Raw genomic sequence first — 53,668 nt, 5'->3', positions numbered from 1 at the left:
TCGAGTCGCCAATCCACCTGCAACGTGTGTTTTTGGACTGTGGGAGGAAACCGGAGCACCCGGAGGAAACCCAAGCGGACAAGGGGAGAACACACCAACTCCTCACAGAGTCAGTCCAATATTAACTCTTGAAAAGCCGATTTCACTCGCTTTCCTCCTTGTACACTCCATAATGTACCTAGAAAACCAAGCTAGATTCTTCTTGAAGCATTACGCATTTCTCTCAAGAGATTTCTGCCCCATGGTTCTGTCGCATAGCCAAGTCTTTTAGAGGAGAACCCCAGGATAGTGAGAGAGGCACTATTCTCCCTGTTACAGGTCAGAGGATCCTCACAATCTCTTTGAAGCTGTCACTTGTAAGTAAAATACTACATTGTGGTCCTTTAAGTACAAGAGAAGTCACTAACTGTGGGTTAAACTACTACAAGTTCAAGTACTGCTTCGTCAGGTTAAGTGTGTGTGTGTTTGAAAGTTGTTGATTGTTACATGGAATGTGAGAAAATATATCCAATCCCAAAAACACACTAATGTCCAGATGTTTGTAAAGGTTTGTGAACTGTATAATCACAATTGAAAAGCATAAAAATGTGATGCCCTAGAGCATTTGCATATGACCCTGTGCTCATGCTGCTCATTGCCAAGTGTGTGTCTTTGTATAGTTTTTGTCACTGAGCAAATTATTGTACTGTACTGATCAGGTACACATTGTACTGATCAGGGTCATAATGATCACTGAAGGTCTATCATCACTGATGCCATGAAAAGTGAAGATGCAATTAAAGATTAAAATATTAGCGATATGGGGTTGTTTTATTTGATCAAAATGACTATATGTAATTTCTATAATCAGAAAGTCAGTCATGGCCTTTCTAGTGTTAAATCCACGTGCAGAACGTTGAAGGACCCTATAATATAGGGTATTGTAACATTTTGGAAACACTGAACTTATCAGTTTCACTATGCAGACTAGATCACTGTGTTGCAACAGCTATGAATGTTTACTTTGTTCATAAACTTTATGTGCAGTGCTTTATTTTGCCGAAAGGTCTTTGACCTCTTATCAGGTAAGAATCAGACGAATAAATGGCCCTCTCCCTCCCTCCTTCTCCTGTATCTGTGCTATAAAACCTAAGCTTCTGTTGTGTTCAGTACCTTTCTCAGAATGGAGTCAGTGCTGCATTATTTGGACTGGACCACAGTGGGTTTGGCCCTGCTGGGTGGTCTAATTTCACTTCTACTGCTGGAAATTTTTCAGCTGAATGCATCCAGAAGCAGAAGCCCCCCTGGACCTAAACCTCTGCCCTTCGTGGGGAACCTGCCCCAGCTCTTGAAGGATCGAATGAGCTATATCAAAATGGTCAGTGTCCTGTCTTTCTGGAGGTAGTATGTTCACTACATCAGACTGATCACTACATCTGTGCTGTAGTTGATTTTTGCTTGAACACAGCTGTGAGAAACTGCAGTGCTCTAAAAACCAAGGAATATCTATGATAAGAGATCTGTCTTGTGCCTGCTAGAAATATAGAATGGAAGATGTGTGAATTTGATTGTCAGACTGAAATACTCTCTATTCTACTAATTTTACAACATGTCCAAAGATAACAAGATCTTATGAAACAAATGTATTTATTTATTTTATACGTAAATACATATATTCCTACCACTAGAACTGATGTTACACCTTTTCATTACGCACTCTAAGGCTAAGTTCATACAGCAGGTAAAAGTGGCCCAAATCTGATTTTGAGATCAAATCTAATTATTTTGTTCTGAATTCTGTTTGAACATGCACAAAAGGATGATGCTTCAGGCTCAAACAAGAAAGAAATGTCTGTCTGTTCCCTCCAAACATGTTTTAAATATATTAATGGGACTGGACTGGTGTTTTATTATGCATAGCTCACAGAACGACCTTTACTGTTATTCCAAATGAGTGTGAAAACAGGCTATAAGTAAAGAATCCAAATAGAAAATGAGTGCAGACAAAATAAGTTTAATACTTTAATAACCCATGTGCACTGGTAAAATGTTGCTGTGCCCCACTAAAAGTACAATGCATTAAAATTCAAACTCATCCTAGATTGTTGAGCAGAAAGAGGACGTGCTGCGCAAACTCAAAGACACAACATTTCCCATAATGCCCCAGTGCTTTTCCAAAGATTGAGCAGCTAACACTGGCAGTCAGAACAAGTTTATTTCATTATTATTATTATTATTTCAAATATACATTTGTAAATATTTAAAGAAAAGTCAGCTCTCATTAGAAAAGGTAAACCTTGCTCATAGAGATATATTTAGATCAAAGCCACTTTTAATGGTATAATCTAACAAAAATACATAATACACCACTAAAGCACACATTCAGACATTTCCTGCCCACAGAAAATAAATGTAAAAGCATGCAATGCCACCCAACAGAACTTCTCATAAGCATGTTCTTTTTAAAAGTTATTGTCAACAACCGAATGATTAATAAATTATTAATTAGAAAAAGTCTTTTAAAAAGAACATGCTCATTAGAAATGCTGTAGGGTGGCATTAAAAGCTCTCTGGAGAATTTCTAGAGAAGCTCTGGAGAATCAGGTCCGGAGATGTCCTGGAGTGGTCTTTGACACATGCAGTTCACAATGGAAGATCTTCTTTGTCAGGTGCTTCTCACAGTGGGAAATGAAATGTGTTTTAGACATGGAGCAGTGCCTGTGTAGTGAGTGCCAGAGAAACCCCAGAATGTTTCTCACTCTGTTCTCAAATTCACTGAGTCAGATTTCACCTGGTCTCTATACTAGTGAGCTACCATTATATAGTCCAAGTGATGCCCGGGGCAGGTGATCATATTCAAACATTCAGCTTATCCAGAGTAAACTCCAGAACATTTCTGGATTACCGTGCATGTGTGTGAATCTGCTGCACTAAGCATATATACCTTCCCAGTCCAAAGCTGTAGGTGTAGTAAACATGTTTCATCTCCAGATGCCAAAATATGGCGAGATGTGCTCCTTATACTTGGGCAGTAAGCCGACGATTGTGCTAAACAGCATGCAGTTAGCAAAGGAAGTCTTTGTCCAGAATGGGGCTGTATCTTCTGGGAGACCAGACCTCCCTTTAGTCCGTTGGATCAACAAAGGTTATGGTCAGTACAACTCCCACAACACTTTAACTTGATTTACTCTTACTTTTGGAAAAACCCCACATTCCACAATTATTTGATAAAACGTGCTGTTTCACTATCCATAGTTTTTTACACTCTCTGTCTCTCAGGGATTGTGATGGCCCAGTATGGTCATTCTTGGAGGCAGCAGCGGCGCTTTACCCTTCACACTCTACGTGATTTTGGTCTGGGAAAGAAATCCATAGAAGAACGAGTGGCTGAAGAGGCACATTACCTCGTCAAGGAGTTGCTCAAAAAGGAAGGTACTAACACAACAAAATAGATACACTTGCATACTCCAGCTGTTAATATGCAGCTGAGGAAGAGGAGGACCTCTGGTGTACCAGCTGGGAATAACAAGTAGCAATCATAGAGGTGCACTTTGTATTTGTTCTTCTACCACATTGGTCCACCTTGTAAAGTGAAGAGACAGTAGTTGTGTCTGTTGCTGAACAGTTTGTGTTGGTTGTCCTCTAGTCCTTCATCAGTGGTCAAAGGATGCTGCCCACAGGACACTCTTGGCTGGATATTTTTTGTTTGGTGGACTAAATTCCAGAAGTGACACGGGGAGTATTTAAAAATCCCAGCAACATTGCTGTGACTGATCTACTCCTACCACCACAACCACATGACACTGTATTATTACCAAATATGACCTGCTGTGGTGGTCCTGTGGGGTCATGACCATTAAATAACATTGAGAAAGGGAGCTACAAAACTATGCAGAGTAACAGATGGACACCAGTCTGTAATTGTACAATTTGTACTGTAATTGTACAATTTGTACTGTAATTTAAAAAAAAAAAATAAAAAAAGATGCTACAAAGGGTGATGTGTGATGCCATGGAAGAACCACTTTGGGTTCCATTCCAGAACCTTAAGATCGATTAAGGTCGTTTCACTCTCCCAAATCTCTTTAAAAAAACAAGGTTATTTATGGAACCAAAAACTGATTAAATGGACAATGAATAGTAAATTGTGTCAATGTAAATATTTGATAGTAAAGGTATGTATCATTGTATTTTTCCTAATCACATCCATCCTTTTGCCATTTTTCTCGAAGGGAAACCTTTTTATCCCATCCACCAGTTCATGAACGCAGTGTCCAACATAATCTGCTCCATCGTCTTTGGTGACCGCTTCGATTTTGACAACAAGCAATTTGCTGAGCTGCTGAAAATTATGAATGAAAATGTGCGCTTTTCTGGATCAGCTATGGCTCAGGTGATTACCAGCCAGTTTCACATGGTTAATAATAATAATACAGATTCTAAAAGGCTTTGTTTTTCTACAGGTGTTCAACTTAGTCCCATTCATAAAATACCTCCCAGGGCCACAGCAGACGATGTGGCAAAATGCTGAACACTTAAAAAGATTTATCAGAGAAACAGTGGAGGAACACAGGAAGACTCTGGATCCAGCAAACCCTCGGGACTTCATTGACTCCTACCTGGTGGAGATAAGCAGGGTGAGAAGATATTGGTGTTGAGTGTCACCTCTGTTATTTTCAAGCCATGAATGCAAGGCTCAGTATTCTTTGGTGACAGTGGTGTTACAGACTTTTTCTTGTTTTGGGCAGCAAGAGTCAAACGAGGACTCTACGTTTCATGAGGAAAACATGATAAGGACAACCATAGACCTTTTCGCTGCTGGGACAGAGACCACAGCCAACACTCTCAGATGGGGTCTCATTTACATGATGGACCACCCTGAAATACAAGGTACAGCAATAGGTCTCCAGTAGCAATGGCTTGATTGGTGTTGTCTATCCAAGGGAGGTGTAAGGAACAGTATTTGATTGAAAAATATATAGGTTGTGTACGTGTTGTTGTTGACATCTACCCTGAGATTTACAAGACCAACCAATCACTGTCCAGCTCCTCAGTGTCCTTTCAATTGGCATGTCCTTTAAGACCCTTTTGTGTCTTCTGTGTCTGGTTGACTATTTTCCAGAGCGTTGCCATGAGGAGATAGTCAGCGTGTTGGGGTTTGACCGCTCTCCCTGTATGAACGACCGTGCCCGGCTGCCCTTCACTCACGCCACCATCCACGAGATCCAGCGCTTCGCAAGCATTGTCCCTCTTGGCGTGGTCCATGAAACCACACAGCCAATAAAGCTGGGAGGATACAACTTTCCTGCGGTAGGGATGGAGGGATTATACAGTTGTTGGTGTAGTACTGGGTGGGTAAAACAGGTTGACAATACTTTGCTTTAAAAAAAAAAAGAGGAGACTTGGAGCAGGTTGGAAGCATGCAGGTGTGGGGTGGGTGTAATGCCTTTATGGACAGATTCCATCAACATTCGGCCTTAAACAATAATAACAAATTAATTACAAAAACATTTTGTCAGTTCCTGACAGTTTATTATAACTAAAAGCCTATTATTTTCTGTTCCTAAAAAATGGCAAAATGGAAGCACTTTATTGAAATGACATTCAAGTGACTCATTTACACCAGAAAACTCATGATCACATCAGAAACCAATATTACATTCTAATAGTGAAGTTTAACTGTAACAATGATGTTTTTTTTTGGGTTTTTTTTTTTACTGTGAAAACCAGTGAATGGTGTTTAATTCATAGTGATGTACACACATGAGTGTATTCCAGTTCTGCTCTCCGACCCCTTGAACACTTAAACCCTTGCACCCCTCTTGCTCACCTACAACAGCATCATCACACTTATTTGCTCTTCCAGAAAGGATTTAGGGCTTAGGACAAGAATTGGGATGGGGAAAAACCTGCAGACAGCAAAATCCCATTTTTGTCGATTTATTAATCCCAGCTGGACACATTTTTAAGGTCCCAGAAAGAGGACATGTCTGGGGAATAGAGGACGTATGGTCACCGTTGGTAAAGCCTCTGATTTCGACATAGCAGATCAGGGTTTAGTTCCTTCCTTGCTCTGAATTAGTTTGACATTAACAATAATTAAAAACAGAGGACAGAAGAAAAAAACAAAAAGGTCTAAACTATAGAAACCATGATAGACTTAACAGATGACAGAACAATATTTGTATTCTGATCAACACCTTTGGCTACCTGTTAGACATCATAATAATCTGGTACTTTCTCCTATGGCAGGGAACACAGATCATGCCCAACCTAACGGCCATCATGACCGACAAAGATCACTGGAAATATCCGGACACATTCAATCCAGAGAACTTTCTGGATGAGAAAAGACAGTTCTGCAAAAACGACTCCTTCCTACCGTTTTCTCTGGGTGAGTCTGTTGCTTGAGTTTACCAAAGAGTAACTGAGGTATCTGCCTCAGCTGTAAGGTTGATCAGTTCCAGAAACTCTGGAATCACCTCTAACTTGTGTGTGTGTGTGTGTGTGTGTGTGTGTGTGTGTGTGTTACAGGTCCGAGGGTATGCCTTGGTGAAAATCTAGCAAGGACAGAGCTCTTCATATTTTTCATATCCCTGATTCAAAGATTAAAGTTCTCCTGGCCTCCTGGAGCTCCTCCCTCAAACAAGGATGGCATTGTGGGGCTGGTCCGCAGTACGATGCCTTTTAACACTATCTGCCGGAGCAGAGAGATCACCAATTGAGTCAATGAATTTTAACAATGAATCACAGTAGACCACACACAGAATCACAATTAATCACACACCGAATCATAAAAGACCAACCATGAAATCCCATTCAAATATTTACTGAATTACATCAGACCTATAGCAGACATCTAGTGAATACAAAAGACCACCTTTGATCCATAGGACCATAACAGACCGACAACTGAGTTGCAAAAGACGCCAATTCCATCACAACAAACCTCTTGCTTAGTCACAACATTCATTCATTCATTGTCTGTAATGGTGCGTCTAGAGCCTGTCTGGAAACACTGGCCGCATGTGAGAAAACACCCTGGAGAGGGCACCAGTCCATCGTAGGGTGACACATTCACACATTCACTCACACCTACGGACTTAGTCAGAACATACCAGTTGCTTTATAAAAATAAGCAATTTGCTGAGTCCCAGAAGACCACTCATTGAATCCCAACAGAACATCAGGTGAACCACAACATGCTTAGTGTTTTTTTTAATAAGGAAGCCACACTGGAGGACTACTTTTAGCCTCAACCAGGGCACATCATCGAGCTCTCACACTTTATTCTCTTAGGACACTATCTATCTAAGTAATAACAAAAGGTGAATGTAGTTCTGTAGGAGTAGATGCAAAGACAGAGATTGATTATACTCTAATAATGGTTGTGTAATGTTAATGTGAAGTACATGTGTGCAAATGTTTGCTTGGATACATGCAGATTTTTATCAACTGCCTTTAATATCTAAGTAAAATTCATATGTATGTCTGGTTATTAAAACAGATTCATACAGTATTCTGGAAATATTTATTTCAACAGAATTCACAAACTGCTCATCATGAATATGATTATTTGTTATTTTTACATTTTTTCTATAAACTTGTGTTAAATCAAGACATTTAGGTCTCATCCATGCATGTGAAACTCCAATGATGTTTTGACAAATTTGGCCTACTACTCTGCTTTATATACCACAAACCCCCCGCAATCCAACCCACTGAAAACTGGGCTTAATTTTCAATGGATTAGGCGACCACTGTGTAGGGATGTACCCATCCAATCTCAAAGATCAGTAGCAGGCCTTATTTTTTTACTGATCTTTACCAGCTTTATTAAGTCAATCGTAAACTTGATTCTGTTTCTTCTTGGATATTTTTCTTCAGTGGTGTCAGGCTCACACTCCCTCCTTCTCCCTGTGTGTATGAAAGAAATAGTTTGCATGTATAAATAATAATTTGTTGTGTGTGTGTGTGTAAAGGCGAATTCACTACAGAATGCAGAGTTTGCATTCCAGCAAAATTTGGTGATTCCTTTGATCACACACACCTGGTTCAACTCATCTGTTAATTGCCAGGTTTAAGGGGTGTGTTTTAGCAGAGGAATCATCAAATTGATGGACTGGAGTTCATCCCTGGTATATATTCTAACCATGCTGTACAGCAGAAGAGAAAACAAAACTGAAAGAAACATTTGAAAGAGAAGATAATACAGGAAAGAGGAGGCTAAAGCAGAGACAAAAAAGACTATAAAGAGAAAATAAAAGGGTTAAGAGAAAATAGCTGAAAAGAGAAAACTAACCTGAGATGGGGGAAAAAAAGAGGGGACAAAAAAAAATGAAAAGACACAAAGGGATCTTTAAAGAGCAATTAATAAAACAAGCTCTAATCATAGATACTTTAGTTACATTAATAGTTATTTGTTTCTGAGCACACCAACTTAGCGTCTCATTTGTTTGCATTCTCAGGCTTGTTGTTACACCTGTTTGAAGGAAAAAAAATAAAAACAAAATAAATAATAAATGATTCACAAAGCACTTCCCTTTCTCCCCTAACCACCTATAGGATTCACACACAAGACTAAAATAAAATAATAATAATAATAATAATAATAATAATAATAATAATAATAATAAAAAAGCATATAATATAGCAAAAATAAAAAATAAAAACTTAATTAATAAATAAATAAAAATTAAATAAAAGAAATCAGTTAAAAAAAAAAAAATAAAAACGTTTAGGGAAAGGGCATATTTACAAAGCATTGCCTGGGGATTGCATAGTGGAAATTCTGTCTCTAGCACACACAATAATGTTAAATTTCATGACATTACGCATAATCTAAATGAAATATAATTGTCTTTAGTGTAAGTGAGATATAGATGGTATGTAACCTCTGTGCCACTATAGAGAAAGTCACATGACCTGTTTTTCCCATACAGTAGCACCGAACAGGCTGGACAAGTTCCAGTGTCCCTGGAAATGCCCCACCTATGAAAGATGCCCCCATATGTCAGCAACACTGTTGTCCCTCCTCCCTCCTCCTGGGTGCATTGTATAAAACCTGTGAGCTTGTGATGTTTCCTTAACTGTTTCAGAATGGAGTCTGTGCTGACATATGTGACCTGGACGACGTTGGGCTTGGCCCTCCTGGGTGGTCTTCTCTCTCTTATTGTGCTGGAGATTTTCAGGCTGAATTTGTCCAGAAGCCAATACCCCCTTGGACCCAAACCTCTACCCTTCTTGGGCAACATTCCTCAGTTTGCAAACAACCCAATGGCTTTCATCAGATCGGTCAGTTCTGTTTGAGTATAATTTTAAGTAATTTTTTTGACATAGTTATTTACCTTGATATTTATTTGTGTACTTACTGATGCACAACAAGAGTTTAAAGAGTTAAACTTCATTCCATTTGAATTTAAACTTGTATTGGTTGTTTAAAAATATACCTGTACAGGACCCTTTGGTTCTGACATTGTAGAATTGGTCCACGCCAGAGATACTAGACATCTCTAGTGTCAGCTCTACTGTCGCCTGTATCTTCTTGGTAATTGTACAGCTCTAAATGTACTGATTGGGTCACGGGTGTTCTGCTTGTAAAGGGTCAGAAAGCCCACAGCATTGTCTGTCAGATGTACAGTCCTGATCTCTCTTATCTAGGCATGTTTACACTTGCACATTCTCCATACATTTGTTTTCATGCCTTCTTGGAATGCAGCCAGACTTCCTGCCATGAATTCTAAAGGAGCATTAGATAATTTTTTTTTTACCTCAGAACTTATGAACGTATATAGACATTTGCACACGCCACATTTGCTAAATAATTAATGTGATGTAATTATAAAATAGGGCAGCTGTGTGGTGCAGCAGGTAGGTGTCGCAGTCACACAGCTCCAGGGACCTGGAGGTTGTGGGTTCGAGTCCTGCTCTGGGTGACTGTCTGTGAGGAGTGTGGTGTATTAACCTCGTGTCGGCATGGGTTTCCTCCGGGTGCTCCGGTTTCCTCCCACGGTCTAAAAACACACATTGGTAGGTGGATTGTTGACCCAAAAAGGTCCATAGGTGTGAGTGTGTGTCACCCTGTGACGGGCTGGCGCCCCCTGCAGTGTTAGCTGAATTCTTTTGAAAACAACATTTTATGGGAAATAAGACATCTTACAAGAATTCATAAAATGAACAGCAGCTGACATCTTTCATATAACCATTATCATAGCTTCATAAAGAACTGTTTTGCAGGTGTGTAAAATAAATATTCACGTTTCACCACGATTAAGAGGCTATACTTTTCAGCTTCTTCACACATTACAGCATGGTGTTTAGGGGCACAGCTTTATTACGTCATCTGTACCATTGATGAAAAATGTTAAATTCTAAATTGTGAAGAGTTTGTGAAGCTTATGGATCAAATGACAAAGTCCATTCCCTGCAGAAGAGAACCAAGTCTGTGTCGTAATCGGAAACGGCTTGGAAATACCTTTATTATCGGTTCAAAACCACCCGAAAGAAATTGAGAGCTACTCTCAAATGGTCCTCTCATAGCTCCGCTGCCTAGGGGGAGTTCCACTAGGCAGGATTTCTCAGTTAGCTAGATAACTTAAGCCTAAAGCTAAGGACTGTCCAATAAGAATCTCCCTAAGCTCTTTTCTTATTGGATAGGCTTGACTTTGGGTTTAAGTTGTCTAGCTAAACAAAGTAACCCTGCTTTGTGGAATACCCTCCTGGTGTATGGTCCTGTTTTCCTCCTTGTGCTCTCCCAGGTGTTCCCTTTTAGTACAGTATTTAAAAGCTCTGTGCCTTGTCTCAGTGGTTTGTACTTTCAGATTGTCCTGTGTTGATCTGTTTATGTGGCTCTTTGTTTGTGAGCATTGTTTATCTGTCTATGAGAAGGAGAAGGGAAGATTAATTACATGAGGGAATGTCTCCTTGATAATTACCCTAAAGTCTTAAAGGGAGCTATAGTTTATCCCAGAGATGCACTCAACCTCTGAGTGACTTTACCTTCTCCCTGGAGATGATGTTGTGTTGGTGTGAGCAGATTTCCCAGACGTTTGGCCCAGGCAAATATCTACAGAATAAAAATAAACCAAAAAATAAACACAACACCCTGTTATAGCTTGTAGTCTGTATTCATTTATTTATTTGTTTGTTTGTTTAGAAACCCCTTTTCTCTCTAATGTGTCTTTGTTCTGTGTTTCACTTCTTGGAGATTTTTTTTCTTTCTTTCTTTCACGTTTTATCTAGTAATGGTTTATATTATCCCTAGTCTTGGTTTCTTTACACGGACTATTGTTTGTCTCTTCTCTGTCTTGTTTAATACTTAGATGATCTTTTGGTTTATAAATAAAAAAAATCTCAGTAAACACAGTCCTTGCAAACCCTGACACATACTTTATCTGATGTATGTTTGTAAGCTGTTCAATACACACCTTGGAGTAACATAAATCAGGAATTCAAGACCTTATTTTAGTGTTTACTTTTATTTCATAAATCTGTGTAATTTTGCTTTCTCTCCAGTTGCTGAAATATGGTGAAATGACCTGCATCTACCTCGGCAGGAGCCCAGTAATCGTGATTAATACGCTGCAGATAGCAAAGGAAGCATTCGTTCAGAATGGGGCTGTGTTTGCTGGGAGGCCGTACGTGCCAATATTTGACTGGATCACTGAGGGTTATGGTCAGTAACTCAACGCTCATTGACCTCTTTTGTATATCTTGTGACATACATGCAATAATGTGTTTATTTATTTACTTTAATTTTATATTGATATGATTTCATCTAGATAAGAACTTTTTAAAATTAAGTAATATTTTAAACTGGGCAGATTATGAAGAAATCATATTTTTATTGCTCAGCACTCCGTGACCCTCAGTGCTGGGACCTTACATGTGGTTTAAACAGAGGCTCGTTTTCACCAGTTGAATATGAAATTGAATCTGACCTGGTTTATGAAATGTTATATCAGATATTGAATATTGATTATACTTTCATATAATGGATACATGCGATACATGAGGGAGGAGGGAGATTAATACACAAGGGTATTTCTGTAAAATAACTACCCTAATTTCTAAAATGAACCATGTGACTTTACTTTATCCCTGGAGATGAGTTGGGATGGTGCAAGCAGAGGACGTCACATACACATAGGGCTTTCTCGAGATTCTTAATGCCATGCGCCCTGTTGCAAAACAGCAGAGATCATCCATTTTTCCTCTTCATCCCAGGGCTTTGCTTAGGGACACAGCCTAGGTGACCACTCTGAGGGAGCCAGTGGCTTCCTCCATCTCAGGATCTGCATCCTTTGGTGAATCACGGCCACGTCTATCCTAGGTCGCATACTGGTGCCTGAAGCTCATTCCTCAACTTTCAGGGCTCAGAGGTCTGAGGTCTCTTTCTTCCTCAAGGCATGATGTTGAGTGCTGCTGGATTAAACTAAAGATTATATATAAATATATATGTTGAAAAAGATTTCGTCTGGAATTTTTATTGCTTTGAGGCAATGGCTCTAGACTTTATTGAGGATTCACCTTGGTGTTAATCTATTAATTGTCCCCTTTCACTTCATATCTGCAGTGCTGTTCTCCCAAAATTGAAGTCCATGTTTTGCTATGGCAAATTTCTCTTGTTCCTCTTGTTAATTTTACATTTCTCTGTACTCTCGTCTCTTCTGTTATGTTCTCTTTGAGCTGAGATTCCTACTGAACTACTATTATTCCATCTCTGTCCTCTTCCCTCTCAGCTCCCTACCGTGCTAGCGCTAATACCAGACGTGATGACCAACACCTGAGTGTTGGAGAATCCCTCCCTGGTTCAAGTTTTCAGAGGTCTTTTCAGACTAGAACCTCCCTGAAGAGGACATCACATATAATTTAGGACATTTGGCAATACAAAGGGACAGCAGAACAAATCCTGGAATTTTCCTGGTGAAATAATGTCCAAAATCTTTACATCTCTGAATCATGCTTTTGCAATTATGACCAAACAATATCATTATAAAAATATTACTTATAAAATATACCTACAAAGTTCTCACATGCATGTATTTCAGGATAGCACACAACAAGAGAGGATGACCAGGCTAAATTTCTGAAGATTACATTAAAATATTTTATGAGAAAAATTAATCCATGTTTATTGTACTACGTAATATTCATATAATAAATTATTTCTATAATTAGGGGCTATAATTAGCTAAAAAGACGGCTTATATTTACATGGTTTAGGAGAAAATGTACCAGACAGTCTGTCTCCAGGGCTGGGAAACCACAGTTTTTCTCCCTCTGCTCTTCTTTTCCTCTCACAGGTATCTTATCGGTGACATATGGTAATGCCTTGAAGCAGCAGCGACGTTTTGCCATTCACACACTACGTAACTTTGGCCTGGGAAAGAAAACCATGGAGGAACGAGTGGCTGAAGAGGCACAGTATCTCATCAAAGAGATGTTCAAGGAGGAAGGTAGCTGACCAGAAGATCAATTTATTTTATTATCCCTGACTTTCTGAGCAGATCAGATCTGTATTGGATCTGGCAGACAATTAAAAAAAAAAAAAAAAAGATAAAGAGTAGAAGGCTGGTCTTAGTGTGTGTCAATGACCATTTAAGTACTATGAATTTCAACAATTTTCAAGCATAACATAATTTTAGGAACATGTGGGCTGTTCCTATTGCTTGTAAAAAAAGTGTTTCAGGGTGAAATCAGGATATGAAAGTATGCAATTACAGTATTGTAAAACTACTTAGTGCTTCTGTATGGATAGTGGATATGATCAAATGAAAAGTCAGTGTAGATACAAGGTAGTTGTTCCTAATCCTGTGATCATTCAGTGTACATCTGGGCTCAGAAGTTGATGAAATAAACCTTCATCTTTGGTCTTTTATTGGTTTGCTTCTCTTTTGAAAGTAATTTTTTCTAAGACAAAACCTTCTGAAGCTTATTCTTTGTTTAATAACATTGAAAACTAATTTTGCAATTTTGCGCTTGGTCCATTTTTTGCACATTTTTGTACATGTACACCTCTAAACAACTCTCTTTATACTTTGTGTTGAACTACATTTCACTTGGGTTTAACTGAAGTGAATGCTGGAAGGGTCTTTTGTCATATCCTTCCTCATGTCCATTCTCCTTTGATTTTTTGATTTTTTAAGGAAAACCTTTTTACCCCATCCACCCCATAATGAATGCAATGTCCAACATCATCTGTTCCATCATCTTCGGAGACCGCTTTGAGTATGACGACAAGCGCTTTGCTGAACTTCTGCAAATGCTAAATGAAAACTTCCAGCTCGCTGGATCATTCACAGCTCAGGTAATGTCCAGAAAAATCGTTTGCACAAAGGGATGAAATGGTTTTGCAAAACAACACTAGAGAAATAAAAAAAAAAATAAAGTATAAGGTTTTTGGAAGAAACTATACTGAGAGTTCCTTCCGAAGTCATGCTACTTATGCAACACCACTGAACAGTTTAATATGCCAGAGGAGAAGCAGACTCTTTACATCAGCTGAAAGATGCCTGTGCTACCAATAGGAAGGAACTAGATGTATAGGGGCTGTCATGCTACACAGCCAGAGGCCAAATGCCTTCACTACTGGTACCTTTCCACTATATGGTTTCTACTCAACTCAAATCAGGTCTGCGCAGTTCTATTTCTTTTCCATTAGCCAAATCTGGTACCTGGTACATGGAATCAGTTTCTTTTTTAGTTCCTACTCACTCTTGGTTTCTAGCAAGCTGAGTAGGGACTAAATATTACCTGTAAAATATGCATACAACTGACAGCTCAGAGACGTGTCTGCACAATGAAATGGAGAAACCCAGCACAGAACTAGCAACTTTTAAAATCTCCAAGCTTCAGTAGAATTACATGTAATTTTTATTGGATACACAATGGCATTTTGTAAATTAGGCTGTATTTTTGGATGAGGTTAAAATACTCTTTGGATCGGTAGTTAACGAAAACTCCTGTGAGAGCCTACACCGGGCAACAAAGAATGACAAAGACAGGTTCAGTCCCAAAAACAACACACGAATACATGATGCAATAGTTAACATGCCCACCAGTGTTCGGCACCACCCACTCATGTCCACCAGTGTTCGGCACCACCCACTCATGCCCACCAGTGTTCGGCACCACCCACTCATGCCCACCAGTGTTTGGCACAACTCACCCGTGCCCACCAGTGTTTGCCACCACACACCCGTGCCCACCAGTGTTTGCCACCACACACCCGTGCCCACCAGTGTTTGGCACAACTCACCCGTGCCCACCAGTGTTCGGCACAACTCACCCGTGCCCACCAGTGTTCGGCACCACCCACCCGTGCCCACCAGTGTTCGCCACCACACACCCGTGCCCACCAGTATTTGCCACCACACACCCGTGCCCACCAGTGTTTGCCACCACACACCCGTGCCCACCAGTGTTTGCCGCAACACCCACCCGTGCCCACCAGTGTTAGGCAACACCCACCCGTGCCCACCAGTGTTCGGCACCACACACCCGTGCCCACCAGTGTGCGGCACAACACACTTGTTCCCATCAACTAATGTAAAGGAAGCAAGAACACATAAAAAAATAATAAATACAAATAAAGAGGTACATTAACTGGGGATAAAACAGTTAAACAAAAGCAACGTACATCTTTAAGCTAAGATTAACTAGGACACCATCTCTGTGAGAATAAATGTGATTGCGGTGAGCTGCTAGTAAGCAGTAAGGGGTGAAATGGGAAGGGTGAGAGCCTCATTTTGTAAAAGCTGTTCACACCTCTCCTTAAAGATTCCATGCCAAGATAAATGTGTTCCAGTCTGAAACAGCTTCTGTAGTTGCTGCACACATGATCTTAACTTTTTTTTTTTTTTTTTTTCCAGCAGATCGTCAACATGGCTCCTTTCCTTAAACACGTTCCAGGGTTTCACCAGAAGCTGAAGCAGAATGCCAACGCCTTGATAGGTTTCTTGTGTGAAGCTGTGGAGGAGCACAGGAAGACTCTGGACCCAGAAAATCTTCGTGACTTCATTGATGCTTACCTGGTGGAGATGACAAAGGTGAGCAAGACTTGGCAGCATTGAGATCTACCTTCATGAAGAGTTTAACACCTATACTTGTCAGGATGGATTGTGTTTTTACATGCAATTATCTATTTTACTACACAACATCATCCATTTCAATTTACGCTCTTTCCTAATTGTTTTCTTGGTCTTCGTGGGTCAAACCTTGCTTAAACATACGCAATTTCTAATTTCTTTATAAATCACACTTTCTGTGGGATGTGCTGTTATGAGATTTGTTTGCTCAGGTATGATATTAGATTTCAGACCCAATTTTATGAAAAGGCCCCTAAAATCTCAGCGAGCTGGTGTTTTGACCCCTGTCTATTCCAAGCCCTGCGCTAATTTCCCTCCCGCCCAAAAACCAACACAACCCTCGCAGTAAAGTCAATCAATTAACGGTTTTCCCCTTCCACCTTAAATATCATTTTAGTAGGCAGACATTTGCTTTTCAATCTCAGTTTTCATATTTAAATGTTTATTTCCACCTTAAAGGCTTTAGTTTATGAGGCTAATATTGACCTTTTTGACCAGATCCACATTAAAAGGTGATTATGCAGAGCTACAGAATCACTAATCACTTACAGTATAACACACAAACGACAGACTTTAAACTGTTAATGCTGCTGTTAATGCACTTTGTTTTGTATTAATCACAAAACAGATTTTAAACCTTTAGCCCTCACAAATGCATTTGTACGTTACATTGATATCAGAAATTCAGAAAAGCCAAAAGAAACAAACTGTTGAAAAAGGACAAGGTGGAATAATGCAAACATTGTCCATTTTGTTCCCCAAAAGTGTGCTACAAGTTCTTTAAGTAAAGATACTGAAGATGTACTTGTGCTGCCCTCCACAGTGATAGTTATGTCCCTTATTTTTGAAAAGTACAGTGAAGAGGACTTCTTTACCATTGTTTGCCATTGTTTCTATCTTGTTTTGAGCAGCAAGAGTCAAATGAAGACTCAACATTTCATGAACAGAACCTGGTCATGTCCACAAATGACCTGTTCCTGGCTGGGACGGACTCGACCGCCACTACTATCAGATGGGGTCTCATTTACATGATGAACCACCCTGAAATACAAGGTACAGAAGAGGGCATGGATAAATATCTCATGGATGCAAAGAATAAAGGACAAATAGTAATATGAAACTATATGAAAGATGCAAAATATTAAGGTTAACATTTTATTATGATTGGTGGACTGTATTCCAGAGCGTTGTCATGAGGAGATGCATGGATGACCGCACACGGCTGCCCTTCACTCACGCCACCATCCATGAGATCCAGCGCTGGGCTAATCTCACCCCTCTGGGCGTGGTCCATGAAACCACACAGCCAGCCGAGCTGCCTGGATACCACCTGCCCAAGGTAACCATGGAGGGGTGAGTGGTTGAGCAGTTGAAAGGCTGAATGTATGCATGTATGAAAAGACGACAGCATTATTGAATAGAAATAATAACTCTTGAGCAGATGGGAAGCTAAAGGAAGGAGTGGATGAAAATACTTGGATGAAAGGATGAATAAAACTGATGAACAGAGATGACCTGATGCAAAATAGAGACATATGAAAGAATGAATGGTTGATTTGGGCTGAATTCAGGAATAAAATGTTATGGAATGCCTTCAGTCCTTACCCCTACTCTGAGGTTAAAATGTTTCTACATCAGTATCCTTTTTTCCCATGGTAGGGAACACAGGTCATGGTCAACTTTATGGCCATCATGACTGACCGAGAGCACTGGAAGTATCCAGACACGTTCAACCCAGAGAACTTTCTGGACGAGAAAGGACAGTTCTGCAAAAATGATGCCTTTGTGGCATTTTCTCTGGGTAAGTCTGATCAGAGATCAATAACTGATCACATTGTTTTAACAGTATACTCAGATTTTAGAGAGTACTTTATGCCACTTTTCCACTGCATGGTACCTACACTACTCTACTCGACGCTATTTTGCACTTTTGCTTTTTCGATTAGGAAAACCTGATATCTAGAACCTGGTTCTTTTACCTGCTCACTCATGGCTCAGAGTGAGTGAAAGTATGGTCCTGAGGCTAAGTTCCACATTTTTTTCTGTCTGTTATACACAGCAATGAAATCAAATGTTTTCCCTATTAGTGAGGTGAGCCAGAAGGGCAAAATAAATAAAAATGTAATGACTAACACAGTGTGTTTTACCAGCTCTGACCAGCCTTGTGAAAGTGAATCTAGAAATATTTTTTCAACTGTTTGTGTTGTGTTTAATGGGCAGAAATAATGTGATGAGTAAATTGTACTTAATGTAACCACTGCCATTTTTTTGGTTTCCAAACTTGCTGTTCCTCTTAGTGATGGTGATGGAAAATGAGCCAGGTATCAGGTACCAAAGGCAAATATAATCAAGTAGTGTAGAAACCAAGCAGTGGAAAAGTGCCAATAGATGAAGTGTATACTGTGTGTGTGTGTGTGTGTGTGTGTGTGTGTGTGTGTGTGTGTGTGTGTGGTGCTGCAGGTCCGAGGTCATGTCTGGGTGAGACTCTCGCAAAAACAGAGCTCTTCATCTTCTTCACGTCTCTGCTCCAGAGATTACAGTTCTCCTGGCCACCAGCAGCTCCGCCAACAAACCTGGATGGTATTATAGGGCTTGTCCGCTCACCGTTCCCTTTCAGTACAGTCTGCCGCAGCAGAGAGACCACCCGCTGAATCACAGCAGACCACCCACACCATGTATATGGTCTTTAGATATGATAGAAATGTCTTGTATTTATGGGTTTTTGGTGTTTTTTTTACTAACACCTCAACTAATTTTTATAGGATGGTAAAGCCAACCCCACAGTGCAACTCCATTAAATTCATTTGCATTCATTTTTGGAGTATTACTATTGGCTCATTCATAATCTTTGTAATCTCTATAAAATCTCTACACAGCTGCACAAGCCAAATGTCACTCTCCAGTGTTGAGCTGCAAAAGGTGGGTCACTTTTCTGGTTTCTGATGCAGAACTAATTGTTCAACATCAGTAACTGACTACACTGTGTGGCAGAATACCATCAAATCCTCACAGGAATGTCTCAGTATCTATCATAAACCATTCACAGAGAAATATAGGCTGCTACACTCTAAAAAGAGAACAGTTGTTAATTTTTTAAGTTCAACCTTCAATAAAAAAATAATAAAAAAATCTTGGAAAAACTTAATTGAATTACTTGTTACCAACTGAACTGTTACCAATTGGGGGTGTGCGCGTGTGTGTGCGCGTGTGCGTGCGTGAAATTTATTTAACCATCAACAACACCACATCAGCATTCATATATATTTGTATTTAGCTTTTGTCTTACACATACAACAAGACAATGTATCATTAAAAATTACTAACATTTATAAAACTGTATGTACCCAATTATGATGTAAAAAAATATATTAATTAAACAGGTCAAGTCTAAGACATCACAATATGATCAATGACTACAACTTTCATCAAATAATGAATTTACATCACAACAATTTTATAATCAGTTCATTCTTAGTAATATATATATATATATATATATATATATATATATATCAGAGGTGATTGCTCTAAGACTGCAAGGGAAGTCAAAAAATGTCAAAAAATAAGTGATCAAATATATACTGTTGTGAGTACGTCATGGAATAAATATGCACTACAACACGCTCAACTTTTGTTCAGAATCAGCTTCTTATCACTGGTAAAGACGCGGCTTTCCTCTCAATCATCCCGCAGCTTCAGTGCTTTAAATAGTGGGGACGCTGAGCGTCCACAGAGTTCAATAGCGAAGCAGCGAAGTGCAGCGAAACGAGACGAGTCATTGGATAAATGCTGGGCTTTGTCCCGCCCATCGGATGCTCAGCGTCTCTGGGGGTCTATGGGGCAGTGGGCTGGCCTCGGCTGGCCCAGATGCTCAGCTTCTGCATGATGATTGGATGATCTGTCTGAGGCTGAATCCCTTTTTGATTGACAGCAAAATGAGCGAATCAGCAATCCTTTGGTGTAAAGATCCATCCAAGCATTACATTTTTATTCTGAGTTGAACTAGACTTTCTTAATCCTCTTAGCGGCATTTTCTTTGTTAAAAACGACTAGCGACAAATCGAGTTTCTATTTCTGGCGGGTTTTTTGTAGCTGCTTGTGTTTGGAGACTGACTTCTATCACTCTTTCTGACTTCTATCTCAGTTTCTGTCCAGCGGGTGCTGCTGAGTCCCTCCACCATCACACAGCACTCACAGACGGACCCACTTCACATGGGCCAAGGCCGTTTAAGCAGCCTAGCTCTGCTGGCCATTGAGAGGACACTAGTCAAGTCCCTGGAAAAGACGCCTTGTTGGTACGACAGGGTCACAGATCATTTTCTTGAAAAGGAACGGTGGGTAGAATTTATGTATAAATAAAAATAAATCGACATATTTTATGATGTAGGCCGAAATTGAGCTTCCCCTCCTTGAAAGACCAGCATCCGCCACTGATATATATATAATAAATAATACAATCATAAGAGGGGTGTCGTCATGGTAAAGAAATAAACAAAATTAATCATAAACCTCTTATTTATCCAAATTTTGACCCTTAAATCTGTATGTTCCTGTTTAAAGTCAGTGCATATAGTTCCATGTTTAAGAGTGATATATTGAACTTCAGCAGAATGTCTTTCTCACCATGAGGACCCAGCCCTGAGCTGTTACCTTCAGCAGTTTACACATCTCTTCCTTATAGAGGACATTTTTCATTTCTGCATTAAAGCCCACTCAAATGCTGAAAAACACCAGCTACAGCCGTTTACTCCTACATAGAGTTACAGTGCACTGAAACACTGACAGACAACAGCTACAGCCATTTACTCCTACATACAGTTACAGTGCACTGAAACACTGACAGACACCAGATTCAGCCGTTTACTCCTACATACAGTTACAGTGCACTGAAACACTGACAGACACCAGATTCAGCCACATACTCCTATATAGTGGTGGACTCAGGCTGTTTCAACGGCAGGTGCGAAAAGTAAAAGGACACCCAGCGAACGACACAGGGACCCCACTAGTGTCTACAAAACCAATGATATTATTATATAAGGACATTTCTTAAGCCAAATTATTGCATTTTCTTGCTCTAGAGAGTACATGATTTATTGCAAGAAACAGTGAGGGCACTTTATCATTAGTGTTATTCTAATAACACAGCTTACTTTTTACAAAAAAAAGATAATCTCCAGTGACGTTAGTTTTGTAGAATAACGGTGTTTCTTTTAATATTCTGCAAGATTTTACACTGTAAACTGTAAAAACTTGAAACATGGAAGTATTTTCAGGACAATTCTTCTTATTTATATATATATATATATATATATATATATATATATATATATATATATATATATATATATATATATATAATGCAATGACAAGAAGGACTAATTATTGTGATTTCTATGTAATTCACTGTTAAATGGTGCAAAGTATGGGCTTTTAATTTTAAGGAGTGTATAATTTTGAATATTTCTCCATAATTCTAATTATCAGTAATTTTGTCTCAATCATTCTGCTTTTTACACACTTATGTGAAATATTTATTAAAAACTGGTGGTAATAGCTTTTAAATCGATAAAGAACCTTTATATCAAGGATTCTTTAAACCTTTACAAAGTTCTTTATGGAACCAAAAGTGGGGTTTTTTTTCTGTGGCTTTGCTCAAAGAGGCTTTATTTGTCACAGAGTTGGTGCAGGTGAGTGAGTATATGAGTGTCTCTGTGTGTAAAGGTGAATATGAATTGGCTGTAGTTTCTGTCTGTGTGTGTAAAGGTGAATTGACTGAGTGTGGTGACGCAGTGTGAATAAATTATATACCCAATCTATCTCAGGACATTTCAGGTTACATACACCTGCTGTTAGTTGTTACTCATACGACAGTCCTTCCTTCCTATCTATCAATCTAAGTTATATTTGTTTCAAAATGATTGGTTTTCATTTGAGGTTTTTTTTACATAAAATGTAACTTTTTAATGTTAAAACCACATTGTAAAAAAAAAAAAAACTGACTACATGATAAAACCCATATATCGCCCATAATATGCACTGGGCTGTGTTATTACAACCATAAAGTGTAACTCAGGTGGTACTCTAGCTGTTATAACCATCTCTGCCATAATGTCTGTACCTAGAAAACCAAGAGATTTCTGTCCCATGGTTCTGTCCTAAGTTGCATAGCCAAGTTTTTTAGAGGAGAACCCCAGGACAGTGAGAGAGGCACTATTCTCCCTATTACAGGTCAGAGGATCCTCACAATCTTTTTGAAGCTGTCACTTGTAAGTAAAATACTACATTGTGGTCCTTTAAGTACAAGATAAGTCAATGACTGAGTTAAACTACTACGAGTTCAAGTGCTGCTTCGTCAGGTAAAGCTGTGTGTGTGTGTTTGAAATTTGTTGATTGTTACATGGAATGTGAGAAAATATATCCAATATGTCCAGATGTTTGTAAAGGTTTGTGAACTGTATAATCACTATTGAAAAGCATAAAAATCTAATGCCCTAGAGCATTTGCATATGACCCTGCGGTCATGCTGCTCATTGCCAAGTGTGTGTCAGCAAAAGAGGTAGTCAGCAGTCTTTGTATAGTTTTGTTACTGAGCAAATTATACAAAACACATTGTACTGAACAGGGTCATAATGACCATTGAAGGCCTATCATCACTGATCCCATAAAAAGTGCAATTAAAGATTAAAATATTAGCGATATGCGGTTGTTTTATTTGATCAAAATGACTACATGTAATTTCTATAATCAGAAAGTCAGTCATGGCCTTTCTAGTGTTAAATCCACTTGCAGAACGTTGAAGGACCCTATAATATAGGGTATTGTAACATTTTGGAAACACTGAACTTATCAGTTTCACTATGCTGAATAGATCACTGTGTTGCAACAGCTATGAATGTTTACTTTGTTCATGAACTTTATGTGCAGTGCTTTATTTTGCTGAAAGGTCTTTGACCTCTTATCGGGTAAGAATCAGATGAATAAATGGCCCTCTCCCTCCCTCCTTCTCCTGTATCTGTGCTATAAAACCTGATCTTCTGTTGTATCCAGTACCTTTCTCAGAATGGAGTCAGTGCTGCATTATTTGGACTGGACCGTGGTGGGCTTGGCCCTGCTGGGTGGTCTAATTTCACTTCTACTGCTGGAAATTTTTCAGCTGAATGCATCCAGAAGCAGAAGCCCCCCTGGACCTAAACCTCTGCCCTTCGTGGGGAACCTGCCCCAGCTCTTGAAGGATCGAATGAGCTATATCAAAATGGTCAGTGTCCTGTCTTTCTGGAGGTAGTATGTTCACTACATCAGACTGATTACTACATCTGTGCTGTAGTTGATTATTGGTTGAACACAGCTGTGAGAAGCTGCAGTGCTCTAAAAACCAAGGAATATATATGATAAGAGATCTGTGTTGTGCCTGCTAGAAATATAGCATGGGAGATGTGTAAAGTTTGTTTGTCAAACTGGAATACTATCTATTCTACTAATTTTACAACATGTCCAAAGATAACAAGATCTTATGAAACAAATGTATTTATTTATTTTATACGTAAATACATATATTCCTACCACTAGAACTGATGTTACACCTTTCCATTACGCACTCTAAGGCTAAGTTCACACAGCAGGTAAAAGTGGCCCAAATCTGATTTTGAGATCAAATCTAAGTATTTTGTTCTGAATTCTGTTTGAACATGCACAAAAGGATGATGCTTCAGGCTCAAACAAGAAAGAAATGTCCGTCTGTTCCCTCCAAACATTTTTTACTATGCTATGCTACTGTGCATAGCTCACAGAACGACCTTTACTGTTATTCCAAATGAGTGTGAAAACAGGCTATAAGTAAAGAATACAAATAGGAAGTGAGTGCAGACAAAATAAGTTTAATACTTTAATGATCCATGTGCACTGGTAAAATGTTGCTGTGCCCCACTAAAAGTACAATGCAGTAAAATTCAAACTCATCCTAGATTGTTGAGAAGAACTATAAACAGGACATGCTGCGCAAACTCAAAGACACAACATTTCCCATAATGCCCCAGTGCTTTTCCAAAGCTTGAGCAGCTAACACTGTCAGTCAGAGTCAGTTTACTTCATTTTTATTATTATTTCAAATATATATAAATATTTAAAGAAAAGTCAGCTATCATTAGAAAAGGTAAACCTTGCTCATAGAGATATATTTAGGTCAAAGCCACTTTTAATGGTATAATCTAACAAAAATACATAATACACCACTAAAGCACACATTCAGACATTTTCTTACAAAATAAATGTAAGAGCATGCAACACCACCCAAATAAACTTCTCATAAACATGTTCCTTTTAAAAGTTATTGCCAAGAACCGAATGATTAATAAATGATAGTCTTTTAAAAAGAACATGCTCATGAGAAATTCTGTAGGGTGGCATTAAATGCTCTCTGGAGATTTTCTAGAAAAGCTCTGGAGAATCAGGTCCGGAGATGTCCTGGAGTGGTCTTTGACACATGCAGTTCACAACGGAAGATCTTCTTTGTCAGGTGCTTCTCACAGTGGGAAATGAAATGTGTTTTAGACATGGAGCAGTGCCTGTGCAGTGAGTGCCAGAGAAACCCCAGAATATTTCTCACTCTGTTCTCAAATTTACCTTTCACAAACTCAGATTTCACCTGGTCTCTATACTAGCAAGCTATCAGTATATAGTCCAAAGGAATGTCTGGGGACAAATGTTGCTGTCAGGTACGCAGAGGCGGACGCACACGCTAAAACACAGTGACTTTATTTACAACCAAAATATAACAAAACAAAGACAGACTAAGAACTAGACAGAGAGAGACTTTGAAAGAATGACCTAGACAGAGGGACATGGACAGAGAGAGAACTGGACAAACAGGGAACTGGACAGAGAGAACCACAGACGCTAAACTAGAACACAGAGTTAAACTAAACTAGAACACAGAACTAAACATTCTTTCATTCATTCCTTATCAGTAACCACATAACCAGTTCAGGGTCACGGTGGGTCCAGAGCCTACTTGGAATCATTGGGCGCAAGGCAGGAATACAACCTGGAGGGGGCGCCAGTCCTTCACAGGGCAACTCACACATTCATGGACACTTTTGAGTTGCCAAACCACCTTCCAACGTGTGTTTTTGGACTGTGGGAGGAAACCAGAGCACCCAGAGGAAAACCCACGCAGACACGGGGAGAACACACCAACGCCTCACAGACAGTCACCTGGAGCGGGAATCGAACCCACAAACTCCAGGTTCCTGGAGCTGTGTGACTGCGACACTACCTGCTGCTAAACAGAGTTCTAAACAACTAAACAACTCACAAAGCACATGGAAGAAACAGATAGACCAGGGATGTGAATCAAATCGAGAAACAGACAAGACAGACAAGCAGACATGGACCGAATCAAAGAACCAACAAGACAGACAGGCAAACATGGAATGTCCAACACAAGGAAGAGAGACAAGGGAACTTAAATACACCACACAGACAAGGGACACCTGAAACAGATAACGAGGGAGCAGGGTTACAAATGACACTAATGAGGACACTGACGAGGAGGAGGAACAAAGGCGGGACTAGGGCGGAGACATGGACAATAACAAACAGAGCCATGTGCTAAGAGAGCACATGGCAGGGAAAACAGACACGACAGGACAAGGGCGTGACATTTGCAGGTGATCATATTCAAACATTTAGATTCTCTGGTGTAAACTCCAGAACATTTCTGGATTATCATGCATGTGTGTGAATCTGCTGCACTAAGCATATATACCTTCCCAGTCCAAAGATGTGTAGAGGTGTAAACATGTTTCATCTCCAGATGCCGAAATATGGCGAGATGTGCTCCTTATACTTGAGCAGTAAGCCCACGATTGTGCTAAACAGCATTCAGTTAGCAAAGGAAGTCTTTGTCCAGAATGGGGCTGTATCTTCTGGGAGACCAGACCTCCCTTTAGTCCGTTGGATCAACAAAGGTTATGGTCAGTACAACTCCCACAACACTTTAACTTGATTTACTCTTACTTCTGGAAAAAAACCCACCTTCCACAATTTTTTGACAAACATGCTGTTTCTAACCATAGTTTTTTACTCTCTCTGTCTCTCAGGGATCGTGATGGCCCAGTATGGTCATTCTTGGAGGCAGCAGCGGCGCTTTACCCTTCACACTCTGCGTGATTTTGGTCTGGGAAAGAAATCCATAGAAGAACGAGTGGCTGAAGAGGCACATTACCTCGTCAAGGAGTTGCTGAAACAAGAAGGTACTAACACAACCTTTGCATACTCCAGCTGTAAATATGCAGGTCAGGAGGAGGAGGAGGAGGACCTTTGGTGTACCAGCTGGGAATAACAAGTAGTAATCATAGAGGTGCACTTTGTATTTTTCCTTCTACCTCGTTGGTCCACCTTGTAAAGTGAAGAGACAGTAGTTGTCTCTGTTGCTGAACAGTATGTGTTGGTTGTCCTCTAGTCCTTCAGCAGTGGTCAACGGATGCTGCCCACAGGACGCTCTTGGCTGGATAATTTTTGTTTGGTGGACTTAATTTCAGCAGTGACATGGGGAGTATTAAAAAATTCCAGCAACATTGCTGTGTCTGATCCACTCCTACCACCACAACTACATGACACTGTATTATTATCAAATATTACCTGCTGTGTTGGTCCTCTGGTGTCATGACCATTAAATAACATCAAGAAAGGGAGCTACAAAATCAAATCAAATCAAAATTTATTTATGTAGCGCTTTTCACAACAAAAAGTCGTCACAAAGCAGCTTTACAGAGATCCGGGTCCAAGCCTCCTATGAGCAAGCCAGGGGCAACAGTGGCAAGGAAAAACTCCCTCAGCACACGAGGAAGAAACCTTGGAAGGAGCCAAGACTCATACGGTGAACCCATCCTCCTCAGGTTGACACCGGAGACACAACAGAGAACAGAACAGAAATAAAAGTGAAATGATGACAGATGAAGGGGTTATAGTAATGTAAATGTAATATATTAGTGATGTATGAGTCTGAGGAAGGAGAAGGCGATCAGTGATTCTGTGAGAGTTAAAAGTAGGTGCAGAGTTAATTTGAGATAAAACAGCATGGCCAAGCATGATAGTGTAGATGAGACAAGGCCAGGATCTTGTACAGGATACACAGGGGCTGGATTAGGGCAACAGCTGGAGAGCAGCAGGACATCTCAAAGCATGGGAGAGACAGGAGAAAGAAAACCAGACAAAGGGAACAAATACAAATACAGAGGTTAGTAGGGTCATGGTAAAAATTTTCCTGTGAAAAAAGCATCCACGGGTCAGGCAAGAGAACCCAGCGCCAGACAGAGTGTTGGCGGTTACTAGAAAGCTACCGGTAAAGTAACCGGAGGCTATTCCAGAGTTGAGGAGCTTTGTGAGAAAAGGCTCTTCCTCCTGCTGTGTTTTTCTTAAAGCGAGGAACAAAGAGTAGATGGGCATCCTGTGAACGAAGTGTACGTGACGGGCGATAAGGTATGAGAAGTTCAGTAAGATACTGTGGGCCTAAACCATTTAGAGATTTATAAGCTAAGAGGAGTATTTTATAGTCAATGCGAAATTTTACAGGTAGCCAGTGTAGGGATGAGAGAACTGGGGTGATATGTTCGAATTTTCTAGCTCTAGTGAGCACCCTGGCTGCTGCATTTTGAACTAACTGAAGCTTGTGTAACGCTTTGCACGAGCTCCCTGCCAGGAGCGCATTGCAGTAGTCTAAACGTGAAGTTATAAAAGCATGCACTAGTTTCTCTGCATCTTTTAAGGATAAAATATGTCGAATTTTGGCAACATTGTGTAGGTGGAAGAAGGCGGTTTTGACTGTATTGGATGTGTGGGTATCAAATGTGAGAGTCGAATCAAAGGCTACCCCTAAGTTTTTAGTGATGGTATTGTGTCTTACTGTTGAATTATCAAGATTAATAGCAGCATTTCTGAGTGAATGTATCTGAGTATCTGTACCTAGTAACAAGACTTCAGTTTTATCAGAATTTAACATGAGAAAATTTTGCATCATCCAGTCTTTAATTTCAGTTAGACATTCTGTTATTTTATGTAGACAAGCAACATCATTAGGTTTGGCTGTTATATACAGTTGTGTGTCATCAGCGTAACAGTGGAATTGAATACCATGCTTACGGATTAGTCGACCCAGTGGCAGCATGTCGAGTGTGAACAATACAGGGCCAAGCACTGATCCTTGTGGAACACCATATTTAACTAAAGTATGATTAGAGGATTTATTATTCAGATAAACAAATTGATAACGGTCAGATAAATATGATCTGAACCAAGAGAGGGCAGATCCTTTTATTCCTACCAGATTTTCCAGCCTATCAAGTAGCCTCACATGATCTATGATATCAAATCCTGCACTAAGGTCAAGCAGCACCAGAATAGAGATATAGCCCTTATCATGTGAAAGGAGTAAGTCATTAGTTACTCTTGTTAGAGCTGTTTCTGTGCTGTGATTTGGTCTAAATCCAGACTGAAAAATGTCATGAATGTCATTGTTTTGTAGGTAAGAGCACACCTGCTGTGACACAACGTTTTCTAGCAGACTATGCAGAGTAACAGTTGGACTCTTAGGAGTAATCAGTCTTTAATTGTACACTTTTAAAAATAAAGATGCTACACAGGGCGATGAGTGATGCCATGAAATAACCACTTTTGGTTCCATTCCAGAACCTTAAGATTGATTGATGTATTTTTGAGCCTTTAAAGTTTTTCACTCTCCCAAATCTCTTAAAAAAACAAGGTCATTTATGGAACCAAAAACTGATTAAATGGACAATTAATAGTAACCGGTGTCAATGTAAATATTTTAATTATATTTTTTTTTATCGTAAAGTTATGTATGATTGTATATTTCCTAATCACATCCATCCTTTTGTCATTTTTCTCAAAGGGAAACCTTTTTACCCCATCCACCAGATCATGAACGCAGTGTCCAACATAATCTGCTCCATCGTCTTTGGTGACCGCTTCGATTTTGACAACAAGCAATTTGCTGAGCTGCTGAAAATTCTGAATGAAAATGGGCGCCTTTCTGGATCAGCTATGGCTCAGGTGATTACCAACTAGTTTCATATGGTTAATAACCATAATACAGATTCTAAAAGGCTTTGTTTTTCTACAGGTCTTCAATTTAGTCCCATTCATGAAATACCTCCCAGGGCCACAGCAGAAGATTTGGCGAAATGCTGAACACTTAAAAAGTTTTATGAAAGAAAAAGTGGAGGAACACAGGAAGACTCTGGATCCAGCAAACCCTCGGGATTTCATTGATGCCTACCTGGTGGAGATAAGCAGGGTGAGAAAATATTGGTGTTAAGTGTCACCTCTGTTATTGTCAAGCCATGAATGCAAGGCTCAGTATTCTTTGGTAGCAGTGTTACAGACTTTTTCTTGTTTTGGGCAGCAAGAGTCAAACGAGGACTCTACGTTTCATGAGGAAAACATGATAAGGACAACCATAGACATTTTCGCTGCTGGGACAGAGACCACAGCCAACACTCTCAGATGGGGTCTCATTTACATGATGGACCACCCTGAAATACAAGGTACAGCAATAGGTCTCCAGTAGCAATGGCTTGATTGGTGTTGTCTATCCAAGGGAGGTGTAAGGAACAGTATTTGATAGAAAAATACATTGATTGTATTTTCCAGAGCGTTGCCATGAGGAGATTGTAACTGTGTTGGGGTTTGACCGCTCTCCCTGTATGAACGACCGTGCCCGGCTGCCCTTCACTCATGCCACCATCCACGAGATCCAGCGCTCCGCAAACATTGTCCCTCTTGGCGTGGTCCATGAAACCACACAGCCAATAAAGCTGAGAGGATACAACCTTCCTACGGTAGGGGTGGAGGGATTATACACTTGTTGGTGTAGTACTGTGTGGCTAAAACAGGTTGACAATTTTTTGGTTAAAGAAAAAAAAAAGAGGAGACTTGGAGCAGGTTGGAAGCATGCAGGTGTGGGGTGGGTGTAATGCCTTTATGGACAGATTCCATCAACATTCGGCCTTAAACAATAATAACAAATTAATAAAAATAAATAAATAAATAAAAAACTTTGTCAGTTCCTGACAGTTTATGATAAATAAAATTATTTTCTGTTCATAAAAAACGACAAAATGGAAGCACTTTATTGAAATAATATTCAAGTGACTCATTTACACCAGAAAACTCAAGATCACGTCAGAAACCAATATTACATTCTAATAGTGAAGTTTAACTGTAACAATGATGTTTGTTTTTTATTTTTTTTTTACTGTGAAAACCAGTGAATGGTGTTTAATTCATAGTGATGTACACACGTGAGTGTATTCCAGTTCTGCTCTCCGACCCCTTGAACCCTTGCACCCCTCTTGCTCACCTACAACAGCATCATCACACTTTTTGCTCTTCCAGAAAGGGTTTAGGGCTTAGGACAAGAATTGGAATGGGGGAAAACCTGCAGACAGCAAAATCCCATTTTTGTCGATGTATTAATCCCAGCTGGACACATTTTAAAGGTCCCAGAAAGAGGTCACCCTTGGTAAAGCCTCTGATTTCGACATAGCAGATCAAGGTTTCGTTCCGTCCTTGCTCTTAATTAGTATGACGTTAACGACAATAAAAAAAAAAAAACAGAGGACAGAGGAAACAAAACAAAAAGGACTAAACAATAGAAACCATTATAGACTTAACAGATGACAGAACAATATTTGTATTCTGATCAACACCTTTGGCTACCTGTTAGACATCATAATCATCTGGTACTTTCTCCTATGGCAGGGAACACAGATCATGCCCAACCTAACGGCCATCATGACCGACAAAGATCACTGGAAATATCCGGACACATTCAATCCAGAGAACTTTCTGGATGAGAAAGGACAGTTCTGCAAAAACGACTCCTTCCTACCATTTTCTCTGGGTGAGTCTGTTGCTTGAGTTTACCAGAGAGTAACTGAAGTATCTGCCTCAGCTGTAAGGCTGATCAGTTCCAGAAACTCTGGAATCACCTCTAACTTCTGTGTGTGTTTGTGTGTGTGTTTGTGTGTGTGTGTGTTTGTGTGTGTGTGTGTTTGTGTGTGTTTGTGTGTTTGTGTGTGTGTGTGTGTTTGTGTGTTTGTGTGTGTGTTTGTGTGTGTGTGTGTGTGTGTGTGTTTGTGTGTGTGTGTGTGTTTGTGTGTTTGTGTGTTTGTGTGTGTGTGTGTGTTTGTGTGTGTGCGTGTGTGTGTGTGTGTGTGTTTGTGTGTGTGTGTGTGTGTGTGCTACAGGTCCGAGGGTATGCCTTGGTGAAAATCTAGCAAGGACAGAGCTCTTCATATTCTTCATATCCCTGATTCAAAAATTAAAGTTCTCCTGGCCTCCTGGAGCTCCTCCCTCAAACAAGGATGGCATTGTAGGCATTGTCCGCAGTGCAATGCCTTTTAACACTATCTGCCGGAGCAGAGAGATCACCAATTGAGTCAATGAATTTTAACAATGAATCACAGTAGACCACACACAGAATCACAATTAATCACCCACTGAATCACAAAAGACCAACCATGAAATCCCATTCAACTATGTACTGAATTACAGCAGACCTATAGCAGACATCTAGTGAATACAAAAGACCACCATTGATCCATAGAACCATAACAGACCAACAACTGAGTTGCAACAGACGCCAATTCCATCACAACAGACCTCTTGCTTAGTCACAACATTCATTCATTCATTGTCTGTAATTGTGCGTCTAGAGCCTGTCTGGAATCACAGGCCACAAGTGGGAAAACACCCTGGAGAGAGCACCAGTCCATCGTACGTTGACACATTCACACATTCACTCACACCTACAGACAATTTGCTGAATCCCAGAAGACCACTCACTGAATCCCAACAGAACACCGGGTGAACCACAACATGCTTAGTTTTTTTTTTTTTTTTTTTTTTTTTTTTACCAAGGAAGAATAACGGCCACACTGGAGTACTACTCTCAGCCTCAACCAGGGCACATTATTTCACAGTTTATTTATTCTCTTAGGACACTATCTAAGTAATAACAAAAGGTAAATGCAGCTCTGTAGGAGGAAGTGCAAAGACTGAGATTGATTATACTCTAATAATGGATGTGTAATGTTAATGTGAAGTGAAAGAAACTGTCTTTCATCATACCCTTCCACTCACTCCTCTTCTTCTATCTCCTTCTTAATTTGATCATCACCCTTATCACACCTACCCCTCCTCTCACTCCCATTCTTCCTCCTACCTCTCCCTTGATTCCATCTTCTCTCACCCTTTCCCCACTTCCTCTGTCTTACACACATTCTTCATCACCCTCATTCTGCATACTCCTCCTCTCACTTCTCTTCTTCCTCCAATTCCCTTCCCCCACTACTCCAATGTATATAAGGCCCTCCTAAAATATTTGGTGTCAGACTGGATTGGGAACAGACTGGAGTGGCCACAGTCACAGACTGGACTGAGAACTGACTGGATTGGGTACAGAATGAACTGGCTATAGACTGAAATGGTGACAAACTGATGATGAAGCTGTACCCATGCTTTTCTGCATCCACACGAGGAAACCTCCAAGCCTCCAGTTTTCAAACTTCAGATCATCCTGAGATAGAATACTATCACTCAGTTGTACTCATACATTGTCCTGTGTATGTGTAAATAAACTCCAGTCAACACCGAACTCCAGTCTCCTGACTCTTCAATGCCGAATTTCTAACAGAAGTACGTGTGCAAATGTTTGCTTGAATACATGCAGATTTTTATCAACTGCCTTTAATATCTACAAAAAATTCTTCTGTATGTCTGGTTATTAAAACAGATTCATACAGTACTCTGGAAATTTTCATTTTAACAGAATTCACAAACTGCTCATCATGAATATGATTATTTGTTATTTTTACATTTTTTTCTATAAACTTGTGTTAAATCAATACATTTAGGTCTCATCCATGCATGTGAAACTCCAGTGATGTTTTGACAAATTTGGCCTACTACTCTGCTTTATATACCACAAACCCCCCGCAATCCAACCCACTGAAAACTGGGCTTAATTTCCAGTGGATTAGCCGACCACTGTGTAGGGATGTACCCATCCAATCTCAAAGATCAGTATCAGGGCTTATTTTTTTACTGATCTGTACCGGCTTTATTAAGTCAATCTTCAACTTGATTCCGTTTCTTCTTGGATATTTTTCTTCAGTGGTGGCAGGCTCACACTCCCTCCTTCTCCCTGTGTGTATGAAAGAAATAGTTTGCATGTGTAAAATGAATAATTTGTTGTGTGTGTGTGTAAATGCAAATTAGCCACAGAATGCAAAGTCTGCATTCAAGCAAAGTTTGGTGATTCCTTTGATCACACACACCTGGTTCAACTCAGCTGTTAATTGCCAGGTTTAAGGGGCGTGTTTTAGCAGAGGAATCGTCACATTTTGATGGATACCGGCCCTCCAGGACTGGAGGTGTACACCCCTGGTACATATTCTAACCATGCTGTAGTGTAGAAGTGAAAACAAAAGTAAAAGAAACATTTGAAAGAGAAGATTATACAGAAAAGAGAAGGCTAAATCAGATACAATAAAAGGCTATAAAGAGAAAATAAAAGGGTGGGGGGGGGGAATGAAAAGACACAAATGGATTTTTAAAGAACAATTAAAAGAAACAAGCTTAGATACTTTAGTTACATTAATATTTATCTGTTTCTGAGAACACCAACTTAGCATCTCCTTTGTTTGCCGTTCGCGGGCTTCTTGTTACACCTGTTTGAAGGAAAAAATAAATAAAAACAAAATAAATAATAATTGATTCACAAAATACTTCCCTTTCTCCCCTAACCACCTATAGGATTCAAACACAAGACCAAAAAAAATAAAATAAAATAATAATAATAATAATAATAAAGCAAAAGCAAATAATATACCAAAATAAATAAATAAATACATGAATGAATAAATGAATAAATAAATAAATAAATAAATAAATAAATAAATAATTAAATAAATAAAAATTAAAGTAATATTTAAAAAATCTGTAAAAGAAAACATAAATAAAAACTTTTAGGGTAAGGGGATATTTACAAAGCATTGCATGGGGATTACATAGTGGAAATTCTGCCTCTAGCAGAATAGAGCCACACACACTTGGGAAGCCACACCCATTCTATATGTTGCAACAAAGGTGCAAATCAGAGGTATGTCAAGAAGCAGCATCTGACAGATTTGCACACACACACACACACACACACACACACATGAATCCAATGTTATTGGATTCTGAAGGGCTATGTTGTGGTGTATGGCAACACTGGGATCTATCTCAAAGATGGATTCCAACCTGTAGAACCAGCTGAACTCAGTTTTGGAGTTCAGATGCCCTCTGGTGTAGAAAAAGGGCAAATTCCACCTCAATCCCTGTCCCATTCTCTCTCTCTCTCTCTTTCTCACACACACACACACACACATTACACACACATCTCCCTGCTGTAATACACCGCACTACTGCGCCACACATGTAGCATATTTATTGTAAATTGTGACAAGAGCAGTTCATTTCATTGGTGCACCCTGAGTAGAAGCTGACTTCAGTAAACCTCCTGTTTGGACCATAGTGTTTGATTTAACAACTGTATTACAGCCGTGTTTGTGTGTATTTACTGCCACATTATAACTATAACTTGACGAGTACAGCAAGTGTCACTGCAGGCACTATATGAGGACCATGTAGTGACCACACGCAACCAGAAGGTGGAGCCAAATATCTTAACAATTACACAGTTCCTGTAGAGGACAGCGTGTTTGTTTTGATTTTCTGGATCGTGAGTATAACGTACAAAGGCATTATTAGCACATATTGGAAAAATGTGACATATAAGATAAAATAAGAGCTTATTGATCCCGAAGGAAATTGTAGAGTCTCAGTTCTGTAATGAGTGCACAAGAAAAGACAAACAGAAATAACAATAAATAGAGTAAAAAAAAAAAGTAAAAATAGGTGTGGTACAAGAGTGCTATAAAGAGTGAAGTTGTCAGTAAATAGTGAAGTGTAATTGTCCACAGGTGTGAAAGCCAGAGTATTTAATGTGGCTGAATGCTTAAACCTTACCCTACATTTTCCTGTACCACATTCATTCATTGTTTGTAACCCTTATCCAGTTCAGGGCAGCGGTGGGTCCGGAGCCTACCCTGAATCACTGGGCACCAGGGGGCGCCAGTTCTTCGCAGGGCAACACACACTCATGCTTATGGACACTTTTAAGTCACCAATCCACCTACCAACGTGTGTTTTTGGACCGAGAAGAACATGGAAACTCCACCCAGATGGGACTTGAACCCAAGATCCCAGCGCTGGAAGGTAAACGTGCTCACCACCAAGCCCCTGTGACGATGTTTACAGAGAGGTGTTTATCCTGGCACCACTGAGTCTCTATAGGCTGCCTCATCGTTGTTGGACATCCAGCCCACGATTGTCGTATCTTCAGCAAATTTAATGACGATGTTGGAGCTGTGTCTGGGAGGGCTTTGTACGCTTTTCAGAGTGGGGTGTGGCAGTGGTCCAGTGGTCGCCAAATATGTGGGAGCAACTTTCCTCAGGTTTGATGCCAGCAAAAATGAACACAGCCTCCAGGCGTGGGTTTCCTGCTTGTTTATCGTCTCATAGAGGTCCCCGAGTGCCAGGTCCGTGTCCACCTCTGGGGGAATATATATGGCAGTGACACACACCCCAGAGATCTCTCTTGGTAGTCACATTGGTCTGCACGATATGATCAGGTAATCCAGGTACAGGGAGCAGAAAGAGGGAGCTTGCAACATGGCAGCCATACTCTGTGCCATCTCTGCATTCCTGTGCCGGTCAGAACCACAGATATTGGGGAAAGGTGAGGATCGCAGCACAGTGAGTTTAGATAGTTCTCCTCTGCTTTGACAGAACACTTATGGTTCTGTGAGCCTCAGTCTGCACAGTGTAAGCCTGTAATAAAGTGTGTCCGAATCAAACGTGCACAACCGAGAAGACACTGTGTCTATCTGTGTGTGTAATAAAGGGTTTATCTTTAAACCGTGCTTTCAGTGATGATGTGATGCAGGCCCTTGTTTGTTGGCAGAGCACATTTTTAGGCATTTATTTCAGTCAGAGACAAAGCATCACTTCTACTGAGACCAGCAGTTTTTAGCTAAAGGCAATGGAGAAGTAGCGTGGAGACCGTCCCCTCACATGTGAGCTCTTTCTGACTCGTTTTCTCTTATTCCTGATCTCCTGAGGACGTCACCGTCAGGACTTTTATTGTGAAATGTGGTTACCTGTTCCCCTACAGGATGATGGTAAGGGTCACCTGGTTTCTCTGGGTGGAGTGGTCCAGGGGAAGGGTTTGGGGCGGGGGTGTGATTAATGTGGTTCGTTACAGTGATGTTGTTAATGAGAGTGTGTGAGAGCAGTTCTGTCTGTAAGTTGATGTGACTTGACTGTACTAGTGATTTCATCCTTCGCTCAGTTGATGTGCTAATGCCTTTCTGTGATTATATGTATTACCCCTAAGACTGGGTTTAGCCCTGAGGGAGGGACAATAAATGGGACAGTGCAGGATACTGCCACATTATGACTATAACTTCACGAGTTCCCCAGTTTGTACTGATAGAGGACACTGTAGTGACTACACACCACCAGAAGGTGGAGCCAAATATCTAAACAATTACACATTTACTGACAGAGGACAACGTGTAGTAACTGTACAGAGTTAAAGTCCATATTTTTCATATTTATTAATTTGATGTATATCACATTTATATAATTATTCCTTTATTTATAATATTTATTCTGTATTTTAAATTTCATTTCTTAAATTTAACATTTTTACATTTATTTATTACTCTTTTCCCTTTTACCTACAGAATAAATGTATTTCCACATTAATTTATTCATTCATTCATTGTCTGTAACCCTCATTCATATCGCGGTGGGTCCAAACCCTACCTGGAATCACTGGGCGCAAGACGGGAACACCCTGGAGGGGGCGCCAGTCCTTCACAGCGTGACACACACACACACACACAAACACACACACACACACACACACACACACACCATTTAAATATGATGTAGTTCATGTCATGGAATGCTATGAGTCATTTTCCTTTAAATTAACAGCTAAAATGTCAGTGGAGTTGAAGTAGTCTCTAGATCAGTGTTGTCTTAGTGCTCCTTATCATTTGATGACCAAGGGCCATCACTGGCCCACAATGGACTGTAGAGCGCTTACAGCAAAGACGACAGGAGACAGTGTAATTATTTGCATTGGTTAATATTTTATGGGCGGCACGGTGGCGCAGCAGGTAGTGTCGCAGTCACACAGCTCCAGGAACCTGGAGGTTGTGGGTTCGATTCCCGCTCCGGGTGACTGTCTGTGAGGAGTTGGTGTGTTCTCCCCGTGTCCGCGTGGGGGTGCTCCGGAGTCCAAAAACACACGTTGCAGGTGGATTGGCGACTCGAAAGTGTCCGTGTGTGTGTGTCTGTGTTGCCCTGTGAAGGACTGGCGTCCCCTCCAGGGTGTATTCCCGCCTTGCGCCCGATGATTCCAGGTAGGCTCTGGACCCCCCGCGACCCTAAGTTGTATAAGCGGTTACAGATAATGGATGGTTAATATTTTATTTGATTTTTGGCTTTTCCTTTATTTCCAACAGACTAAGATCATCAAAAATTACTTGCTCTGCTTGTACTTAATAGAAACATTGAAGAAACCCAAAGGCCAGCAGATCTTTCAATGTTGACGCTGGATGTCCTAAAGCACCAAGGTTCTGAAAGATCCACTGAAAACAAGAGAAAGCAAGACAAGAACAGCACATTAGATATTAACACGACTAAACACTATACGCATGAACCACTTTTCATAAAGCAATTTGGACAGACTCCTGCACAAATGATATGTTTTGTTTATTCTCCAAAGGAGAACACTTTTGGTGATTTTACACTGCATGGGTCCTGCTCTACATGACTCAACACGGCTCGGCTTGGTTCGTTTACAGCTTGTTGCTTTTCCACTGGTAAGTCTCCCCCGGCAAAATGGAGTCAGTGATGTCACAAAACTCCATCTCTAACAGGAATTACTGCCTTTGAAAACCACAACAATAGTGGAGGTAAAGTTAGGTGCTGTTTATTCAGTTTATCAATTTTCAATCACGACTGGCTTGTGAATCAGTGAAGAGATTCCTCATTAAAGCATTGAGATGTTTTGTTCCAATCTTCATGAGGACTTTCGGTAAGGATATGTGGAAGTGAAGCATGTTACTTTTGTCTTGGATCACTTGGTCACTTCCACAATCCAACATAAGTCTTCCATTGTATCTCATTTCTCTGCTTTTCCTCAATCATGTCTGCACGTCTCTTCCAGTGTAAGGTTCTAATCTACATTGAATGATCTTCATTATAATTTGGCATGTCCTGTCAAGGAAATTGTTCTTGCGTCCCTTCTTTGGTATTGGGATATAAATTTACTTCTTCCAGTCTGTTGGCCACTGGGAGGTTTTTCAGATTTTTGGCTCAGTTTGATCAAGAATTTAGCTGAATCTTCTTAGAAAATGTACTGGAAAACCAGTGTAAATACATGAGACATGTATATTGTGAAGCGCAATATACTGAATTATGTTTACAATACACAACAGGAGAGGCATCGGTGTTCATGTACCTCTTTACATTAAGTACAGTGCATATGCTGCAGTAATTTGTAGTGTAACTGTACTGCACATCTAGAGTTAATTGGACATAAAAATATTGTAGCTCGTTCTTGCTTTCAGAATTTTACCTCTATCTGGTTGTGTAGCAGAATACTGCTGATCCCTTAAAAATTGACATTGTCCTCTGTAATCCACAGGTGTATTTCACAGAATCAAACTACTTTATCTAGAAAGACCCACATGTCTGTCCATACTTTCATCGTGCCTCCTTTCTGGAGTATTTGCAGAGCAAGCCGTGATCACTGAGTCGTGTTAGTGTAGACTTTTGATGCAACTTTCAGGTAACAGAGAGTCCATTTTACTGCAATTGTCTGTGCACTTTTGGTGTCTCATTTGGCACAGGGACTTGTGTGCATGCATGCAGTGCTGCCAGGAGGAATCAATGTCATTATACATACAAGGACTGTGCGGCTGTATGTCAGCTATCTGCATGCTTCCAGTAGGAGTTTTTTGTACGGTAAAGGGGAGCTTTGATTGAAAATAGTTAGAGAAACACTGGTTTACAATATACTACAGTGTTACCAAATTCTACTTCCATTGAAAGCCCATATTTGGAGACATATACATGATCTACTTGAGCTTTTCAGTTCAGAATGCTCCAAAATTTCCTCCATACCACCCCATGACTTCTACTGACTTTATCGAAGGAGTCTCTTAATTCCTAAATCTAGAATATGTCTATTTAAACAGGTACAGAGGAAGGTTATGGAGTAGTACATTGAAGAGGCTCTAGAACATGGTTTTATTCATCCCTCAACATCCACAGCCACTTCAGGTTTCTTCTTTGTAAAAAATATGGTTTACATACTTTTATTGGTTATTGGGGTCTCAAATTGATTTCTTAAAAAATCCTCATGCATTATCTGTATCCCTGCGGCTTTGTCACACTTTAGAGGGGCCATGTATTTTACTAAAGTTGATCTTAGGAGCACATTTTATGAGATTTACACAGGGAGATGAATGGAAGACTATGAATAAGAATAAGAAGACTAAGAATATGTTGTGATGCCATTTGGATTTTGTAATGCCCCTTGGGTATTTCAAGACTTAATACATTTTGCATTAATAGATAAGATAGATACCATTTTTATTCATTAATTCATTCATTATATGTAACCCTTATCGTGTTCAGGGTCGCGGTGGGCCCAGAGCCTACCTGGAATCATTGGGCACACTAACTGCTGACTGTCTTTGCTGTTCTTCGCCAGCTTGCTGGAGAGTCATCTCTAGATGTATTCCTGGAGAAAGTCATCTCAGGTCTTACATTTTTAATTTCAGTTTAGTGTACATGGCCAACTCCAACTACATGGGGCATCTCCTTAAATTAGTGCTGGAGGCCTTCCCAGACACATCTGAGGACTTCAACAAAAGCATGGTTTGGAGCTGTGGTCCTACATGAAGGTACATGGCTTGTCTAGGTACTAGACTTGATTTTCCAACCTTGGTTGAGCTTTAAATTCCTTTTTCATACCTGGAAAAGAGGTTTGAGAAGAGAAACATACACATACATGGAAATACACTATTGGGGTTATGTCAAGTTGGTTTGTGGCATTATTCATTGTCTTTGAAATGAGAAAAGGACATGTGTACTTGGGTAGTAGTTTCCTACACTCTCCCTCAAACCAGATAACCCTCCTCAGGCTCTCTCTTCAGGTTGGCAAGAAAGTGCAGGTTCTGAATGACGATTGGCAACATTCTCATTTCACCTTAGTGGTCTTTAACTGAGGAAAATGACAAAGTGCTCCAATCCATTGGTGTTGAATGAACTGATATGATGCATGTTTATTTTAGCCCTCTGTTCTGCCAAATAATTAGATCTTCCCATCAAGGCTCACACCACTCATTTCTATGCATGGGAACAAATGGACACAGCAACAGATGTTCTGATTATGGAGCCAGTATCGCCCTGTCACATCTGTTTAGAACTTTAGATCATGTGTCAGAAGGTGTCCTCTGCTTTGTCTAATTGCTGGAGCTGCCACTGTGGTCATAGTCACTGTTATATGCCAGAAAGGCTGTCTGTTTTTTTTCTCTCCACACCTTTTTCCTTGCTCTCTTAATCCTGTCCTATTACAGGTGATCAATAGCAACCCCTGTATCTGACCAATGAAAGAAGCTGTTTCTGGAGTGAAGGTGGGGCTTCTGGTTTAAAGGTGGCCCATGCTGGAATAAAGGAGAGAGAGAGCTGGGGAGAGGAGGTCATGTTGTTTTTGTTTGTAGCTAACTTGCTTGTTTGTGGCTAAGCTGCTTGTTATTGCTTGTGGAATTAAAGTTGTTATGTAAGCAAATGTGATATTGTGCTAACCTTCAGTTGTTCACTACCTCAGTGTGGAGAGGCTAGTAAAACACCCAACAGTACTAATAATAGATTATTGTATACTAAGGGGCGGTAAGGGGCGATTGCCACTCATGTATTTTTTCTTCTTCTTAGGGAAGTTATTAGGATAGGCAGGCAAGTTGTTTTGTTCTTTTCTTTGCTTTGGCACTGTCCGTAGTCCACCTGAGTGAGTTGGCAATGTGAATTAACTCACCTTTGTACCTTTTTGTGGACTCTAAATGTAGCTTCACTTGTCAAGTCATTTTGTTCTCTTTCTTTTTTTCCATGTTTTTTTCTTTGTATTGTTACCTGTGTCAAATTAAATCTAATTAAGAGCAGCAGTTGTGTGGATTGTCTTAACTGTCGTCAAAAGTACCTGATTTTCATACATCTCATGTTATGCCCTCTCTTACCCCTGGTCATTAAAAACAAGCATAGAGAGAGGACGGTAACAGTCACTGACAGTGAAAAAATTATTATACCCGTAAAGGTTACACGCTTCATGCCAAGTTGTAGCTCTTCTTTTTTACCAAACAATGTTTCGGAAGTGCACTGTTTGTCTGTTGTGCATCAGAGCCGGTTCTGAATTTGTTGTAAAGGATTAGAGAATTTATAGTATGAAGAAGATAACACTATAAGTGAAAACATCATAGTGAACGTATCATATGTCCTCTTATCTGCTGAAAAGATACAAGGGAGGTGTGTATGTGTCTGCCTGTGTATGACAGATATGATATCTGTGTTTGATCAAGGTCATAAACAAGGTGAGCTAAGGCCAGAGACATGGGAGAAGAGTTTATAAATCTTAAATTTTTGATTTTAAAAGAATAAATCATTCATGGAATAAAATCCAAAACACAAAGTTAAAGCAGAATCACGCAATAACCATTTTACAACCAAATGATCAGGAGAAAAATACTGATCTCTTGTGTAAAACATTAATTCTTCTGGTTTTACAGAGTGATAGTACATTAAACACAAACACATAATTAGGAAAACAAGAAAGCTTCATTTTTCATTGATAGTTCAGGAAGGTTTTCACTCCCCTCTGCATCACTCTCCACTGGAGCGACTGGTAGAAAAAGCAGAATAATTATCTTTATTAATCCCTTTTTACAGAAACTGATTCTCTGAATTTTCCCATCAGTGGTAGTGAACACACACTAGTGATCAGTTCCAGAAGCCACATACACTTGGGCAGTGTGGGATCAATAAAGTCAAGTCTAACACACAAACACAACCGAAGCAGCAGGCTGCAACCTCCTTAGCACACAGGGAGCAGTTTGGGGGTTACGTGTCTCACTCATGTCACGGCTGCCTCAAAAGGCATTAGACAGGTGTTTATCCAACTAAGCCACGATGCTTTGTGTGGAGTGGATCATATATGTCACCATGGACAAAATCAAGACAGGTAGACAGCACCTTAACAGCCAAAATACCAAAAGTATAAGTAGCACAACAGTACAATTTAATAAGAAAATTAAAGAAAACAACAAGGTGATTTATGTAGTGAACCTGAGACGTACACATCATTCAGAATTAAAAAGCATATTTGGCAGCTGAGTCTAAGCTCAGTTTAAAGTCTGAAGCAATAATTTTACTCAGTGACACAAACGTGTTGGGGGAATACGTGTTTTCACTTCTTCAAAGTCTTTCCCAGCACAGACAAATTTCCCATTTTTATTTCTCATAATTACAGGCCATGGTTCTTTGTTAGTTTCCATATGTCAACATAAGTAACTAGCAACTCAAGACTTCTTTCGTTCTTACAGTGCAGCACACACACTGAGAAACCCTGTACAGTAGATCTCAATTAAACAATATTAAATTAAATAAATGTACTATGATATTATAACTGAGGTTAAAATTCACGTATTATTACCGTGTCTAGTGAAATAAATCCATCCATTATCTGTAACCGCTTATCCAATTTAGGGTCGCGGGGGGGTCCAGAGCCTACCTGGAATCATCGGGCGCAAGGCGGGAATACACCCTGGAGGGGACGCCAGTCCTTCACAGGGCAACACAGACACACATTTACACCTACGGACACTTTCGAGTCGCCAATCCACCTGCAACGTGTGTTTTTGGACTGTGGGAGGTCAGTGAGGAGTGTGGTGTGTTCTCCCCGTGTCCGCGTGGGTTTCCGCCGGGTGCTCCGGTTTCCTCCCACAGTCCAAAAACACACATTGGTAGGTGGATTGGCGACTCAAAAGTGTCTGTATGTGTGAGTGAATGTGTGTGTGTGTGTGTCTGTGTTGCACTTTGAAGGACTGGCGCCCCCTCCAGGGTGTATTCCCGCCTTGCGCCCAATGATTCCAGGTAGGCTCTGGACCCCCGTGACCCTGAATTGGATAAGCGGTTACAGATAACGAATGAATGAATGAAATTAATTTCTATATTTACACATTCATGCCTTCATTCATCTCTGTATTTTCACTCTTTTGCATCTTTTGATTTCAGTATGTTACTGGAATTCTTTCCTTTATCCCAAGACATGTTCCCAAATTGTTATAACATTCCTCTAAGTGCCACCAGTGAGAAATCCAACAACCCAAAGGAATAAAGAGTTACAGCATTCACTCCAATCCCTTGTTCATTCACACGTTCACAGTGATGTGTTTAGGGCAGTTCTCATGCACCGTTCTTAATCCCCTTTACTTTATTTGTTCTGTTGCCTCATGTTTCAGACTTCCTCATAAAGTGTCCCATTTCCCTCTTCCATAAATGAAGATCATAAGGACTCGCCACACACTGTGTACCGCACTACACTTCCCTGTGTGATCTCAGGGCCAAAGGGTCAATGGCAGGGCAGGAATTTCCAAATAACTCATATTTTACATTCTGTAATTCCACATTTTTGCTTTTAAATATTCTTTCTGCATTTCAACCTTCAAATGTCACATCCTTAAACAAACACTTGTGTCCCAATGTAATAGTAAACATAGTGTAATTCATCTTATTTGATAAAAGCTTTTAAATCTTTTTTTCTTTTCTTCTCTTTAGTCCAAATATTTCCTTTACTCCTTTAATCCCATCGGTCACAACAGTGACCATAAACAACACTTTATTCAGTAACATTTTTAAGGCTTGTTTCTGAGAATCTGCAATGAAGCAATTTCAACAAAAAAGGCTGGTTTGATGACAGTTTGTTGACCAAGGGTCATCACTGGCTCAGAATGGACCAGAGTCTCTGATACAGACAACAGCCAGCAATTATTTTCATTTGTTTGTATTTGACTCATGGCGGCACGGTGGCGCAGCAGGTAGTGTCGCAGTCACACAGCTCCGGGGACCTGGAGGTTGTGGATTCGATACCCGCTCCGGGTGACTGTCTGTGAGTGTGTTCTCCCCGTGTCCGCGTGGGTTTCCTCCGGGTGCTCCGGTTTCCTCCCACAGTCCAAAAACACACGTTAGTAGATGGATTGGTGACTCAAAAGTGTCCGTGAATGTGTGTGTGTGTGTGTGTTGCCCTGTGAAGGACTGGCGCTCCCTCCAGGGTGTATTCCCACCTTGCGCCCAATGATTCCAGGTAGGCTCTGGACCCACCTCGACCCTGAATTGGATAAGGGTTACAGATAATGAATGTATTTTACTGGATTTGGAGCGTTTTCTTTATTCACAGCCCTCCACTCTCTACCCACACTAATCAATTATGTCTTCGCTATGGAGAAATGTAATTAAAAATTGTTGAGTAACTCAGAATCAACCTTAAAACATTTTGTTTAAAAAAGGGGATGTTTTTTTCACTCTCTTACTTTCACTTTAGGATTTCAGCCTGTTACATTCAGTTTGAAAACCCACTCTGTAAAATTCACTCTTAAACATCTGGGACCCAGAGGACTTTGATTTGACATTAACTCTTATTTTTCTGTACATTTATTTCCATATGTATTTTTTTTATATACATTAAATTTACTTTGATGTATTAAGGGTAGTTCTCATGCACAGTTTTGCTGATCTCCTTTCTATGATTATGTTCTGTTACCCCCATGTCCCAGACGTCCCCATAAAGTGTCCCAGTTCCCTCTTCCGTAAATCAAGAGCATAAGCACTTTCTCATCTACTGTATCACACTGTCCCCTATGATCTCAGGGCCAAAGTGTAAAAGGCAGGGCAGGTGAAACTACCCCTAGACCAACAAGATTCTCATGGATATGTTGAACATGCAGAAATAGACATCCCTTATTCTGTCTGAAGAATTTATGTGAAGACACTCTCTAAGATTTCTACTCATCAAGCTCAAGTTTCCAAGCAGTGAATATTGTGTATCAGATCATTCTGTATCACTAGTAATCACTCAGCACGAGGAGGGTAATGATTAGTATATGTGATTAAACGCCTCCTTATGCATTTCTCCATCACAAGTTTTTACACATATTGACATTTTTATTGCTGTATTTCCAATTTTCTCCTTCAAATTATTATTTTTTTAATATCCAAATTCCTCTATATATTTATTTTCTTTCTGTATTTTCACCATTTCACAATTATTTATTTCTGTATTTTCACATTTCTACAGTTCACATCTATAATATTAAACTTAGTGTAATTAATCTCTTTTGATAAAATTATTTTATTATTATTATTTTCTTTACCCATTTAGTCCCATCTGACCATGAAATCACTTTATTCAGTAACATTTTCTGAGGCTTATTACTGAAAACCTGCAATGAAGCGATTTCAGCAAATAGGCAAAAGTGCAGTGTAACGTGTTTAGAGTATATTCTCTCTTGACTAGCGTTAAAACTTTCTTAGTGTCTTCTTTTTAATCAGTTGTTTTGAAGACCAAGGGTCATCACTGGTTAAGAATGGACTGGAGACTCTGATATAGAGTTCTTATATAAACCACTGGAGACATTGGAGACAAATTATTTCATTTGTTTTATTTTATTGGATTTTTTCTTCCATCCACAACAGACCAAGAATATCACACATTTCTTGTCATGTTTAGACAATTTAAAGACATTCAGGATTCTCAAAGCCTGCGGATCAGTGAGAGGGTCTTCAGAGCTGGACGTTGTGAAGCACATGGTCCTGAGAATCTATGAACAACAACAACAATAAGCAAGGTAAGAGTATGAACAGCACATCAGACATTAACATGGTTAAGAACGGGTCATAAAGCAGTCTGCTCTGTGTCTTACCAGCTGCTGCTCTAGAGCCTTTCCTCCTTGTACTCAGCGGTGATAGAGTTGCCGGCCTGGCACCTGTACTCCCCAAACTCCACCGAGCTGTGGGTTCCACTCTGGATGGTCATCTTCACTGGGACCTTCACATCCACTTCCCTCCTCAGCACGTTGACAGTGAGTTTGGTGCGGGGAGGGATTTTGGTCGGCAGGGTGATGAGGATTTTCTTGCGCTCGGTCCTGGTGTTGCTGGTTCCCTTCTCAACAGTGAAGGTGTTACTCAGGGAGAAGTTTCGCTCTGCCTTTACTATACCTATGTCTATGCTGAAGGATGTTCCCAAGGTGATCTGGGTGGAGTTGCTGAAGCTGAAGCTGTCAGTGACGGATCCCTCATACTCTCTGGACAGCTCAGTGGAGAAGCTTTGTTCATGGTCTCCATGGTTCAAGCCGCATATGGAGTCGATGGTGACAGATTTGGTCTGCTCTTCCTTCTTGTCCCAGAGGATCTCAGTTTTAATGATTGCCTTCCCCGGCTTCAGAGGACGAAGGTGAGACACTCTGTCATTGAACCAGCCGTAGTTAGCCACATCTCGAGAAGCCCTGGCCACCATCTGAGCACCTCCTCTGTTACTGTGCTGATAGAGGACCCATGCTCCCCTCTGCACCTTGTGGGATGACGCCACATCGTTGAATGTGCCATAGGCCAGGTTGGTCTCAGTGGTGAGGACCAGGGTCTTGCCCCGGAACTGGTCATGCTCATAGAGTGTGATCTGAGGATTTGTCAGGTCCTCAGTCACTAGCTCTAAGGAAGAAAAATCATCATTGGACCCTACCATGGGGTATTCTCCTTCTTCATAGACGTACTGAGACCCGCCGTAGTTGACATGTTGATACGCCACCCACGGATTCCCGATCACCTTCAGAGAGGAGATGCAGTCGTTGAAGTTCTCTGCCACTAAGTTGGGGACAGAAGAAGTGAACTCCTTACTGATGCCCCTGAAGTCACTGTGCTCATAAACAATGATCTTGCTCATGGTGTCTTGCTCAGTGCAGATGGAGATGAGATGATAAGTCTGTGAAAATTGCACAGAGCTTCTGCTTTATATAGCACTCCTTTCCTGGGGAGGGGTAACAGGGATATGCAAACGCCACCGATCCCAAAACCCAAACAAGTTGCAACAAATCTACAATTTCCATCAGGTCACTCAAGGTTAAGGAAGGCAGTGTCATTAGTGTCATGTGAAAGCTCATTCAGCATTGCACTAAAGCAATGCATATTTCACACCCCCTTCACTGCTTCAGAGATAACACAGTACCATTTATAGGCATGTTTCACATCCCCACATCCCCATTTCCAAATAAGATATATATATATATATATACACATATATATATATATATATATATATATATATATATATATATATATATATATATATACAAATGCAATAATGTGCAAATCATTTAAACCCTAAATGTTTATTTCCACAGCTGGTTCAATGACAAAATATCTCACATTCGCCCTCTGAAGGCAGGGAAGTGCCTCATCAATGCTGAGATCTTCTGGGACAACAAGGAAGAGAACAACATATCCAAGAAATTCAACTCCATATGCGGCATAAACTGTGGGGCGTGTGAGAAATGCTTCTGATTCCTCCTTGTTATAGGATTTCAATTGCTCAACAGCTCAGGGTCTCCATTATAGTGTTTTTGTTTCATAAAGTAGTTTTTAGTGGGGGACAGGTCTGGAAGAGTTTAGTGCTACTAACTACTAACTATTATCACCAGTAGATTGACCAGAGGAGGATGGGTCACCCCTTGTGAGCCTTGGTTCCTCCCAAGGTTTCTTCCTCAGCTGGGGGAGTGTTTCCTTGCCACTGTCGCCCCTGGCTTGCTAACTTGAGGGTTTTACATTTGTTTTTACATTTCATGTCAAATCTTTGTCTTACTGGAATTCTGTGAAGCTGCTTTGTGACAACATCAGTTGTGAAAAGCGCTATATAAATAAATTTTATTTGATTTGATTTAGTGTTAATTTAAATATATCAGATGGTGGGCGGCACAGTGGAGCAGCAGGTAGTGTCTCTGTCACAGCTCCAGGGTCCTGGCGGTTGTGGGTTCAAGTCCTGCTCTGGGTGACTGTCTGTGAGGAGTGTGGTGTGTTCTCCCTGTGTCTGCGTGGGTTTCCTCCGGGTGACTGTCTGTGAGGAGTGTGGTGTGTTCTCCCTGTGTCCACGTGGTTTTCCTCTGGGTGACTGTCTGTGAGGAGCGAAGTGTGTTCTCTCTCTCTGCGTGGGTTTCCTCCGGGTGACTGTCTGTGAGGAGTGTGGTGTGTTCTCCCTGTGTCTGCGTGGGTTTCCTCCGGGTGACTGTCTGTGAGGAGTGTGGTGTGTTCTCCCTGTTTCCACGTGGTTTCCTCTGGGTGACTGTCTGTGAGGAGCGAAGTGTCTGCGTGGGTTTCCTCCGGGTGACTGTCTGTGAGGAGTGTGGTGTGATCTCCCTGTGTCTGCATGGGTTTCCTCCGGGCCTGGACCAACCACAACCCTGAACTGGATAAGCGGTTATAGATAATGAATGATATCAGATGGTTTTTAAAGAACGGAGATGTTTGCATTAAAGCCTATTGTTGTATGGAGGCCTATTTTGCATATAGTCCTATTATCAGACATTCTCAGTCCTCTGCCTCAATCTCATCGTATGGCTGTCAATCCAAGTTAAGAATATTATAGTGCTAATTGATGTTAACATCTTAAACTCATCTACATGCACATACAGCAAGCATATGTCCCTAGAGTGGTGGGCATCCATCACTGCAGTGCCCAGGGAGCAGTCAGGGTTAAGAAAGCCCAGTCCCAGTAACAGTATAAACAAATACAACCAGAAAAAATATATGAGCTGTAAAGAAAGAAATAAAGAACAACAAATTTCAAAGCCTGAAGATCTAAACAGAAGACAGAATGTTCTGTACAAACATTTTCTAAATATCAAAATATTTCAGATTTTACCCAGTAAAGCTGTCGACGCTCTGCAGTGGGATTGACCTTGTTGATCCCTCCAATCAGGTTGGAATTCAGGAGTGCATCAACACTAAAGAGTCCCATAATTAGCACTCGTACCATCCCACTGGCTGTAAGTTGTGCTTTTGCAGTCTCCCAACAATGAGCTGAGACAGTAGTGATGTCATCATTTCCCAGTTTCACCTTATAAATTGGAAAGAAAAAAATAATTACCACCAGGAAGAGATTGCTACCCTATATATTTTAAATTACTATTTAAAAATTAACAAGTGCAAAAAATGCTTACTTCTGAAGGTTTGCAAAATGTAGCTTCATGCTCACTTTTACCCTCACAAACCTTTGGTTTGAGATCTTTGGTTGGAGTATTATTGGCGAGAACCCTTTTCATGTCTGCTAACAAAGATGGAATCTCTGAAAAATATTTAAAAAGAATAACAGTGATAATATAGAACAATAGAATAAAAAACCCCAAAACAAAAAAAAAACATATGAAATACCATATATCTGCCACTATAAATTCCATAGTGAATTCTCCTACCAGCAGAAGACACATTTTGAGCAGCAGGAAGCAGGTGGCTATACCTGTAGGGCTGGGTTTCACCACTGATTTCCCGAATTGATTCAACTCTGATTCACAATTCAATTCATAAATATGAATCAGGAATAAAAAGCTCATTTTAAATCGACTTCAGGTTTATGTTAATCGATATGGGTTAATTTAAATGAAGATGGTTTTGAATATATTTTTTTAAACCCACCACTATAGCCCTGACCTCTCCTACACTTCAACCAATCAGGTATTTGTTTTATATTAATATTACTGTGAAAGTGGTTTAAAATTTGTCTCTGATAATGTCCTAAATTTAACTTCTCCATACCTGCAGATACCCTGTACTTTTTGTCTTATGTAAAATGTTATATATGTTTGAAAATACTACACATCTTTAGTCTTAGCTCATGCAAATGATGTGGACATTGGTTGCATTTTGTTAAACTTGAACAGATCTCTAGACTGAATCTTGTGGTGTGCAGATCCAGATTTGTTTGGGTGGCTAGCATCGACCAAAATAATCTAAAATGTAAAATCTTAAATGAAGTACAGTAATCCCTCGCTACTTCGCAGTTCATGTTTCGTGGATTCGCTACTTCACAGGTTTTTTCAAGGGGGCTTATGGCCGCTATATCGCGGATATTGAGGGAAAATCTAGGAAGACTGTGAAAGATGAATAGCCAAAATATTTAATTCAAACCATTACAATGTCATAGACTAGGCCTGTAGGTGACAAAATATATCATTTACACGTATTTCTTACGTACAGTACATGTATTATTCATGTCCACATCTGAGTGAAATTTACTGACGCTAATCACAGCTTAGGAATGACTCAATTAAAGAAACTGGTAGGATAGCACATGTAGTTCCAGCTGAAAAACATTATAGAATCACTATTTAATACAAAGGCTGGGTTGTTAACAACACAGGGACGGGTTTTAAAAGTCCAAAAACTCATTAAATATGTCTTTCTTCTACTTCGCGGAAATTCGTTTTTCGTGGGTGGTCTTGGAACGCATCCCCCGCGAAAAACGACGGATTTGAGGGCTAATAGTAAAAGAATAGTCAATTTTAATGTTAAAATTGTCCCATTTCGATGTTTATAATGTTTCTTAAACACAGCTTTGTCATTTTTTAAAATGAAGGAAACTTGCCTGCTAACTGTAGCACGACTGCATGCTCAACTTGCCATCCGTTGACAGGCCTCTTGGTGTTAGCTGTACGACATTCAACAAGATAGTTTCTGGAGGATCTTTTTTTAGGTCTTCTTGTTTTCTTCGAAAGGCTACTCGCGCCCTACTGTGCTGTGATTGGCTGACACTTGTTTTTCTAAACCTTCTGTATTTGCAGTCCAGTCACGGGCCTCTTTCACAGAAGTCGCGCAGGTTTTTTCCGCGCTTGGCTCTTGGTATATATATATATATATATATATATATATATATATATATATATATAATGTTTTTGTTATTTATTTTTTTTAGCTAGAAGACCATGACAGTTCTGAGGCATGGGTCCCCCTTAGTGGACTGTCTTCAAAGTGGATCAGGAACTACAAAAGAAGTTGATGTAAATTTGAGCTGCTTAATTTTCATGTTACCAAGATAGTGATGATTCTTTGTGACTAATAGCTCAATAGTGTCTCTATTTTTATTTTATGAATATTCCACTGTGTTCCCTTAAATACATTAAGTCAAGTTAACATTGGACTTATGATCTCATAACAGGACTTGAGACATGATTCGTCAGACTAAACTCCTGACAGTGGCTCTGAAGATGCACATGATCTCACCAACGTTGCAGTGAGTAAATTGACAATTTATATGTAAGGTTTTGTCAAAAAATAATATCTTTAAAACTAACCATGTTTTATATATATCTGTGTGTGTGTGTGTGTTGCAAGCCTGAAATGCAGGAATGGAGGAATGGATGTATATTAATAAGTTAAATTAAGTTGATCAGACAAAACTCTCTTGTAAATTCATATCTAGTCTTCAGTGAAATTAATGTCAAAGTTAATGTTAGAAAAACTCTATTTTTGTTTTATTTGCATTTTCCATACAGTCCTAACTTTTTCTGATATGGGGTTGTACATGTCTAGTGCATTGTTTCAAGCAGTACATATTTGTCAAAACTTTGACATCTTCACTAGAATCCGATTTCTGTGCCACAGGTGATCTTTGCTTTTTACTGTTGTTTTGTAACCTATGTAGAGTAACAAGCATTTGTTTTTAAATTGTTTGTTTTTAATAATTGTGTAGAGAATATCAGATGATCTCTCTGAACCTTGGACACCTCTCAGTGGACAGCAGTGTCTTTTAGCAGAGGACGTCTCTGTAGGTACCCGTTAATGTGTGTATATTACAAACCGGATTCCAAAAAAGTTGGGACACTAAACAAATTGTGAATAAAAACTGAATGTAATGATATGGAGGTGCCAACATCTAATATTTTATTTCGAATAGAACACAAATCACAGGTCAAAAGTTTAAACTGAGAGAATGTATCATTTTAAGGGAAAATTCAAAATTTCATGGCTTCAACAAATCCCAAAAAAGTTGGGACAAGGCCATTTTTACCACTGTGTGGCATCCCCCCTTTTTCTTACAACACTCAACAGACGTCTGGGGACAGAGGAGACCAGTTTCTCAAGTTTAGAAATAGGAATGCTCTCCCATTCATGTCTAATACAGGCCTCTAACTGTTCAATCATCTTGGGCCTTCTTTGTCGCACCTTCCTCTTTATGATGCGCCAAATGTTCTCTATAGGTGACTGCAGGCGGCCATTTCAGTCCCCGGACCCTTCTCCTACGTAGCCATGATGTTGTGATTGCTGCAGAATGTGGTCTGGCATTATCTTTTTGAAAAATGCAGGGTCTTCCCTGAAAGAGATGACGTCTAGATGGGAGCATATGTTGTTCTAGAACCTGAAGGTCTCTGCATTAATAGTGCCTTTCCAGACATGCAAACTGCCCATGCCACAAGCACTCATGCAACCCCATACAATCAGTGATGCAGGCTTCTGAACGGAGTTTTGATAACAACTTGGGTTATCCTTGTCCTCTCTGGTCTGGATGACGTGGCGTCTCAGTGTTCCATAAAGAACTTCAAATCGTGACTCATCTGACCATAGAACAGTCTTCCATTTTGCCACACTCCATTTTAAAAGACCCCTGGCTCTTTTAGTGCAATGTCTGAGCTTGTGGAGCTTGCTTAGAAATGGCTTCCTCTTTGCACTGTAGAGTTTCAGCTGGCAACGGCGGATGGCACGGTGGATTGTGATCACTGACAATGCTTTCTGGAAATATTCCTGAGCCCATTCTGTTATTTCTTTAACAGTGGCATTCCTGTTTGAGGTGCAGTGACGTTTAAGGGCCCAGAGATCACGAGCATCCAGTTGAGTTTTACGGCCTTGACCCTTTTTATACCCAATCATGTTGTAAATTGACCTAATTAGTGTTAATTGGTCTTCCAGCTGTTTGTTATATGCTCAATTTCCTGTTTCCAGCCACTTATTGCTACTTGTCCCAACTTTTTTGGGATTTGTTGACACTGTGAAATTTTGAATCAACATATCTTTCCTTTAAAATGTTACATTTACTCAGATTAAACTTTTGATCTGTCATCTATGTTCTATTACGAATAAAATATTGACATTTGCCATCTCCACATCATTGCATTCAGTTTTTAGTCACAATTTGTTTAGTGTCCCAACTTTTTTGGAATCCGGTTTGTATCAAAGTATGCTTATGCTGTGCATGTGTGAATATATGTAAGTGAATCTGTTTAACTGGAAAATGATGATTCTAATCATGCCACTGAAAACTTCTCTGAAGACACTCATGAAGCTCAGCACACCACTGTAGGTATAAA

At 40.0% G+C, this 53,668-nt stretch overlaps 3 protein-coding genes and 1 pseudogene across 3 annotated transcripts; 3 read left to right on the top strand and 1 right to left on the bottom strand.

The window, feature by feature from the left end:
* The first annotated feature begins 1,162 nt into the window (after positions 1–1,162).
* LOC136697605 (cytochrome P450 2B4-like) lies at positions 1,163–6,704 on the top strand. Its single transcript, XM_066672820.1, has 9 exons — positions 1,163–1,357; positions 2,971–3,130; positions 3,259–3,411; positions 4,212–4,372; positions 4,443–4,616; positions 4,728–4,869; positions 5,102–5,289; positions 6,232–6,373; positions 6,514–6,704. The coding sequence occupies exons 1-9, from the start codon at positions 1,163–1,165 to the stop codon at positions 6,702–6,704; spliced, it is 1,506 nt and encodes a 501-aa protein (XP_066528917.1).
* A 2,374-nt stretch (positions 6,705–9,078) lies between these two features.
* LOC136697606 (cytochrome P450 2J2-like) lies at positions 9,079–18,718 on the top strand (annotated as a pseudogene).
* A 4,395-nt stretch (positions 18,719–23,113) lies between these two features.
* Positions 23,114–32,737, top strand: LOC136697603 (cytochrome P450 2B4-like). Its single transcript, XM_066672819.1, has 9 exons — positions 23,114–23,325; positions 25,882–26,041; positions 26,168–26,320; positions 28,978–29,138; positions 29,209–29,382; positions 29,491–29,632; positions 29,739–29,926; positions 30,849–30,990; positions 31,337–32,737. The coding sequence occupies exons 1-9, from the start codon at positions 23,131–23,133 to the stop codon at positions 31,525–31,527; spliced, it is 1,506 nt and encodes a 501-aa protein (XP_066528916.1). The 5' UTR covers positions 23,114–23,130; the 3' UTR covers positions 31,528–32,737.
* Positions 32,738–45,997: 13,260 nt separating this feature from the next.
* LOC136697610 (epidermal differentiation-specific protein-like) lies at positions 45,998–47,288 on the bottom strand. The gene is made up of 2 exons (XM_066672823.1): positions 46,247–47,288; positions 45,998–46,144 (listed from the first exon to the last, which is right to left on the bottom strand). The coding sequence occupies exon 1, from the start codon at positions 47,260–47,262 to the stop codon at positions 46,258–46,260; it is 1,005 nt and encodes a 334-aa protein (XP_066528920.1). The 5' UTR covers positions 47,263–47,288; the 3' UTR covers positions 45,998–46,144; positions 46,247–46,257.
* Positions 47,289–53,668: the final 6,380 nt, after the last annotated feature.

Source organism: Hoplias malabaricus, chromosome 5 (genome assembly GCF_029633855.1).
Source record: "Hoplias malabaricus isolate fHopMal1 chromosome 5, fHopMal1.hap1, whole genome shotgun sequence".
NCBI lineage: Eukaryota > Metazoa > Chordata > Actinopteri > Characiformes > Erythrinidae > Hoplias > Hoplias malabaricus.
The sequence above is the reverse complement of the archived record's forward strand: the minus strand, read 5'-3'. Positions and strand labels throughout refer to the sequence as shown.

Excerpts from the sequence above, each read along its gene's own strand:
- LOC136697603 (XM_066672819.1), top strand. The coding sequence starts at position 23,131 with ATGGAGTCAGTGCTGCATTATTTGGACTGGACCGTGGTGGGCTTGGCC. Across the intron at positions 29,383-29,490 it reads ACCTGGTGGAGATAAGCAGG|CAAGAGTCAAACGAGGACTC; the intron begins GTGAGAAAATAT and ends TGTTTTGGGCAG. Across the intron at positions 29,633-29,738 it reads GGACCACCCTGAAATACAAG|AGCGTTGCCATGAGGAGATT; the intron begins GTACAGCAATAG and ends TGTATTTTCCAG.
- LOC136697610 (XM_066672823.1), bottom strand. The coding sequence starts at position 47,262 with ATGAGCAAGATCATTGTTTATGAGCACAGTGACTTCAGGGGCATCAGT.
- LOC136697605 (XM_066672820.1), top strand. The coding sequence starts at position 1,163 with ATGGAGTCAGTGCTGCATTATTTGGACTGGACCACAGTGGGTTTGGCC. Across the intron at positions 5,290-6,231 it reads GAGGATACAACTTTCCTGCG|GGAACACAGATCATGCCCAA; the intron begins GTAGGGATGGAG and ends CTCCTATGGCAG. Across the intron at positions 6,374-6,513 it reads CTTCCTACCGTTTTCTCTGG|GTCCGAGGGTATGCCTTGGT; the intron begins GTGAGTCTGTTG and ends TGTGTGTTACAG.